The sequence below is a fragment of the Lathyrus oleraceus genome, chromosome 5 (assembly GCF_024323335.1).
Source record: "Lathyrus oleraceus cultivar Zhongwan6 chromosome 5, CAAS_Psat_ZW6_1.0, whole genome shotgun sequence".
Lineage (NCBI taxonomy): Eukaryota > Viridiplantae > Streptophyta > Magnoliopsida > Fabales > Fabaceae > Lathyrus > Lathyrus oleraceus.
In genome coordinates this window covers 303,418,950-303,491,038 of record NC_066583.1, presented here as the reverse complement: position 1 = coordinate 303,491,038, position 72,089 = coordinate 303,418,950, and the positions used below count along the sequence as shown (strand labels likewise).

Below are 72,089 nucleotides of genomic sequence, written 5' to 3'. Positions count from 1 at the left end.
GGTTTTAAATTATTTGTTGTGTAGTTGTGGGGGTAAGTATCCTTGAGTAGAGGTGTATAGAGAGGAAGAGTTTGGTATAGTTGTTTAGAACTAATTAGAGTTTTAATTAATTATTAGAATAAATAGTATTTTATTTGAATGAATTAAATACAATAGTAAAAAGGAGTTTTAGACCATTGTGAGAATTGGAAAAAATATGTGGTGAGAGTAGAGAAGTTAGTAATGAGTTGGGCAAAAATGGTAATTTAGAAACACTATATATTCTAAAAGTTGGGAGAAGAGCTAGATTTTTAGAGAAATCTGACAATACATAAAACAAGAGGCAAAGAGGGACCAAGAGTTTTTGGGAAGGAGAGATAAGATTGGGAAGAGGGACTCATAGAAGTTGTTCAATTCAGTATCGTTGCTGGAAATCTAAGGTATGGGGGAGAAAGGGCTACCAATCTAGGTGCATTGTGTGACATGTAAAGATGAGAAGTCCTTTACTCTTTTTAGTGCAATTGGGATGTGATTAATTATGAATGTATATGATGTTTTGATGTTATTGGTTGTTTTAATGATGAATTTTGTGTGCATATATGTCTACTATTTTCCGTTTTGAGATATTGATGTTTTCCACCATATTTGAGGGCTTTGAAGGTTTTTGGGTAAATATGATTTTGAGGGATTGATGGATTAAATGTGTTAAACCATGAAAATAATATTCTATGGATTAATATATGTCACGTATGTATTATTTTTGGTTGACTTTGATGGCTAAGCGTGAAACAGTGGGAGTTTGCTTTGATCTCCATTGCTAAAAATGTGTTTTCGACATTCTGAATGTTCATAAAGACCATGGTAGTCATCACGCTCAAGTTCATGTCGAGCGTCATGCCATGAAGGACATCATTCCATGACGCCCATGGTAGTTATGCACGTGTAACTTGCGTAATTTGGTTGTTTGCTTGTATTGGAGTGCATAATTCGATTTTTCGAATTTTATTGGTTGGTTGGCTATTGTTAGCCACAGTTTGATATTATTGTGATGTGAGTTGATGATCAAACATATTTGTTCAAATTTATAAAATGATGGACAAATGATGGGGATGTTTTGAATGTTTTTGAACATGCTGTTATGATGAGTTGTGTACATTTTATGACGATTTTGTGATGGTTGATTGTTGCATTTGATGAATGATGTGGTGTATAAATGGTGAGATGTGTATGGTGAACCTTTTGGTTATAATGCAATTTATTGGGAGTCATGCATCATGGTGTACGGACTTCGGTCTAATTTTTGTGTGTTATTGTCCTATGGTGGGGATCAAGAGCGAGTAGCGGTTCCAGGTGGGAGTTGGTAAAGCGTTACCTATGATGATGGTAACGATTTGGTATACTCTGGTCATATGGTGGGGATCGGGAGCAAGGTGAACTTGAGTGCTCATTAATGGTACCACGTGCATAATGAGTCAATTATGGAATACCTTACATACATATTTGCATATGTAGTTGATCTTTCACGATGTTATGGATCGATTGAGTATATGTACATGTTGTCATGGTTAAGTGTGAGAATACGTTGTTATTTATTGTGTAATGAATGTGTTCTTATTATGTCTTCTCTACCTTAGCATTCTTTACACTGTTTATATTGGTTTGTTGTTTCTCACCCCATTTGCTTTCTTGTTGTCCACCATGGATATCTTGCAGATACTGAGGAGTGGAGTTTGTTGTTGTAAGTGGAAGTTAGCTCCTGGAGTTACTTCGTTAGTTTCATCGGTGTTTAGAAGTCTTGCTCTGATCCTGTAACATCGGGGTTGGGAATGTTTGTTTGTTTATTATGTTTTATTGGAGTTTAATCGTTTTTATTCAGTTTATATTGAGGTTGTTAAAGAGTGGAATATGATAACTCTTTATTTTGAAAACCATTTATCATAATTTAAAGATTAAGACTAAGAGTCTAAGTTATGTTGTTTTATTTAACTGAAATAATATTGAATATCATCGCAATGATACTCTAAGTGAAAGTGAGTGTGCGATGACATATGTTGTATGACGTTAATATTTCCGCTACGTGTTTGTTAAATGTTTGATTTGATAAAGGTTTTGTCATTGGTGACACCTTAGATTGTCGTGTAAAACTTAATATATAAGTATCTGGATTTAGGGTGTTACAGGGGCGCCCACAGATACCATTGGGGTCTCCATATATTTAACCCAAGACTTCTGCTAGGGGTGGCCATGGAACACATAGAGCTCCCTATATGGTTAACTTATGACCTCCCCCCGAGACTACCATTGTCGGTGTGATAATTTTTAAAGAACCATAATTACGAAAAAAACATAAAACCTTAAAGAAACAAATGAAGATTCAACATACATGAACTTGATTAAGAATTTTTTAAGTACGATTACATTGGAAAAGGCCCATAGATGTAATACACCATTTAAATATAAGTGTCTAATTTTTCTAGATTATAAGTGTAAGATAAAATATTAGGAACTTAGTGGATTTTTTGTGTCAATGGTCTAATTGGGGACTATTGAACCAAGAGAGGGTAAAATTGGTAAATTCCCATATGGAAAGTTTCTTTCTAACTTTCTTTATTTCACTCTTTTCTCCTCAGTGAAAACTAAAAGAAAAAAATAGAAGAGAGAGAGAGGGAGGCTTGCATGCTCAAAGTTTGAAGCTTTTCGTCATCAATCATCCTCATGACCTCTGATTTTGAAATTCCATGCTCTTTTAAGAGGTGAGGTGCTTAGATTAGTGGGTGTTAATACTTATTATGGGGTTTCTACGCATGTTGAAAATTTTGGGATTTTATGAGTGTTTTCACTTTTCATTATGACATACATGTTACGTTGTTTGATTCATTAATGTTTTTTTGATATGAATAGCATGCATAATGTTGCGTTGCTGAAATTATTGTGTTATAACATGCATATGTCTTGTAATTTATGATTTATGCATTAGAGATCAATTGGTTGTGTTGAGGTTATTTTTTGTGAGTTTTCTGCGGAATTTGAGACCTGGAGGCGATGATGAATGTCATCACTGATGATGGGCTAACCGTTACTCCCTTGAGCCTAAATGACGAACACCTTTGTCATGACGACTGTAAGTGTTAGCTTACGAGTCATCTCTCCCATTGAAGAGTGTCAGTGTTGGCTGATGGGTGACCCCTATTGGGCGTCACTAGGGGACGGCCGTCATGGCCATGATGGCCAGACTGTCACCCTAACTTTTCCAGCCTCGCTTTTATGTGAGAAACCTGATTCTTGGAGCAGTTATATCTCTCCAATGATTAGTGTGATATGGTTTATTCATCAATCAATATATAACTATGGTTGAACTCTTCATTGATATGTAGCTATGGTTGAATTCTTAATCAATATGTCGTGTGTGATACTAAATAAAATATGGAGATATGCTATGAATGAATAATATCAACCGATATATAGTGCCTAGTACAAATTCAAAAATGAGGTAATGTGCTATGGTTGGATGTCATCAATCGATATGTAATGCCTGGTATGATTTAGAAATGAGGCGATACATCATGGTTGGATATTATCATAGTTCCTAATACTAATTATTAACTCGATGACTGAGTGTGTCCCAAAAGTAGGAAGGCATGTAAATTCTTAAGACCATACCTTGAGGGTAGTAGCCCAATAGTAGTTAGGCAGGTAAACTGGAAGACCACTCATTTACGGTAGTATAATTATGATTCTGATGACTAGGATCCGTGTGATTAACAACGTGATTCGCATTCCTTTGTATTATGATATACGTGAATTAAAAATAAATAAGGTGAGGAATCTTGGGATAAGAATTGTAGGTAAGAATCTTATTATCGAGAGGACTCCTAAGATAAGAGAACTCCATTGAGATGGTTTATTCTCACCCATGTTGTTATCATATTTTTTAGAGGTGAGCAATCAACAACTAAATGTAAAGGAAAGATGGCATGATGAGATTCTTTGGAAGATTTATCTTAGTTGTTTTTCTTGTTCTAATTTACTTTTGTGATAAGTATGACTTACATTTTGTACTATTTTAAGCATACAACATAATGTATGTGAGACTTATGTAGTTATGTAATTTTGTTACAGTTGGTATCAGAGCAGGTCAATCCTCTACCCAATTGTGAAACATCAATAGTTAAATCTTTTATCGCACATGTATGTGTTGGTGTTATGAGAGATTATGTCATATTACCTAGTGTTAGTCCTGATCAACTTGATACTTATATGCATGATAGTAGATTTCATGGTTGTGCAACCGAGAAGAAGGGGAAGGCCAGGAGAAGCTCATGTCTAAAAGGCTCATGAGAACAAAGGGATGGAAATTGATGATGACCATTGGGAGAATCTGATGCAACAACAACAACATCAACTGCCAATGCAAAAGCACCAACAATTTGTGATGCATATGATGCAATAAATGCAGGGTATATAGTAGTCTCCTCAACAAAATGCAAGCAGTAGAGGTTTTTGTGAGTTTTACCGAATGAACCCTCCAGAGTTTCAAGGAGACATATATCCTTTCAAATCTCGTGATTGGCTTATAACTATTGAAATGATCTTTGAAATGACCCAATGTAATAAGGAAGACAAAGTGATTTGTGTTATTCAGATGTTTAGAGGACCGAAAACTAGTTGATGGACGCGTGCTTCTTCTAGACTAACTACCTTAGGCATTTCTAGGGATTAGGAACACTTTAAGGCAATTGTGTTAGAGAAGTTTTCTCCAGATAACATAAAAGTCCAAAAAGAGTTAGAATTTCAGCTACTTCAACAAGGTTCCATGACCATAGCCGAGTTTGTAGAAAAGTTTGTGGACATGACAACCTATTCAAATTAATCCATTAATGCTCCAAAATAATGTTGGAATATTAAACAGTTCAAGATTAGACTTCGAGGAGAGACAAAGCACATTGTAAGCCAACAACATTATAACACTTATGCAAAGGTACTTGAGCATTGTTACATTGATGAACATAGTCTCAAGAAGATCTAGAAATAAAGGGACCAAGTCAGGAAAAGTAGGGGTGTCCAAGGGAGGACTAATCAATATCTGAAGCCAAGAGAGTCGTTATCCAAAGGAAAAAATGTTTAGGGTATGAGACCAGTACATCTACCTCAGTGTCAGAAGTGCAAAAAGTATCATCTTGGAGATTTCCAATTTGGATCTATGAAATGCTATACTTGTCAGGAGTCAGGTCACTTAGCCAGAGATTGTTCTAATAAGAAGTCCATCCAGGAAGTAGGTACAACATGTAGAGTCTATACCCTAGATGCAAAAAAGGTGAAAGGAAATAGTTATTTGATAGTTGGTATGAGTTATATGCAGGAACATCTATTGTTTATTCTCTTTGATTATGAAGCTACACATGTCTTTATTTTCACCCGATGTATTGAAAGACTTAGGTTAGAAGTACTACCTTTACTATCTCCCATGAATATAACCATAACTAATGATGACAACGTATAGACTACTTATATGAGTAAGAGTTGTTTGATTACTGTAAATGATTGCACTTTCTTGATTGACCTCATTTGTCTACCTTTCAAGAAGATGAGTGTAGTTTTTGGAATGGATTGGCTCTCTACCAATTTTGTGTGCATTGGTTGTAAGGAGAAGGTGGTATATGTTCCTAATGAAGCAACAACTCCAGAGGAAGTGGTAGCTGCATTTTTGGAATGTACAATTAACATGATTCACTACCTATATTCCGAAGATAGATTCTTTCATTTACTTCTCACCATGGAATTAGAGGAAAGGAAGAGTACTTATTCATTCCATATGGTGTGTGAGTTCCCATATGTATTCCCGAGGGACGTCACTTCCTTACCTACTGAAAGGGAAGTAAAGTTCTCTATAGATCTAGTTTCAGGGACAACACATGTGTCTATTACACCTCATCGAATGTCTCCAGTATAATTGTGGGAATTGCAGATGCAATTAGAGGAGTTGTTGAAGAAGCATTTTATCTGGCCTAGTATATCTTCTCGGGGTGCTCCTATTCTATTGGTAAATAAGAAGGATAATGGTATGCGATTATGTACCGACTACCACCAATTGAACAAAGTAATCATTAAGAACAAGTATCCTTTGCCAGGAATTGACGATCTCCTAGATCAGTTGAAAGGCAAAGCTAACTTAGAAAGTCCTTCAATAAACCTTTTGTAATAACTAGCCAAACCCATAAAACTTATGATTTATGTAACTGAATTAGGAGTCTCCCACTGCAACACCGTGTCAGCCTTCTATGGGGAAACCATAATACTACCATTAGAAATAACATGACCAAGGAAAATCACTTCTTTCAACTAGAACTCACACTTGGACAACTTCGCATATAACTTCTTCTTTTTTAAGGTCTGTAGAATAACTTTCAGATGTCCCACATGCTCTTCATCTGTCTTTGAGTACACCAAAATATTGTCGATGAACACAACCATAAATAGATCCAAGTAAGGATGAAAGATCCTATTCATATACTCCATGAATACACCTGGGGAACATTAGACACACAAAACAACATCACTGAATACTCATAGTGACCATATCAAGTTCTAAATGCAGTATTCAGAATATCTTCTAACTTCATATGAATATCATGATAACCCAACTGTAAATCAAAATTACTGAACATGCAAGCACCAACTAACTGATCCATCAGATCATCAATTCTTAGAAGAGGGTACTTATTCTTAATTGTGACCTTACTCAGTAGCCGATAATCAACACACAACCTCATGCTACCATATTTCTTCTTAACCAGTAACATCGATGTTCCCCACGATGAAACACTAGGTCGTACAAACTTATTCTCAAGCAGATCCTCTAACTATTTTTTCAGCTTACTCAGCTCTGATGCAAATATTATACATGAAGCCATCGACACAGGTCTAGTACCAGGTACTAAATCTATGACGAACTCAACTTCATGTTTCGGAGGAAAGTTATAAGTATCTTTAGGAAAAACATCAGGAAACTCACATACCACAGGCATATTCACTAGCCACAACATCGCTTTCCACTCTCAAAGAAGCGAACATCACGAGCATTTGATCATCCTTCCTCAAAGACATCTCAATGTAATTGTTAGACATGAATCTCAAATATGTATTCCCTTCGGGTTCGGGAAACAACACAACCCTAACAACACCTGCGCTCTTGCAATTAGTGGCATGCTAAACCAATCTTCCACACCTGAAACATCTCAAAGAAGCAGAAGTTTCTCCCCAACTTGTTCCAATCATGCTCATGCTGGAAAATGGTTAGAAAAACAAATGAGCACCGACACTGTTTCACACGTAAGTCGCATACCTGGGAACATATAAAATTACACAATCTGGCCGGATAGACAGACCTACTCTAGTACCACTAGTGTAACACCCTAAAACCTCGTCTATTGATTTAAAAGAATAAATGATCATTTAGGATGCTACTCAACAAAACATGCATAATTTCTCATTTAAATCATCAACTCGCGATGGAAATTCAAAATGACTAACATAACTTAAATTATCTCATCAACGGAAATGCTTAACGAAATTAACATAATCCAAGTATTAACTCAAAATAAATAAAACGCCTTATTCCCCGATGTTAAAGATCAGAGCATCTAAACTAACTAAATACGATAAACGATAATATAAACAAAGAAAAGCTCCAAGTCCATCTTCCAAATCACAACAACACTTACTCCTTCTGAGTATCTATACGACAATGTAGAGAGCAACACAAAACAACAAGAAAGGGGTGAGAATACGCTCAAATATACTAACGGTGTTGTCATACCCCAAAATTTGCCCGTTAATCTTTCAAGACATTCTTCAAGGCACTTCAACTCATTGTTCAAGGAATTGATCTTAAAAGAACAAAGACCCAGCTCACAGGTGGCCAAATCCAGAAAATGGCTCAAATTGGCATGCTCGCTAGGCGAGCATGCCCTTCGCCTAGCGAACCCTTCGCTACACCGCTCGCCTAGCGAAGCTTGCGAATACCAGAAATTTTGGGCTTCATTCTGAGCCCATTAGGTCACAAAAAAATCATTATAAATACCAAGACCTCATTCAGAAAAAGGGGACGAAGACGGACAGAAACCCTAGCAAGGAAACCCTAACAGAAGCAACCGAGCAAAACCTGGAGGCTAACCAAGAGAATTCAAAGTAACCCTAAAGGAAACCCTGAAGGAAACTCATCTGCACAAAGGTTACCTCCGCCCAACTCAATCCGACACCAACCCCAAGAGTGATCTGCCAATTCAACGTTGCAATTCAATTGCAAACAGGTTTGCACTACCATTACCGCTTTATGCTCTCAATTCACATGTGATATTATGATTGAATTTATAAACATGTCTTAGATTTTACATATGGATTTAAGTATGGATATCTTGAATGTTTAACCATGTAATTTCTGTAATGGATGCCATAGGGTTTGGAGCTTTCTGGAATTGTGCTGTTATTAAAACCAGAACCCGCAGCCGCTCGCTAGCACATCGCTAAGCGAGCATGTAGCGAGCATTCGCTAAGCCTTCGCTAGGCGAGGCAGGAGCGAGCGTGACAGTCGCTGATTTTTCTATTCTGTTCTATGCTTATCTGATCTGTTTTATTCTAACCATGTGTTATTTTGCCGGACATTCATACCGCTGTGTTTCTTTTGTGGTGCAACTCTCGATTGCACCCTGATTTGGTATTCTGACCTGTTTGCTGAATTTTGTAAGGGTTCACATGCTCCCAGAAGAGGTAGCTGGCTAGGTATTCCACTTTATTTGTGGGATACCCTTGTGGAAATTCATCCTAATTACCTAATTATCTAACTGATTGTAAAATATTGCCTTTGAATACATGTGATCTTGGCCCTCTTTTTGTTGCCTTATGGTATTACGGTATTACGGTCATGTCCCGCGAAAGTGGGGATACACTTAGCAAAGACCCTTCGATTAAATCATCATGTCCCTATAAGATAAATCATAGTCCCTCGGATGTTGCCTTCGAATATATGATTTTGTCCCTCAATGGCCCGTCGTTGTAGCCTACGGTTAAATGATGATTGTCCCTTCGAATGCTAAGGTATCCTTACAAATGTTGCCTTCAATGACCAATCGATGACCCTACGATGTCCCTTTACATCCAAAGGATAAGACTACTTACTTCTCAATGGTAAGGACGATTTTACCCTCATAAGGATAGGAAATGCCCATAAAGACCTCGGGTAGGTATAACTCTTAAATGCTTACTCACAACTTAAAATACTTTTCACACCTCACACCTTTCAAAACATCTTTTAGAAAATCACCACTTGGTATACATTCGTACTAGAATCATTACCGAGTTATATTTTTCTAAACAACTTTCAAAGTTAAACGAGATAAACACTTTGTATACATTCGTACAAGAATCATTACAAAGTTAAACTCTCTTTTCAAAACATTTTCTAAACATTGCTCAAACACTTTTTCAAACAAGAAAAACATAAGTGATCAAGCAATTAAGAGCCCATGGATAACCATGGATACAAAGGGTGCTAACACCTTCCCTTTGTATAATGTACCTCCCGAACCCAAAATCTAATCAAGGTCTTTCCTGTTCTTTTCCGCCTTTCCTTATTGGATAAAAGAAAAGTCGGTGGCGACTCTTGCTATCCGCGACATTTGCTTTCCAAAGCAAAAACACACCAAGTCAGTTCACCGTATGACCGAACTGGCGACTCTGCTGGGGATACTTAAGAAGAGAGGTTGCCTTAAAAAACAAGATCACTTATTTGAATTGCCTGATTTACTTTTAAGGGATTGCTTGGGTATTTTATGCTTGAGTGGAAGATCCTACACCCGGATCTAGTGTACCTTAGGTAAGTAGCAAGAGATCATCGCGACTATCCGGCGTATACTGGAATGGTTAAAATGATGGCTACGGTTAATGTGACACTTTGGATGTCCTGATGTTCCTCATGTTTACTTGAGGAAAAATTTGGCGTCCGTGTGGTGTCATCAAAGCGTTAACCATACCTTTAGAACCCTAGTTGACTCATCCTAGCCATTAGAAAGTAGTGAGATAACTGACTTCGGTTCCGACTGGGGTTGGTTGAGACTCGATACTACACTCTTTGAGATTGGACTTTAGGGAAGCTTTGGTCAACCACTTGGTGTTGCACTGAAGTGGACTTAAGGAAAGGTCAATGATTTGAGATCCTTCTAGAACCCGGTTACTATTCTAGGACAGGTTGAACCAACCAAACTTCAGTGGGGAGGGTACTTACCTATGGAACTCATGCAAGCCTTAAAACTTAGGGGTGATGGTTGTGTGACTTGCTTGTTATTTACTTAACATCTTAACATCATAACATCATAACATCATAACATCATGGCATTGTACTAACCATTTCAAGGACTTCAAACATTGAAAACATTTCATACATTGCATAGCATAACATCACATTGCATAACAGGTACTCTAAAGGGATCAATGTTCTTACGGTTTTCCTGCCAACAGAAAAATGGCTCTCGGACAAACTGTCAAAGATCTCCAGGCTCAGAATGCTCAATTCCAGGAGATGATCTTGAACTTATCCAAGGGGCAGGAGGAACTGAAGGCTCTCTTGCTCTAGAAGAAAAAAGACAAGAAACCTGTGAGTTACATTAACCTGGGAAGAAGGCTTAAAGGACAGGTTACAGGAGTCAAGATTAGAGTTCCGAAGGATCAAGGAGAGGAGACAGAGAGTGATTCGGAAGAGGAGAATGTTGACCTCTTCAACCCTGAGGACGACGATGAAGATTATGAAAATGAACAGTACTCTCCAAAAGATGATAAGTATAAGTTGTTGGAAGAACGTATGCTAGCTATGGAGGGTCAGAAGGCGCCCAGTCTGGATTTCGAAAGCTTGGGTCTGGTCTCTGATGTGATCATTCCCCACAAATTCAAGGTCCCCGCTTTCACTAAGTATGATGGGGCATCTTGTCCTCAGATGCATCTGAGAGCTTATGTGAGAAAGATTCAACCGTATACCACTGATAGGAAATTATGGATCCATTTCTTCCAAGAGAGTCTGTCTGGCACACAGTTAGAATGGTACTATCAGCTCGAGAGCTCTGACATCCGCACCTGGACTGATTTAGCGACAGCTTTCTACAAGCATTACCAGTATAATTCTGAATTAGCGCCTACTCGGCTACAGTTGCAGAATATGACTATGGGATCTAAAGAAAGCTTCAAAGAATATGCTCAAAAATGGAGAGATTTGGCTGGCAGAGTCAAACCCCCCATGACTGATCGAGAATTAGTGGACATGTTCATGAGCACACTTACTGGCCCATTCTACAACCATCTATTGAGAAGTTCCTCATCGGGTTTCACTGAACTTATATTAACAGGTGAGCATGTTGAACGCGGCATTCGAAGTGGAAAGATACAGGCGGCTACCTCTGATCCTCCAGAGACTCCTAATGACATCACTGCCCCTCTGCCTAACCATGACGAGACTGTCAATGCTGTGGAAGATGCTGATAACGATTGTGACTTGGATAGTTGGATTTTCCTAACAATTGGTGACGGACTCAATAATTGGAAGGCTGAAGACACTATCCTGATTTCCTTTAGTCAGGAGTAATTGTTATTGCTTATTTTAATGTATTAAATTTTGTTAAAGGTTTTGTCATTTTTATAAGCATATTCACATTCAATAAATCAATGGACCTTTTTGCATTCAAATATTGCGCTCTTTATCTTTTCTGTCATCTTTCAAATAAGCTATGTTTTCTTGCACACACTCACGTAACAATTTGCCGATCCATATCCACTCTGGATCCTGTTGGTAATAACTCTGCTACTGTTCATTATGACTTTGAAAATCCGATCTACCAAGCCGAGGATGGAAGTGAGGAAGATTGTGAAGTACCTGAGAACTTGCCAGACTGTTACTGCAAGAAGAAAAGACCATACAGCCGCAGGAATAATCAATTGAAACTGTGAATCTGGGTACTGAAGTAGACAAGAAAGAAGTCAAAATAGGAGTAGGCTTGGAAAACAGTGTCAAAGAAAGATTGAGTCGGATGTTACGTGACTATGTAGAGGTTTTCGCTGGAAAAATCAAGAGATGATATGGAATGATGAATGTCAAGAAGCTTTTGAAAAAATCAAGAAGTATCTCCAAGAACCTCCAATTCTGATGCCACCAGTTGAAGGAAAACCTCTAATCATGTATTTGACCGTGTTAGAAAATTCAATGGGGTGTGTGTTGGGGCAACATGACGAGTCTGGTCGAAAAGAGCATGCCATATACTACCTTAGCAAAAAGTTTACCGACTGTGAAACAAGATACTCATTGCTCGAGAAAACTTGCTGTGCTTTGGCTTGGGCGGCTCGCCGACTAAGACAGTATATGTTGAATCATACCACTTTATTGATTTCTAAGATGGATCTTATCAAATATACATTTGGAAAACCTGCTCTCTCCAATTTGAACAACAAGATGATTACTGAACTCTGCACGCAGTTCAAAATAAAACACCATAACTCTTCTCCGTACCGGCCAAAGATGAATGGCGCCGTAGAAGCTGCTAATAAGAATATTAAGAAGATTATACAAAAGATGATAGTAACATACAAAGACTGGCATGAGATGTTACCATTTGCTCTTCATGGTTATCGCACTTCAGTACGAACTTCGACAGGGACAACTCCTTTCTCTTTAGTCTACGGAATGGAAGCCGTCTTACCAGTGGAGGTTCAGATTCCTTCTCTAAGAATCATGAAAGAGGCAGGTTTAGACGAGGATGAATGGATTCAGACTCGACTCGATCAGATAAATTTGATTGATGAAAAGAGACTCGCGGCTGTTTGTCATGGGCAGATATATCAGAAGCGCATGACCCAGGCATTTAATAAAAGAGTCAAGAGACAGATGTATCAAATTGGCGACTTGGTGATCAAGCGTATCATTCTACCACAAGGTGATCCCAGAGGCAAATGGACTCCCACATACGAAGGGCCATTTGTAGTTAAGAAGATATTCTCTGGTGGAGCCATGATACTTGCTACAATGGATGGCGAAGACTTCCCACATCCCGTGAACGCAGACATAGTTAAAAGATACTACGCATAAAAGAGACCCGCTAGGTCGACGTATCTAGGCAAAAGTAAGGGCATCCCGGCGAACCAAAAAGGTTCGTGCAAAAATTAGGGATAAACATATAAAAAGGTACACCCGACAAGTCGAAAACCTGAAAAGGCGGCTTGGGCAAAAAAGGGTATCCTGGTGGACTGAAAACCTGAAAAGGCGGTCCAGGCAAAAATTAGGGATAAAAGCGTATGACTATGTCCCGTTCTCAGTCAGCTTCACCGAAATCAAAGGGACTGAACAAGCCAATCACTTCTATCCGACAGCAGGAGATGAGATGCTTGAAGACATAATGACAATGGCAGAATTAAAATCAATAGGACTTTTTCTTCATAGCTTTTCTTTGTTTTCTCGACAATTTCCTCTTACTAGGACTTCTGTCTCCTTGTGCTCAAATTTCCTGTTTATAGGCCCTCTTTCAAAATCAATACCATTTTATTTCCAAAAAGATGCTTTTGTTTTACTCTCTCTGTTTTGTTTGCATAAACGCCCATTGATTTAATTTGAATTAATATATGCATTTGAATATGATCAATGTTTACCAAAAATACATGCATAAAATAGAGATCACAATTACTAAAAGACTTCGGGATCGAGGATAAGGTCTAACCATGCTTTTCAATGAATCCGTTGCCAATTCTATTCCCCAGAAAAAATTGGCATTACTAGACAGACTGGTCATCTCTTCCATCCCCAGCCAGGCTTCTGTTGAAGTATTTCTACCATCAGACAGAAATCAAATACCCCCAGCTGAGAAAGGGTCATCAACACAAATGCCTCTGACCGGAATCTCGGGATTTATTTTTCCCTGGAAAAACTTTTCAGACGTACAATTCATTCATTACATCATTTCACAGCATACACATGCATACAATGTTCGCAAGCATAAAACATCTCATGCATCATGACATGGCATGAAGCTAACTTTTCTTTTCAGGTTAATTATCCTCCTGATATAGTCAAAATAAAAGGTTCATTCAGGCAGACACCTTCATCAATCACATTCAAGATTCAGATACATCTTTCAGATATACTCCATATGAACATTCATTCTGACAAGCATTCTGATATCCTCCTAACGATGGCATCTTTAAGCCCATCCCAGACATTTACTGCAAATACAACGTATACAAATATTATCAGATATAGCCTAACGTACGGTTTATTCTGATTCAACCCAACATATGATTTCTTCAACTACTCCAATACGGTCTAGCGTACGACCCATTTGGATCTTCATTCCTCAGATACTACCTAGCGTACGGTACATTCCGAGGTGTAGTCTAGCGTACAACTACTTTCTTCAGATACAGCCTAACGTACGGCTCATTCTGCAACTCAGATACGATCTAGCGTACGATCCATTCTGATTCTACCTCCTTCAGATACAGCCTAACGTACGGCTCACTCTGCAACTCCAATACGGTCTAACATACGACCCATTTGGATCTTCATTACTCAGATACTACCTAGCGTACGGTACATTCCGAGGTGTAGTCTAGCGTACGACTACTTTCTTCAGATACAGCCTAACGTACGGCTCATTCTGCAACTCAGATACGATCTAGCGTACGATCCATTCTGATCCTTATTTCGTCAGATACAGCCTAACATACGGCCTATTATGCAACTCAGATACGATCTAGCGTACGATCCATTCTGATCTTTCATCCCCAGCGAAGTCACCCGCCTAATGGGTAACTCATTCTGCTACTCAGATATGATCTAGCGTACGATCCATTCTGATCTTTACCTCTCCAGAGGCAGCCTAATAGACGGTTCATTCTGCAATTCAGATACGATCTAGTGTATGGTCCATTCTGATCCTTTATCCCCAGCAGCGTATGATCCATTCTGATCTTTCATCATCAAACTTCCCGGATGGCATCTCTAAGCCCATCTCCGCCAAGACCATCTCAATTAACAAGTGCAAATTTTTGGGGCATTCTAGTGTTCAATAATCTTCCACCTCCAGACCACGAATGGCGTACATACCATTCTAACTCTCTCGGTTCAAGAATATTGAACAGGGGCAGCTGTCATACCCCAAAATTTGCCCGTTAATCTTTCAAGACATTCTTCAAGGCACTCCAACTCATTGTTCAAGGCACTGATCTTAAAAGAACAAAGACCCAGCTCATAGGTGGCCAAATCCAGAAAATGGCTCAAACTGGCATGCTCGCTAGGCGAGCAAATCCTTCGCCTAGCGAACCCTTCGCTACACCGCTCGCCTAGCGAAGCTTGCGAATACCAGAAATTTTGGGCTTCATTCTGAGCCCATTAGGTCACAAAAAAATCATTATAAATACCAAGACCTCATTCAGAAAAAGGGGACGAAGACGGACAGAAACCCTAGCAAGGAAACCCTAACAAAAGCAACCGAGTAAACCCTGGAGGCTAACCAAGAGAATTCAGAGTAACCCTAAAGGAAACCCTGAAGGAAACTCATCTGCACAAAGGTTACCTCCGCCCAACTCAATCCGACACCAACCCCAAGAGTGATCTGCCAATTCAATTGCAAACAGGTTTGCACTACCATTACCGCTTTATGCTCTCAATTCACATGTGATATTATGATTGATTTATAAACATGTCTTAGATTTTACATATGGATTTAAGTATGGATATCTTGAATGTTTAACCATGTAATTTCTGTAATGGATGCCATAAGGTTTGGAGCTTTCTGGAATTGTGCTGTTATTAAAACCAGAACCCGCAGCCGCTCACTAGCACATCGCTAAGCGAGCATGTAGCGAGCATTCGCTAAGCCTTCGCTAGGCGAGGCAGGAGCGAGCGTGACAGTCGCTGATTTTTCTATTCTGTTCTATGCTTATCTGATCTGTTTTATTCTAACCATGTGTTATTTTGCCGGACATTCATACCGCTGTGTTTCTTTTGTGGTGCAACTCTCGATTGCACCCTGATTTGGTATTCTGACCTATTTGCTGAATTTTGTAAGGGTTCACATGCTCCCAGAAGAGGTAGCTGGCTAGGTATTCCACTTTATTTGTGGGATACCCTTGTGTAAATTCATCCTAATTACCTAATTATCTAACTGATTGTAAAATATTGCCTTTGAATACATGTGATCTTGGCCCTCTCTTTGTTGCCTTACGGTATTACGGTATTACGGTCATGTCCCGCGAAAGTGGGGATACACTTAGCAAAGACCCTTCGATTAAATCATCATGTCCCTATAAGATAAATCATAGTCCCTCGGATGTTGCCTTCGAATATATGATTTTGTCCCTCGATGGCCCGTCGTTGTAGCCTATGGTTAAATGATGATTGTCCCTTCGAATGCTAAGGTATCCTTACAAATGTTGCCTTCAATGACCAATCGATGACCCTACGATGTCCCTTTACATCCAAAGGATAAGACTACTTACTTCTCAATGGTAAGGACAGTTTTACCCTCATAAGGATAGGAAATGCCCATAAAGACCTCGGGTAGGTATAACTCTTAAATGCTTACTCACAACTTAAAATACTTTTCACACCTCACACCTTTCAAAACATCTTTTAGAAAATCACCACTTGGTATACATTCGTACTAGAATCATTACCGAGTTATATTTTTCTAAACAACTTTCAAAGTTAAACGAGATAAACACTTTGTATACATTCGTACAAGAATCATTACAAAGTTAAACTCTCTTTTCAAAACATTTTCTAAACATTGCTCAAACACTTTTTCAAACAAGAAAAACATAAGTGATCAAGCAATTAAGAGCCCATGGATAACCATGGATACAAAGGGTGCTAACACCTTCCCTTTGTATAATGTACCTCCCGAACCCAAAATCTAATCAAGGTCTTTCCTGTTCTTTTCCACCTTTCCTTATTGGATAAAAGAAAAGTCGGTGACGACTCTTGCTATCCGCGACATTTGCTTTCCAAAGCAAAAACACACCAAGTCAGTTCACCGTATGACAGGTGTAAAAGAATGCAAGAGTATATTAAATCACACAATCAATAACACACATGTTTAATGACACATCGGTACAACAATCCAACTCACATAGCTTTAATGTATGCAATGTGTAGCGGGGTGTAGCGGTGTATTCGTCACCATCGGAAATATTAATTAGATCCGAGGTAAATCATACAAGATAGAGTCGCCACCGCACTTCTATTTATCCAAAGGAATGGCTAGAAAGCGAACAAAAGCCTATAAAGTTTTACAAAGAAAACTAGTAAAAGAGGGTAAGAGATCTGGGTAAGGGGGTTGGTTATGTCATGGGAAGGTGTTAGGCACCCACAACATCCTAGGTACTCCTAGGGAGCCCTTTTCACAACTTGTTGTAAAAATTATTTGTTTATGAAATATTTATTGTGCAAACATGATTGAAGAGATGAGAAAAGAATATACAAGTTAGTTATTTTTGTGTTTGGATGGATGAACCCATTGCCTACGTACCTTTTCATGAAAGATAAGGATCAAAACGCCGTAGTTCGGCTAAAAGATTTCAAAAAGTGAATGGATTGATTTTAAACAAAAGCCTTAAGGTCTTTCGTTATCAAAGGGAGAAAACTCAACCTAAATCAACAACAAGTCCACCATGTGAGAACAGCTTCAACGTGCTAGTGAGGGGTTAACCCTATAATAAGCAGGGAAGTCTTACAATTCAATCAGTAAGGACAAAAGGTGAGATTCACATCAACCACTAAGATAACTCAGACCTATGGCTAATGCATGAAAATTTGATTAGGAAGTGATCATTGAAATCACAAAAGACAATTGAGTGAGTGGAATTAACCAATTAGAAGTATTCACAAACATGTCAAAGTTGATTAGAGATTCAATTCACGATAAGTGTTATGAAAAGAAAGTTTGAAAATCAAAGGCATAAGGCCTAGGTTTCTAGTTTTGAAAACAAGCCAAATGTTTGCACAATAGTTTTCTGGTTTTTGGGTTAAGGATGAAAAAGTATGGATCAAGGTTAAGCATGCCAGAGGTGATGGTTAAGGAACAAAGCCACAAACAGGGTTGCTTTCTCAAGATCATAGAAATGATCCAAGTAAGTTCCTTTGGAATGGTCAAGCACAGGGCTAAAGCAGATAATGCATGGTATCAGAAAAAAAAACAAGAGGAAACAAGATGCCAATAGCTGGTCTTACTCTCGACTCCAAGGAAATGGAATGCCAATCAATGGTCTTACATCCAACTCCTAACAAGCAAAGGAAACAAATGCCAATAGCTGGACTTACAATTGACTCCTCAAAGGACAAAATAACTGTCACAAAGTATGAACAATGATCATGGTAATGATATACAAGTAATGAAAACAATGCACAGAGGCACAGACCAACATCAATGCACAAATGAACAAACAAATCACACACTATACACAAACAATGGGCTTCACACAAAGGGTGGGCTTTAGTCAAGGGGTCATATCAACCTTGACAGACAAGCCAACTGTACAAGTGTAAACAGAAGATCTTAACCACTAACATTGAGAGTTAGGGTGAGCAGATGAAATGGGAAATGAGGATTAGACCTCATGGCTCTTAACCCGGGCCTGGGTGAGCTTGAATCAAAGAATGTGTGGGAGTCCAGAATGAGGAACTCTATTCCATAATGACTGACTCTATAGACAAGATTTTGGGGTGTTATTCAAAATGCATCAGCACGTAGTGCGAGCAAGATGAAAGACTCAACTGAATAGCAGGGGATGGATTGCACATCCCTTCTATCTGCCAATGCCTCTTCACTTAGGAGGTCTTTACATGTAACCATGCCTCATTGAGGTCTTTAGCACAAAATTAAACAATCAAAAACATGGCCTCTTAAGGAGGGCTTCAGACAGGTGCCTGCCAAAGATAGCAGGTCTTCCAGACTACATGGAGTTAAAGAAGTTACCTAAGTGGTATGCCAACCACAAGCAAAGCAAATCAACTCAAATAATGAGTTAAAGCTACTAAAGTACCTGTAAGAAAATCAAACAAGTCAATATTCACATTCAAACAAACCAAACAGACAGTCAACAGTGAGACAACCAATATACACAATGCAAGTCAACAACTCAAGTGAGTTAGCCACCCAAGGACCTACAACACCATCAACATTAGTTAAACAAATCAAATTGTATCTCAAGCAAGGAGATCACATCATCCATTAGGACTAATTGCTTGAACCTGAAAGGCAAAGCTCAAATTGTGAGTACAAACCCCTAGGGCAAAGCCTAGGGTCAAAGGTAAAGCAAAAAGTCAAAACAGCAACCAATATTCAACATAAAGCTCAATTAATCAATCATGAACATGTCCTAAAAAGGATCAAGTCAAAAGCATTAAGCAAAGTCATCTAAGGAGCAAGATATGGCAAAGGCAATTTCAAAGCACACAATTGGACATTAAGAATGAAAATTCCATATTAAAACAGAAATGAATCAAACAATCCTGGAAATTTTTATGTGCACACAACATGTCAAACACAATCATCATGCCAAAAATTAGAATCAACAGAACTCAATTGACCTAGAAATGAAAATGCACAAGTATGACATCAAATTGTGTGACACACATTGTCACACCATACAATCATGTGTCTAAAACAAAGATGAAAAATGTTAAAAATGCACAACCAAGCCTCAAAAATCATGCAACATGTTGGGAATCAGCATATAAAATTTCATGGCAATTGGATCATTATTGAGCATTTCACAATAGAATGAATGAAGCATGGTACATTTGCATACATGTTCAATCAACAGTCCACAATTCAAAAATCCAAAAATGATAGAATCCAAAAATCAACACCATAAAATAATAGACAAACACATGAAAATGTAGAAAAAAATTGGGAATTAATTGGATGCATATCCTATTTTTAGTGCTTTTTTGAAGTTGGAAGAAAATGATGAAATAAAATGTGAAATATGTCCATGATATTTGGAGGGAAAGGATAAATGGTGGATAATTTGAAAAATTGGCACCGGCTGGAATCGAACCTGGTACGCACAAAAATGAAGCGCTAAAGCAAATAAAATTCCAAAATGAAAATGCTGGGAATCGAATGGTGGAGCAAGGCAAAACACTGTAGTTTCATTTAAACGACATGGCGTCCAGTCACCAGTCAAAGGCCATGTGGCGCAGGTCAATGGAAGCGCATCCAATCGTTTCTCCACAAAGACACACGCGTGGACACACGCTGGCTAAACCCTAGCGCCAGCTCTGCTTGTTGTAGACGGCGGCTGGTGCGGCGAGGCAGGGTGGTTTCCACCGTCTTCTTCGTGAAGACGGTGGCGCTACAGTAACTCATGGCAAAAAAAATCCAGATCCAGGCGAAACTTATACTGTTCGAAAGCTTATCACATGAGGAACTCAAATCTATCATCAATTAATCCTAACAGTCCATGAATCATAAGAATCGAAGGAAAACATTTTATGCATTCAAACATTCAAATCCAGATATCTCAACCAATACTCAATCATTTTTAATTCTGAAAGCATCATGATTATCAACATGAAAGGGTCTACATAAACATGTGCATAGAATCAAGAAAGGTGATAATCGAATTGTAACCTCTTGAAGAGCAGAATGATGAAATCGTGGCTTTGAGCTCTTGCAAGTATCCAAATCCAGTCCTGAGATGATGACTTGAAGCTTTATGTATAAATTGAAGCTTGAGAGGGCTTGGATCTAGCTCAGATTTCGATTTCCATTGTCATGTTCTTGAGCTCGCACACCTTGATTCTGGTCCAAATTCTTCAATCAAGAGCTTGATCTATACTCAATGAAGATCAGAGAACAAGAATATCCAATAAAATCAATGTGTTATGTGGAAGAAATTGAAGTTTCAATTTGGAGAAAAAATGGAGGGAACTTGAATCTAGATCTAGAATTGATGAAGAAAAACTAAAATTCTGTTATGATTTGGTTTATATACTCTGTCTTAATCATGCTGAAAAATGTCATTAGCAATGGTTAATTGAAATTAGCAAAAATAAGGTGTGTGACAAAAAGTGGAAAATGTGAGGTGCCATGCAAATTTGGACGTGAACAGTGCTGTATGGATGCTCAAAATCATTCAAAATCATTTCATGCACATGTTAGCAATGGTATTTTGTTCATATGATGCACCAATTTTGAATTTTCAAATTTCCCTCCAAAATGGGCATGAATGAGCAAATGATTATGTGATGAAATTTCATGCAATGTGATGATGGATTTGGAAATTATAGGTCAAGAGAAGAAAAATGCAAAAAGAGGCACTCATTTTTGGAGCTTTGGATCAAAAGTTATGGCTTGTTGAAGTTCCATGCACACTTGGCAATCATTTGATCATATCTCCTCAACCACTCATCAGATGCTCATGATCTTGGACTTTTTGGAAATGGGAGAGAGAGATCTTCAACTTTCATGTTGGACAAAGTTTTATTTGAAGCTTACTTGATGTTGGAAAGTTGAGTTGAAAGTGAACCAAAAACTTGCTATTTTTGGAAACTTGAAATTATAGGTCACTTTCCATTTTGGGAAACTTTTGATTTGACCTCAAAATCTTCAATATGGATGTTTGACATGATGAATAGGCCTTGTTTGAACATGAATGAGATGAAGAAACTCAATTCTCACACTCCAAAGCCCTCAGTTGACTTTCAATTGACTGCATTGGTCCTTAGATGACCTGAAAATATTCTGATGAACTTGGGCTTCAACCACTTGGGGAATTTGCTCCAAAATGAACCTATAGCTCATACAAACTCAATATAATGATCACATGATCCATATTTCAATGGAAACCTCATCTCTTGCACAAAGGATTCACTTGAATTGCCTTGACCTGTTGACTGCTTAAGTTGCAAGACAAATGTTAGATGACATATTTTTGTACATTTGGTTAGTGATTAAAAGAAAAGCAATGATATACAAATGCAAGCAATGCTTGGTGATCAAGAATCTCTCTCAAAAAGATCCCACCCACAGGGAAGGAAGCAAGGTGTCCAATGATCCTTGAGGCTATGCAATGCTATGATATGATGCCATGAGGGATCTTAGGGACAAAATTGGGGTCTTACACGGGGTATTCGTTACCTTTAGATTTATTGACTAAATCAAAAGTAAACCACACAAGTCAAGTCGCCATCGCACTTCTATTTATCCAAAGGAAAGGTTAGAAAGCGAACAAAAACCGAGAAGTTTTATCGAATCAAAAACTAATAAAAATGTCAGAGATCGGGGTAAGGGGGTTGGTTATGCAATGGGAAGGTTTTAAGCACCCAAAACATCCTAGGTACTCCTAGGGAGCCCTTTTTACAATTGTTGTAAGGTTGGTATTTTGTGAAAATTTGTTTGTGCAAACATGATTGGGGAGATGAGAGAAGAATGTACAAGTTATTTACAATTTTGTGTTTGAATGGATAAACCCATTGCCTACGTACCATCTTGAAAAAGATTAGAATCAAAACCTCGTAGTTCGGGGTAAAAATCTCAAAACAAGTTGGTGAATTGATTGGTCCAAAAGCCTTAAGGTCTTTTGTTATCCAAGGGAGAAAACTCAACCTAAAACCACAAATCCACCATGTGAGGATAGCTTCAACATGCTAGTGAGGGGTTAGCCCTATAATAAGCATGGAAGACTCATTGTCCATCACTAAGGATATGGGTGAGTATTATATCTACCTCAAGGATAACTCAAACATAATAGCTAAAGGTTATGAAAAGGTTTTAATAAGAAGTGGCCCTTGAAACCACAAAAAATTTGAATGAGTTATATTTACCAATGAAAAGTATTTACAAAATATGGTCAAAGTTGACTTACAGATTCAATTCAAAATAAGTGTTATAAAAAGAAAGTTTGAAAATCAAAAGCATAATGCTTAGGTTTCTAATGTTTGAAAACAAGTGTTAATGTTTGCACAAAAGGTTTGGCTTGGGTTAGAGTGGAGGGAAGAAGAAGAATGGCTAAGTCCTAAACATACAAGAGATGAAGGAGAAGAAATAAGACCACACATGGAGTTCCTTTCTTGAGATCATATTGATGATCCAAGTAGCTCTCATCCTTTGGAATAAGCAAGCAAATAAGTATACTCAAGCAATCAATCAATCAAGCAAAGCTCTTAGGGATCTTCCAATGGCTCTTGTATCTCTCACTTTAGATGCACATGACAATGGTTCTTCAATTTGGCTCAAATAGGAATCCCTAGCACAAAAGCACACACATCAAAAAGTTCCATGAAGCAAATCAAGAATGGACAAGAGTGAGTTTAAAGATTTTGGTCCTTCTAATCCATCTTCAACATTAAAGCCTTTTTACTCCATTTTGCATAGGGAATGTCCTAGAATCTAAGTCATTTTTCGTCCATTTTTTGCATTTGGTCCACAACAATCAAAACAAAAACACAAGCCCAATAATATATACACAATTATGTGCTCAAGTGAGCAAAAGGAAAATTGCATTAACATAAACATGTGCTCAAATGGGCAAAGGGCAAAAGCAAATGAATAATATGTACAAGAATAGTATATTGCATAAATGTAAAGTGCAAGAATTAAATGTTAATGGTTAATGGTTAATAGTTAGTATTAGTGTTCCATAAGGCAATTTAGCGCTATGTTAAGCAATCGTAATTGGACTTATGTAGAAGTCACAACTATCTGAGGTCGGTCAATAAAATATAGGAAACAACACAAGTTAGAGATCTTGATTAGTGAATCAAGCTCTTACAACTTGCCATGCCAAAAGAAGATGAGAAATGATCTTGTATTGATTTAAGTTTTTTGCTTGATTAGGAAGCAACCTATCCTTAATGCAAAGCCATTCACTTGATCCATGATCAAGTTGAATTAGATTTGAATCAAGGAAGGTTAAACTTCCCATGTATCAAGGCTAACCACCAATCTTTAACTCATTGATCAAAAAAAGAAGAAGAAGAAGAAGATGAATAATAAAGTGCATTAATGGAAATTAAATGAGGTAACCAACATACATTGACCAAAGATATATGAAATCAAGGTCAAACATTAGTAAACAGAAGCAAAATGAAGATTAGAAGTCAAGAAACAAATAAAATATTTTTGTTATTTTTCAAAATTAAAATAATACTTGAATTAAAATAATAAAGAAATGTCAAACTTCAAATTCACTTCAAATCAACTTTGAAAAGTCCAAGTGAATTATCCTAAGTTCAACAAGGTCAAACAAAGTTTGACAAAAAATTTCAGCACTTTTGGAAGTCAGAAACTATTTTTAATCAATTAAAAATGCATAAAAATAATCAGAAAAGAGAAAATTCATAAAAAATATTTTTGTGTTTTTTGAATATCAAAAACTATTTAAAATGAATCAAAATAATCAGAAAAGAGAAAATTCGTAAAAAAATATCAAATAATAAAATAAAAAATATTAAAAATCATTTTTAGAAACTAGAAATTAAAAGAGAAATAATGAAATTGGTCTCACATTTTTTGGACCAATAATGAGTGAGATATGATTTTTTGAAATGAAATAGAATAAAAGAATTAAAATGAAAATTAAAATCAGAATTTAAAAATGAGAAAAATTGTGAGGCGTTGGATCAAGAGCTCATTAATTGAGTTGGCAAATCAGACGGATCCTGAGCGCGCGTTCATCATACTCTCAAGTCAATGCATAACACCTTGCCATTAATAAAGTCATAACATGGAACGATCCAGATTAGATCTGGAGAAGAGATCACACAGCCAGGAATGGATCTGGCGTTGGGCAGTGGTGTACACCACCGTCTTCTCCGGCAAGACCTCTGGCGCCGGCCAAAAGTTGCAGAGATCAAAACTCCACCAAATGACACGATCCTTATATCAAATGAAAGCTGGGGTGATGTACATCCCCCCTGTGCCAACCAATTCTACTCTAGGCTTCCATGGAGAGAGGAATCAGAGCTTGAATTTTGTGGTGTTCAACTGGAACTTGATGGAATTCAAAAATTCAAAGCACAAAACGATTGCCTCTATTGAGAGGACTTCAGACAACCCAGCAAATGCAAGAAATAAGCTATATACAAGTAGATTCGAAGAAAATAAGTTCTGATGTAAACCTCTGAAATGAGGAGCTTGAGAGCACGATTCCTTGATGCTTTTGCTTGCAGTGTAGTCTTATGATCAAGGTGAGTAAGGCTTAGGAACTATAGATCTAGAAAATCAACCAAGGCAATTGAATTTCAGATCTGAAAAATTGAATAGAAAGAGAGAGTTCTTTTTAGTATGGTTATGGAATGATTCGTGCAGCATAACAGGTGCCCTTAAGTTGTGAAAATGAGAAGCATTGAGCACTTATTTTTAGCAAATGGTGGCTGGTATGCATGATCAAAGCATGTGCATGGATGGAAAGGGACTCCATGCATGGGCCTGTACAGGCGCATGGAGGGCCTAATTCCACTTGGAATTGCAAGCTGATACCAAATAGAATCAAAATGGACGTGCAGATTATGTGTACTGAGCTCATGCAATGCAATTTCACTTGGTTTCCAAAAATGCACCAAATTGTTTATCCCTTCGAAAATGGTATTTCCAAAAGTGAAACATAGCCTTATGGGTAATGGTTGGAAAGCTTTTGGCATGAGGATCAATTGTTATGTTGACCAAAACTTCATTTGGAAATGGGAAATTGGTGAAAATTGATCATGAAGTGTAAGGTGCAAAACATGTACATGTGAAAATTTTAAAAATGGCCAAACTTCAAGCCCTTCTGTTTCAATGATGCAAGCTCCAAATGACAAAACCTTCAAGATAAAAGTTGTATATATTTTCAAGAAAATTAATTTGGACTGAAATTTTTCATCATTTGGATTTTTGATGAAGAAGTTATGGGCACTTGAAGTTGGACTTTTTCACATTTCAATGCCTTTGGTCCAAAGTGACCTATAATGTTCTGCATTATCACATGTATTTTTGTTAGGATTATGAAATTTTGCTCAACATAACAAATGAATTAGACATCTTAACATTTCCAATGCATTTAATACCACCTAAAAATCATGAAAAATGAATGAGTTATGTCCTTGGGAAGTTGACCTAAAATTAGGGTTTCAGTCAAAATGACCTATAATGTTTTGAAATAGATGATGACCTTCCAAGCTTTAAATAAATTTTTTATGAGCATGAAAGTTGCTCATATGGTTCTTAAGAACATTGTTTCTCTTGGGGTAATCTCCATTTGACAAACACATCAAACGTTAGGTCTCAGTGTACTTCAAAATAGTCAGATGAATTGACTGATCAACTTCTCAAGTCCAAACCTCATATCTTGATGAATTGATGATTGAGGACACTCAAATAATCTCAAATATGCATGAAATGATGAATTAAAGAACTTCCCTTGATTGTATTTGATCATGGGTTGAGGTTGTTTCATGAGCAAGGCACGGTTGAAGCACTGATGAATTAGGGTTTCCTTGGGAAACAATCCTCAAGCCCTTTGGTTTGCTTTGATAAAAATGATGAATTGAGATAATTGGGAGGCCTATTTGATGGATGAGAGCTTTGGGAACCATTGTCATGCTTGCTTTCATCTTCACCTAGCCATATCAATGAGCACAGAGTCTCCTAGAAGCTTTGGATCTTGTGACTGCTCAAGCTACAAACAAAAGATGTTAGTGACATATTTTTGTGCTTTTGGTTAGTAAACAAAATAAGAAAAGCAATAATATACAATTCAAGCATGTTTGGTGATCTCAAACCAACTCACAAAAGTTCCCACCCTAGGGTTAAGGAGCCAAGATGTTATGATCCTTGAGGCAAGATGCAAATGCAATGGTAGGATGCCATGAGGGATCTTAGGGTCAAAATTAGGGTGTTACAGATGCCCCTATTTAAGGTAATTCTAGCCGGAGAAGTGAAGGTTAAAATCTTCGTCTCGACGAGGTGGAATGGGCTTAAATAATAACAAAGAGACGAATTTTGGCCCCTAAGAGACCTAATGATGCAAATGTATGTATGCAAAAAGGTAATACTCTATGGAGATATGTGTCCGCAAAGAAGAAAAAAATCAAAAGAAACTAAAAATCCATATGAGTAATACACTCATAAATGGGACAGAGACTCTGGGGACTCTAATGGGGAATAAAGGGAATAAAATGCGTGAGAAGGTCACGACTTAAAACTTGCTGAGAGACACGAGGGGAATTCCACGAAAATAAATCAATGGAAAGACTCGAGCTGATGCAAAGATGCATGTATTGGGGAATATGCCAATACAGCAAAAACTATCCATAAAGGATACTTCGAATGTGTCATACCCCAATTTTGTCCGGCCATATTTAAATTTTCGTAAATCTGATTCCATTTTTAATTTGCATCATACGCACAGCATGAAATGCATTTCATCATGAGTAAAACCTAAAATATCAGTCAGAATAAATTCTTGAAAATACAGACAAATCGGTTGAATCTTTTCTCAAGTACGGACAAAATCAGCGGATAAAAAGTTTCAAATTTAAAATTGCAGACGCCAGTATTATTAACCTACGGTTCATGTAGTTTAAACTGGTGTGCCCGTTATATTTTTCAGCGACTGTTTCAGTTGCATTTTGACCCGCCTGAGTCTTTTAACCGGTGCAAATTTATTTCAGAATTTAAAGAAACGTTGTATTTTTTCAATAAGTATATTTCGCACTGATCATTTTCATGCATCCGATTTAATTTTTCGAGCAAATTTTCGCCCAACTTTTATTCATTTTTAGTCATTTTAATTTTGTTCTTTCGTCAAAATAGTCAGATTGAATAGATAGAATTTTCCATGTTATTATTTTAAGTTTATCATGATTGTTATTTGATTCAATTGATTTAAATTGTTTTAAATCGATTAAATCATCTAAAAAAGGCATTATATGCATTTTGATTTATTTAAATAGTGTGTGTTTCTTTGATTCAATCCAAGCCATCGGTTCAAATTAATCAGTGGCCATTATTAGCCATCCATATTTATCCCATTTATCCAATCAAAATTAGGATTTAATTAATACTATTATTTAAGAAAATTTGAAAATAAGTAAAAAAATTCTCTCTCCAATACATAGCTTCCAACGGTAAGATGGAAAAGAGAGAAAAAAAGCTTCCAACGGTAACATGGAAAAGAAATAAATAAAAGGACACGTTATCCCTCTCTCTTTTCTCCGAGACTCTCACTCCATTCAGTACCTCACCCTCTCATATCACTCACTTTCCACAATGAAAAAGAAGAAACAAAAAGAAAAAGTCTCTCCTTTTCACGTTGGGGGAACCTCCTTCGTCTTCCTCAACAGCTCTCACCACCATAAACCACTGGCGAAACGCTCCAACAACACAAACCTTTCACCGTAACGTCGCTCCTTCATTTTCCTATTTAAAATCCAACAACCATACCCCACAACCTCAATCTTCCTCATCCATTGCCGACCGTCATCAACCGCCACAGCCGCCAACATCTACACCGCGCTCACCATCTCCAGCCGCGCGTTCTTCCTCACCATCTGTCGACCACCGAATCGCCGGCAAAACCTCTCAACATAACCGCTCAACACCCTTCTTCTCCACTTCGACCGTCGAAATACTCCTCCGATTCACCTAACATCTTCCATCACTTTAACAAGCGTAATCTCACTGTGAGCAACTCCACTCAGCCGCTCCTTTCCTTCAACAGAAGCTAAAGTCATCTTCTCCAATTCAACACTGTTTTTTGTTTTGCTTTCAAAATTGGGAAGGTTATATTTTTTTATTCTGCTTGGGTGTTATCTCTTTTCTGCAGGTTGAGTTTAATTTACTAACCTGATCGGGATACCGCAAGGATGTGATTCAATTAGATGTCGCGATGTACACGTTTCAGTTATGATTTGTTCCTCTTTGGATCGCCGCTTCGGTTACGGTACCAAGTTTATTACATTTCTCATAATTCATATATATCTTGTGATAAGCTAAAAGTTGTGATTGAATTACAAAGTCAAAACTTGTGCAGAATGAGCATCCTGCTGCTGTGGAACAATAGAAATATTTTGTTTTAATTTTAGTATATATTTTAAAATTGGCTCTGCACTATTACTGTTAAATTTGTGCAGAATGAAGTTCCATCCCTGTTTTAAAAGTGATCAAACCAACATATAAAACATTGTTAAATTAATGAAACATTTTCTTATGAATTTTTTATGATATTCTCTTTATCAAGTATCAGTGCTAGCATCGGTGAGGTCGCCGAAATATCATTGTTTTCCTTTGATAAAATGTTGATGTTGCTGCTCCGAATGAGTCTGAGTTGTCGTCTACGGCACTAGTTATTTTTTTGGATCAGTGATGACATATCCATTGTTACGGTACAAATCAATTTAAATTTGTGGCATAACGTTGAATCTTTCATTTTCATAACAGTACTGGATATATTTGGGATAGGTTGTGTTTGGGGTAATTTTTTGGTTCCATCTTAGATATGTATTCATTTTGCTTTGAACTCTGCATTGCTTATCTTAGTTATCCTTCTGTAGTAGGATGTACCAGTAATTTTCTTTTCTTTTCTTGAAGTGGCTTTACTTGGTTTTTTTTTTCGGTTGCAATTACTATTCATTTTCAATTCAAATTATTCAGTGATTGGTATTATGTTTGTATGTTGGAATTCTAGTAATCCTGTAAATAATCATAATGTGTTCTATTTTTCCTTTGCACTATATTATATCTATTTCGGTTTCAACTTGATTACTTTGCGTATCGGCTACATTATGCGTTTCAATCACGAATGCTTGTATGTCAAAGTTTTGTTTTGAGTTATATGTTGGATTTTTAATGACATGGTAATGATCCTGTAATTATGATAATTACGCGTTCTATTTTACACTGTATTGTGAGTTTTGATTACATATGTGTTTCGATTGCGTATCCATTTCGGTTATAGTTTTGTAAATTACTGATAATTCTCTTTTGTTGATTCTGTTAACTCTATTTTTTACAAGATGATTAAGTGATTGTTGTTCCCACTTGTTTAACTGATATGGTGAACTAAGTGTATAACTTACAGGATATTTTTATGCTTGTAATGCTATCCATAGTTTTGACAATGTTGAAATTTTGTGCTTTAAAATTTAAGTTCTTTTCATTAAAAGCCAACACTTTTGTTTTGCTGCACATTTTAATGGTAGGGCTGCTATAAAATTTCATTAGCTATGACTTTTGGGCGGTTATCGTCGTTTGACATAAAGGTTCATTGTATGGTGTAAACCGTGACAGTTTAGATTTTCCTTTAAAATAGTAGCATAATATGCACATTGCAAATAATTAATCTTTTAGTAATAAATATCATGTAAATATTACATTGAGTAGTTTTGGTGTAACCTCAGCATTTCATTTATTTATTTATTATTTATTTGCATTAGTTAATTGATTAATTAAATTATTAGTTAATTAGATTAATAAATTATTGTTAAATATATTTTTTGATTACTCTGATTTTATAGTACTTATTAGTAGATCAATGTCTACCCATGTCCATGCATGCAAGTAATCGTTTTTATTTTCACCATCAACTTTTTTTTAAAACAACTTTAAACCAAATCAAATTATTTTTCACTACTGTGACGAATACCAATTCAACTCTCGATCCGATGTCGGTTACGTTATTTAAAATTAATTAAAAAGTACCTAATCACGATTAAATACCATTTCATAATTTGGAAATAAAAAAGGGATGGTTTTGAGTTTTCAACTCCTCTCCTCGATTATTCGAATACGAGTTCTCTTACTCGGTTAGTCGAATAATCGTCATTTCTAAACCCACTTAAGCATGATTAAATCAAAACATTCTTACAATAAATAAAAATGTGAAAATGGGGATGGTTTTGAGTTTTCAACTCCTCTCCTCGATTATTTGAACACGACTTATCTTACTCGGTCAGTCAAATAATTGTCATTTCTTTACAAACTTCTAAACCCTGATTAGATCGAATTACTTTCACAATAAGCTAAATAAAAAGGGAGTTGACTTTGAGTCTTCAACTTCTCTCCTCAATTGTTTGAATACGAGTTCTCTTACTCGGTCAGTCGAACAATTGTCATTTTTCCACCAACTTATGCCATAAGTCAAATCATTCTCAATCAAAACTATACGAAAAGGGAGATGGTCTTGAGTTTTCAATTCCTCTTCATCGAATTCTTGGATATGAGTAGTCTTACTCAGCCATTCAAGTACTTGTCATTCATTCTAAAAATACATCCACCATATACATAAACTTAGTTTTATAATCACTTAGATGAAAGAGAAAGTGGTCTAGAGTTTTCTATTCCTTTTCCCGATTATTAGGATACGAGTTGTCTTACTCGATTATCCGAATATTCGTCATCCATTTAAAACACCTTAATTATTATCAAATCCTTTCTATAATTAAAGATGAAAAAGAAAGTGGTCTAGAGTCTTCTACTCCCTTTCCCGGCTGTTAGGATACGAGTTGTCTTACTCGACTATCCGAGTAATCGTCATCCAACCAAAATACCTTAACACATCAAACCTATCCTTTCTCGCCCTCGTGCGATCGAAACCAATCAAACAAAAAATCCAACATATTAATCCAACTTGTCACCCTCGTGTGATCAAAACTCTTTTAAGAAAGAACACTGTTTAATCCTTTCTAATGCGCACAACAAACTAGTGCTTAAGCCTCCGCCGAGAGTAGACAAGCCAACGTTTAGCCTTTAGGATGCGATCTAAACAGTTGTTCATTAAAAGACACCAACCAACCGTAGTTTCCCGAACTACGAATGCTCTGATTTCCTTATTATACCATAAGGATACGTAGGTAGGAGATTGCTGTATCTTCGCGAGCACACTAATAAAAAACCTCCCCTTTATCCTTTCTGAGGTTCCCATCCTTTTCTATTCTCAATATATTTATAACCCAAAAGATGACAAACAAACATAAATTAACACACGAAATACAAATTAGAACTAAAAGGTTCCCGTTGAGTACAACGGACGTAAGGGGTGCTAATACCTTCCTCTTACGTAATCCACTCCCGAACCCGAATATGGTTGCGACGACCATCATTCCATTTCCTAAAGGTTTTATCGATATTTTCCTATTCCTTCATTGGGATAAATAAAGTTCGGTGGCGACTCTGTTCGAACGTAATTTTTTCCGCGACCATCGCGAGGAATCGTATTTTTCGAGATGCGACAGATGGCGACTCTGTTGGGGACATAGCTCCAAGCAAAAGAGAGTGAAGCCTAATTTAGTTCAGTTTATGTATTACGTGTTAATCTTGCTTATTTGTTTGTTATTTTTATTCTGTTATAATTATTCTGTTGTAATTATTGTATTGTGATTTATTTATTATGTCTTATTTGGGGCTCTCTGTTAGGGGTGCTTTGTGAGATAGGCTCTCTACCCGAGTCTGAGAAAAACCATAAGATTAAGTTGGTGGTTGCGTAGTGGGCGCCCACAAGGAGTCTTCCTTGTTGGGAAGATACGAAGACCCCGCCTAGAGGAGATTCTCTTGAGATATTATTGCCCGACGAGTTTTCGTCACGGTGATAGTATTCTCAAGTTGGATCAATGACTCTAGGGACCTTTTAACCCATTATATCTGGTGGTTATGTAGTATCGGCCTGAAAAGTCCCAGACTTATTGGGTTAATACGAAAGCCCCAATCAGATGAGATCCCTTGGACGTATTATTACCTTACAGTAATATTTCCAACCTCGACCTATGACTCTGAGAGCCTTGTTAGAACCCTGGACTTGAGAGTCGTATAGTAGAATCCCCATGGAGCCTTCCTTGTTGGGACAATATGAAGACCTCACCTAGACGAGATCTTCTTAAGGATATTATTGTCCGAAGAGTCTTCGTCACGGCAGTGACGTTCTCAAGAAATATCCGTGACTCTAGGAACCTACCAACTGTAGAGCCTACCCATGGGGTTCCATTATTCAGAGATACCCGTCATTCACCCATTATTCTGATCCATCTTAGAACACCTTGAACTTGTGATCCTAAACATATCACTACACTCATACACATATCATTGCATTTGCATTCATCATCATACATTTCATATCATTTTTCACCAAAAAATAAATACAAAAAAACTCTTCCATCCTTTGTCCATAACCTGCAGTTGATTTCCCGATACTATTATCATACTTGAAGTAGCTCTTGAAATATCATGGATCCGTTGGAGCAAAGTCATATTGCATTGAGAGGAGATGTGGACTCGATGAAAAATCAGCTAGACCAACTTGTGGAAGCTATGACAGTTTTAGCAAACAGGAAGACATCCTCAACACTGGCAATTGTTGGACTGATTTGTTTCTATTTTTGCATTTATAGTTTCTTTGTTGTTAAAAGCTGCTTGTGTTTAATCATTGTTGTTTTTAATGGTAATATTGATGAAGTAATGATGCATGTTTTGAATTAATTATCTCGCATTCGCTCATTTTTCTTCTCTTATATCCAAAACAAAAATACATCAGTGTTTCTCCCATTCACTTTTCTTTATCATAACCTTTGTTTTAGCAAAGATTTGAGGGAGGATGACGAAAACAAGTTACCCATAATTGCTGACTATATGCTTTCGGATGAAATCCTACTGATGATGTACAGGCATTGTTTCAAATTCCCAAACACTGGAGAGATAAGGAGTTAATCCCTAGTCAACCAGTTCGAGCCTAGAAGTAGGAGTTTCTTTTGGATCTAAAAAACCTTACATTAAACCTGGGGCAGGGTAGTGTTCAGTTAATCTGACTATGCATTCAAATCACAAGACGAAATATCCTGTCTGAGGATCAACCACATGATATTCTTCGCACACATCCTGAAGTGTCGAAGGAACCTTGCAAAATCCAAAAGTTATGTTGGTTGTTCTCCGAATGACCAAATGACTTGGCAGTCACATTCTAAAAAATGGAATCAATAAAAAACCCGCTAAGTCGATACCCCAAAAGGAGACTTAGGCAAAAATAGGGGCAATCCCGATGGACTAAAGCTTCAAAAAGCGGTCCATGCAAAAGTTAGGGATCAAAACAAAAATCAAAGGAGGTCACGAAAACCCTCAACAGAATAAAAACAAGATTTAGTGACTACCATATCCAAATCAAAAGGTCACCAATATCCATGAAGAGCAAAATAAAGTGTCTGTCATTTCAAGAGATCTTACACCTGCAAACTCTCTTAAAGGTTGAATGTGTATGTTGAATTAATTGAGCGTAGGATTGGAGTTCATGGTGAAGAATGGGTGAGTTAAAACAAAATTTGAGCCTGACATCCTTTGTTTCAAAAACCATGAACCAAGCCACGTTACAACCCTCAAAAGACCTAATTGAGGTAGGGTTATTTCCGAAATCATATTACAGCAAAGTTGCGTAAACTGACTCCTAAAGATTTGCTAATATTCAACATCAATGTCATTATTCCCGTTGTGTCTTTCACACTTTAAATTGCTAAATCAGCATTACATTTGGACTCATGGTCCACTCATCACACAATATCATATCATTCCAATAAATGATTTTTTCAAAACTTGCATGAATATCGCATTAAAATTACCATTTATGAGTGAACAATTTTAACTGCAAGACAGTACTTGACGTCAGGGAAATTCCAACAATAAGAAACAATCAGAGGAACTTGGACATTCGTTGGTGCTGATCCGAATCAAGACTACCTCACAACCCACGAATCAGGGGCATGCCACCTAAACATCAGTTGATCATAGGAAGATTACTCCAAGAATTGGCCAGTCTTAAACAATCTCCTAACATCTGTTAATAAATGTTCAAATCATTTCAAGAATCAGTTGATCCAAAGCAAATCATCTCAGGACTCTATTAACTAGAGGCAGATCACCTAGAGGTTCTGTTGGCCAGGGGCAGACCCCTTCAATGTTCAGTTAGGGTGAGTTAAGTCGCTTCAACGCTCATACCGGGGCAAGCTACCTCAAGAGCACAGAAAAGTCAATCACTCCAAGAGTCGGTTAACCAAGGATAAATCCTTTCATGGATCAAAATTTTGGGGCAAGCCATCTCCAAATTATGGTACAATTGCTTTCGAAATCCTTTCGAGGTAAACATTTTGCATAGACCCATCACATTGGGGCAAGATGAGCCATACAGGAGCAAGTCATCTCCCTGGCTTCAAGCTGTTCAAGCGAAAGCTTTTTCACACGTCATCAACTGCAGAGTTCAAGATGAGTGTCGGGGAATCACGCTATCTCCCCATAAAATAACCTTTTGACAAACAAAAACCTTTCTACAAAAAAACCTTTCTCTTCCAATACTCGCGCAGGGGCATTTTGGAAACCTTCCAATCATTACATAAATCATCATCATGCATTAGTCATATCGCTTTGCTCTAGCATAAAGCCATGCATATCATATCATTTATCATGCATAACTCCCCATAACATGAACCTGACATCAAAAAGCCTTGAAACACAAAATCTGGCACCAAAGCCCAACATCGCTTGGTCGTTTCAAAGTCCAGTTCTCGTCTGGAAATTTATTTCAAAATCCTGTTCCCGTCTGGCAACTTATTTCAAAAGCCCAGTTCCCGTCTGGCAACTTATTTCAAAAGCCCAGTTCCCGTTTGGCAAACCTTTTTCAAAAAACTAGTTCCCGTCTGGCAGCTTATTTCAAAAGCCCAGTTCCCGTCTGGCAAACTTATTTCAAAAGCCCAGTTCCCGTCTGGCAACTTATTTCAAAAGCCCAGTTCCCGTCTGGCAAACCTTTTTCAAAAAACCAGTTCTCGTCTGGCTATTTATTTCAAAGCCCAGTTCCCGTTTGGCAACTTATTCCAAACTCCAGTTGTCGTCTGGTAAATTATCTCTTAATACCAGTTCTCGTCTGGTAGGTCACCTATTTCGATACCAGTTCTCGTCTGGTAGTCAATTATTTTCACCAGTTCTTGTCTGGTAGCCTACTTTAAAAATCAATTCCTGTCTGATAAACAAAAACAAATTCAGTCCCGTCTGACATTTCAATTATTTTCACCAGTTCGCGTCTGGTAACATATCCTTCAAGTGCTGTCCTCATCTGACAGTTCAATCTCCTTCACCAGTTCTCATCTGGCAGTTCCCATTTAAAGTCCAACCTCATTGGCAGTCAAGAATTAAACCCTACAAAAACATCCAATTACCTAGTTGCATTCCCACATGCATCACACGAATCATCCATACATGGTTTCCCTACCAAATAGAAAATTCAAAAAAACACAGTCATATCAATCATCAGCATACTCATGCATAACACTCCCACAAAATGGGAATTTCAACAAAACAAAAATCATTCGCATTCCTACATGCACATCCCAAATATCCCCAACAATTACATACTTGCATGCATCTCATGCACCATCCCATGCATGGTATTCCCACCTAAAGTGGGACATCATACAAAAATCAAAAGTAAAATGTCAGGACATCATACTTACAAGGTCATACATGCATATCTTGGACATTCCTCATTTCCAAATGAAGTTATTACCCTACATATGCTCGTGAGATTATATCTCAGTAAATCATTTTTTTCGACTTTACGATTAATAATGATATTCCCAGCAATTTTCTTTACAATCATCGCTCCCTAAGCAGAGGTTACCCTAAAAAGTCTCTTATGAGCTTTTTCCCCTGCAGAGCATTTCCAATATGTCTCCCTCAAAAGGAGTCTTTTCTTAAAGTTCCCCCAACAGACGAATATTCGAGATACTGCTTCATTTATCTGAAGAATCTCATTTCTCTGTTAGAGATACTGCTCTAATATCCTCGGAGAGTCTTAGATTCAATTAAGGTATTTTTCCCTTGCTGGAATATCTTAATTCTATCATATAAGATGCTGTTTCGAACCGATACAGAGAATCTCATTTTTTACTGTTTGAGATACTGCTTCATCAATATGAAGAGTCTCATTTCAGATTTTTTAGAGATACTGCTCTAATATCCTCGGAAAGTCTTAGATTCAATTAAGTATTTTTCCCTTGCTGGAATATTTTAATTCTATCATATAAGATGCTGTTTCGACTCGATATAGAGAATCTCACTTTTACTGTTTGAGATACTGCTTCATCAATTTGAAGAGTCTCATTTCAGATATTTTTTTAGAGATACTGCTCTAAGTATCCTCGGAAAGTCTTAGATTCAATTAAAGTATTTTTCCCTTGCTGGAATATTTTAATTCTATCATATAAGATGTTGTTTCGACTCGATACAGAGAATCTCACTTTTACTGTTTGAGATACTGCTTCATCAATTTGAAGAGTCTCATTTCAGATTTCTTTTTGAGATACTGCTCTAGTATCCTCGGAGAGTCTTAGATTCAACTAAAGTATTTTTCCCTTGCTGGAATATTTTAATTCTATCATATAAGATGTTGTTTCGACTCGATACAGAGAATCTCACTTTTACTGTTTGAGATACTGCTTCATCAATTTGAAGAGTCTCATTTCAGATATTTTTTTAGAGATACTGCTCTAAGTATCCTCGGAAAGTCTTAGATTCAATTAAAGTATTTTTCCCTTGCTGGAATATTTTAATTCTATCATATAAGATGTTGTTTCGACTCGATACAGAGAATCTCACTTTTACCGTTTGAGATGCTGCTTCATCAATATGAAGAGTCTCATTTTAGATTTTTTAGAGATACTGCTCTAGTATACTTGAAGAGTCTTAGATTCAATTAAGGTATCATTCCCTTATTCGGAATATCTTAATTCTATCATATAAGATGTTGCTTCGATTCGATACAGAGAATCTCATTTTGCTGTTTGAGATGTTGCTTCATCAATATGAAGAGTCTCATTCATTTTTAGAGATACCGCTTTAGTATCCTTGAAGAGTCTTAGATACGATTGAGGTATCATTCCCTTGTCGGAGTATCTCGATTATATCATATGGGATACTGCTTCATTGATACCCAGAGAATCTCATGTGTTCAAATCAAGACGATGTTCTGCTAATGCTCGGAAAGTCTTAGGTACAGTTGAGGTATCATTCCATTGTTGAAAAATCTCACCCATGATATCCAAGATATTGTTCTGACGATTCCCAGAGAGTCTTAACTGTTTCATTTTACCTTTTTGATAATTTTTCTTATTATATTTCTCACTGCATTTTCTTTTTTGCATTTCTTCCTTGCATTTCAAAGGACAAAATTTGGGTCTTTTCATATTTAATTACTTTCCACTACGAATGTATGAAGACTGCTGTCATTCTTACCTTCTGGTTCAAGTTAATTAAATAGGGGCAGCTGTCATACCCCAATTTTGTCCGGCCATATTTAAATTTTCGTAAATCTGATTCCATTTTTAATTTGCATCATACGCACAGCATGACATGCATTTCATCATGAGTAAAACCTAAAATATCAGTCAGAATAAATTCTTGAAAATACAGACAAATCGGTTGAATCTTTTCTCAAGTACGGACAAAATCAGCAGATAAAAAGTTTCAAATTTAAAATTGCAGACGCCAGTATTATTAACCTACGGTTCATGTAGTTTAAACTGGTGTGCCCGTTATATTTTTCAGCGACTGTTTCAGTTGCATTTTGACCCGCCTGAGTCTTTTAACCGGTGCAAATTTATTTCAGAATTTAAAGAAACGTTGTATTTTTTCAATAAGTATATTTCACACTGATCATTTTCATGCATCCGATTTAATTTTCGAGCAAATTTTCGCCCAACTTTTATTCATTTTTAGTCATTTTAATTTTGTTCTTTCGTCAAAATAGTCAGATTGAATAGATAGAATTTTCCATGTTATTATTTTAAGTTTATCATGATTGTTTAAAAAGTTGTGAATTTTATTTGATTCAATTGATTTAAATTGTTTTAAATCGATTAAATCATCTAAAAAAGGCATTATATGCATTTTGATTTATTTAAATAGTGTGTGTTTCTTTGATTCAATCCAAGCCATCAGTTCAAATTAATCAGTGACCATTATTAGCCATCCATATTTATCCCATTTATCCAATCAAAATTAGGATTTAATTAATACTATTATTTAAGAAAATTTGAAAATAAGTAAAAAAATTCTCTCTCAAATACATAGCTTCCAACGGTAAGATGGAAAAGAGAGAAAAAAAGCTTTCAACGGTAACATGGAAAAGAAATAAATAAAAGGACACGTTATCCCTCTCTCTTTTCTCCGAGACTCTCACTCCATTCAGTACCTCACCCTCTCATCTATCACTCACTTTCCACAATGAAAAAGAAGAAACAAAAAGAAAAAGTCTCTCCTTTTCACGTTGGGGGAACCTCCTTCGTCTTCCTCAACAACTCTCACCACCATAAATCACCGGCGAAACGCTCGAACAACACAAACCTTTCACCGTAACGTCGCTCCTTCATTTTCCTATTTAAAATCCAACAACCATACCCCACAACCTCAATCTTCCTCATCCATTGCCGACCGTCATCAACCGCCACAGCCGCCAACATCTACACCGCGCTCACCATCTCCAGCCGCGCGTTCTTCCTCACCATCTGTCGTCCACCGAATCGCCGGCAAAACCTCTCAACATAACCGCTCAACACCCTTCTTCTCCACTTCGACCGTCGAAATACTCCTCCGATTCACCTCACATCTTCCATCACTTTAACAAGCGTAATCTCACCGTGAGCAACTCCACTCAGCCGCTCCTTTCCTTCAACAGAAGCTAAAGTCATCTTCTCCAATTCAACACTGTTTTTTTGTTTTGCTTTCAAAATTGGGAAGGTTATATTTTCTATTCTGCTTGGGTGTTATCTCTTTTCTGCAGGTTGAGTTTAATTTACTAACCTGATCGGGATACCGCAAGGATGTGATTCAATTAGATGTCGCGATGTACACGTTTCAGTTATGATTTGTTCCTCTTTGGATCGCCGCTTCGGTTACGGTACCGAGTTTCTTACATTTCTCATAATTCATATATATCTTGTGATAAGCTAAAAGTTGTGATTGAATTACAAAGTCAAAATTTGTGCAGAATGAGCATCCTGCTGCTGTGGAACAATAGAAATATTTTGTTTTAATTTTAGTATATATTTTAAAATTGGCTCTGCACTATTACTGTTAAATATGTGCAGAATGAAGTTCCATCCCTGTTTTAAAAGTGATCAAACCAACATATAAAACATTGTTAAATTAATGAAACATTTTCTTATGAATTTTTTATGATATTCTCTTTATCAAGTATCAGTGCTAGCATCGGTGAGGTCGCCGAAATATCATTGTTTTCCTTTGATAAAATGTTGATGTTGCTGCTCCGAATGAGTCTGAGTTGTCGTCTACGGCACTAGTTGTTTTTTTGGATCAGTGATGACATATCCATTGTTACGGTACAAATCAATTTAAATTTGTGGCATAACGTTGAATCTTTCATTTTCATAACAGTACTGGATATATTTGGGATAGGTTGTGTTTGGGGTAATTTTTCGGTTCCATCTTAGATATGTATTCATTTTGCTTTGAACTCTGCATTGCTTATGTTAGTTATCCTTTTGTAGCAGGATGTACCAGTAATTTTCTTTTCTTTTCTTGAAGTGGCTTTACTTGGCTTTTATTTTTCGGTTGCAATTACTATTCATTTTCAATTCAAATTATTCAGTGATTGGTATTATGTTTGTATGTTGGAATTCTAGTAATCCTGTAAATAATCATAACGTGTTCTATTTTTCCTTTGCACTATATTATATCTATTTCGGTTTCAATTTGATTACTTTGCGTATCGTCTACATTATGCGTTTCAATAACGAATGCTTGTATGTCGAAGTTTTGTTTTGAGTTATATGTTGGATTTTTAATGACATGGTAATGATCTTGTAATTATGATAATTACGCGTTCTATATATGTGTTTCGATTGCGTATCCATTTCGGTTATAGTTTTGTAAATTACTGATAATTCCCTTTTGTTGATTCTGTTAACTCTATTTTTTACAAGATGATTAAGTGATTGTTGTTCCCACTTGTTTAACTGTTATGGCGAACTAAGTGTATAACTTACAGGATATTTTTATGCTTGTAATGCTATCCATAGTTTTGACAATGTTGAAATTTTGTGCTTTAAAATTTAAGTTCTTTTCATTAAAAGCCAACACTTTTGTTTTGCTGCACATTTTAATGGTAGGGCTGCTATAAAATTTCATTAGCTATGACTTTTGGGCGGTTATCGTCGTTTGCCGTAAAGGTTCATTGTATGGTGTAAACCGTGACAGTTTAGATTTTCCTTTAAAATAGTAGCATAATATGCACATTGCAAATAATTAATCTTTTAGTAATAAATATCATGTAAATATTACATTGAGTAGTTTTGGTGTAACCTCATTGCATTTCATTTATTTATTTATTATTTATTTGCATTAGTTAATTGATTAATTAAATTATTAGTTAATTAGATTAATAAATTATTGTTAAATATATTTTTTGATTACTCTGATTTTATAGTACTTATTAGTAGATCAATGTCTACCCATGTCCATGCATGCAAGTAATCGTTTTTATTTTCACCATCAACTTTTTTTTAAAACAACTTTAAACCAAATCAAATTATTTTTCACTACTGTGACGAATACCAATTCAACTCTCGATCCGATGTCGGTTACGTTATTTAAAATTAATTAAAAAGTACTTAATCACGATTAAATACCATTTCATAATTTGGAAATAAAAAAAGGATGGTTTTGAGTTTTCAACTCCTCTCCTCGATTATTCGAATACGAGTTCTCTTACTCGGTTAGTCGAATAATCGTCATTTCTAAACCCATTTAAGCATGATTAAATCAAAACATTCTTACAATAAATAAAAATGTGAAAATGGGGATGGTTTTAAGTTTTCAACTCCTCTCCTCGATTATTTGAATACGAGTTATCTTACTCGGTCAGTCAAATAATTGTCATTTCTTTACAAACTTCTAAACCCCGATTAGATCGAATTACTTTCACAATAAGCTAAATGAAAAGGGAGTTGACTTTGAGTCTTCAACTTCTCTCCTCAATTGTTTGAATACGAGTTCTCTTACTCGGTCAGTCGAACAATTGTCATTTTTCCACCAACTTATGCCATAAGTCAAATCATTCTCAATCAAAACTATACGAAAAGGGAGATGGTCTTGAGTTTTCAATTCCTCTTCATCGAATGCTTGGATATGAGTAGTCTTACCCAGCCATTCAAGTACTTGTCGTTCATTCTAAAAATACATCCACCATATACATAAACTTAGTTTTATAATCACTTAGATGAAAGAGAAAGTGGTCTAGAGTTTTCTATTCCTTTTCCCGATTATTAGGATACGAGTTGTCTTACTCGATTATCCGAATATTCGTCATCCATTTAAAACACCTTAATTATTATCAAATCCTTTCTATAATTAAAGATGAAAAAGAAAGTGGTCTAGAGTCTTCTACTCCCTTTCCCGACTGTTAGGATACGAGTTGTCTTACTCGACTATCCGAGTAATCGTCATCCAACCAAAATACCTTAACACATCAAACCTATCCTTTCTCGCCCTCGTGCGATCGAAACCAATCAAACAAAAAATCCAACATATTAATCCAACTTGTCACCCTCGTGTGATCAAAACTCTTTTCAGAAAGAAGACTATTTAATCCTTTCTAATGCGCACAACAAACTAGTGCTTAAGCCTCCGCCGAGAGTAGACAAGCCAACGTTTAGCCTTTAGGATGCGATCTAAACAGTTGTTCATTAAAAGACACCAACCAACCGTAGTTTCCCGAACTACGAATGCTCTGATTTCCTTATTATACCATAAAGATACGTAGGCAGGAGATTGTTGTATCTTCGCGAGCACACTAATAAAAAACCTCCCCTTTATCCTTTCTGAGGTTCCCATCCTTTTCTATTCTCAATATATTTATAACCCAAAAGATGACAAACAAACATAAATTAACACACGAAATACAAATTAGAACTAAAAGGTTTCCGTTGAGTACAACGGACGTAAGGGGTGCTAATACCTTCCCCTTACGTAATCCACTCCCGAACCCGAATATGGTTGCAACGACCATCATTCCATTTCCTAAAGGTTTTATCGATATTTTCCTATTCCTTCATTGGGATAAATAAAGTTCGGTTGCGACTCTGTTCGAACGTAACTTTTTCCGCGACCATCGCGAGGAATCGTATTTTTCGAGATGCGACAGGATGAAAATCCGGACTCAGATGGGGAAAATCCAAAGAGGACTCATCTGAAGAAACAACAGAATGAGGTATTACTGATTACTGGGTAATAAGCTCAAGGAAACATGTGATCAAAACACCGGTATGAGGGTGAGAGAACAACACGCTCGGGGAGAATGAATATCTAAAACCGGTATAAGGGTGAGAGATATCAAACATCCAAAATCATCTGAGGAAGACCTAAAAAGGTATATTTCGACTCAGGAAATCTGACTCCACAGGGGACAAAAAGTCATAATAGGGCGCAGAAAAGGAAGGAACACCAGGGATACCGGTTACTGGGTATATAATAGGTGACCAACCAGGCGTGAATTGGGGAATATTTCCAAGACACTCATCATCCGAAAGGAGGGCTGAAAAAGCAAACTCGATTACAGGATGGACATTCGATTCCATAAGGAAATACGAATATTACTCGTCTAGGGAAGAACAAAAGACTTCGACTGAAGAGCGCATGAGATATATTATCTATTACCGTCAGAACGTAGATAGTATACTTGTAACACCCCGATAAAAATAAGATAATTATTTAATTTAAGTTAATATTATATTTATTAATTTAATTAAATAATTGGAATTTTTGGATTATTATAATTATTATTATTATTGGAATAATAATTATTGGAAAATATATAAGTTGGAAATAAGGAAAAAGAGTTCCATTTTGGTAAAAAGAGTTTTCACGTGAAAACAGAGAAACGACTCAAAAAGAGGAAAAAGGGCAAAGAGGCAGAGCAAGAGGAAGAAGGTTGGAGAAGAGAAGAGCTTGAAGCTTAAAGATTCGTCGGATTAACTCAGGTAAGGGGGGTTTATCGTCGTTTAATGGGTATTATGGGTTAACATGTAATGGGTAGTGATAAGCCATTGATTTGACCCTAATTGGGATGTTGAATGCTGAAAAAATTGTGATGGATAAGTTGTGTTAAGACTGAAATTGACTCTGTAATTGGATGAGTCTTGATTTCCCGAAAGTGTAGCTTTTTACGGAATTGAAATCGGAGGTCCCGAAGTCCTCCAACGGCGGAAAATGCGGAGAATTCTGCATTCTGCTTCGTGTTAGCGCAGGAACAGCTTTCTGTCTTGCGTTAACCGGTTAACCCAGGGTGTTAACCGGTTAACACTGTTAGGAATTGTGAAGTATTGTTGTTTTGCTTGCGTTAACCGGTTAACCCAGGGCGTTAACCGGTTAACACTGTTGTGATTTCTGAGAAATTGCTGTTCTGTCTGCGTTAACCGGTTAACCCAGGGCGTTAACCGGTTAACACTGTTGAGTTTTGCCAGAAAGCGTGTTCTGTGTTGCGTTAACCGGTTAACCCAGGGCGTTAACCGGTTAACACTGTTGGAAAAGTGAAAAATTAATATTTTAATGTTGTGAACATAATTGGCGATTGGCCTATATCGGTGTGTGATATAGTAGGGATTATTTCCCGTTGTTTTGAGTAGGATGGGTATTAGTAGAGTGTGCTAATACTGTGACTGAATTATTTGGCATGACATGATATAATTATGTGATAAATATGCTAATGATGTGTGAAAATATGCATAATGTTGTGAATGTATATATTATGTATGTAATTGTGGATGACCTGTTTTATGGCTTAGAGTGTGAGCATATGTCCATTGTGGATTGTTGTTGATGTTGCATGCTAGGTGATTTGGCATAGCATAATGTGGCCTTTATGGTGGTAGCTAATTCCCATGGTGAGGAATTAGTGATGTTAGTTATTTTGGACTGTTGTTGATGTTTGCATGCTAGGTGATTAGCGTGCATAGCATGGCCCTTGGGGTGGTAGCTAATTCCCATGGTGAGGAATTAGTGATGTGAGTCACTAGGTCTCAAATGAGTGGGACTAGTGAGCTTGGTAGCCGTACCTGGATTTGGTCGGTGAAGTTGAACTATATGTTCACGAATAGTCGGTACCGCATGCATGGAGTCTCATTGCATAGTGTATGTATGGCGTATAATATGAATGGATGTATTCCAATATTATATGTGTGTTTTGTGTTGGTGTTGAGTATGAATTGAGATTATACGTGTGCTTTATGTTGGTGTTGAGTATGATGTTTGAGTTGATGTGCCGTTACTGAATGTGTGTTATGATTAGGGTGATGAAATGTGTTAAATTACTTAACATTGCATGATATTTTATAATGCTTATTATATCGATTGAGGAACTCACCCTTACAACTATTTTTCAGGTAACGAGCAGTGATTGAGTAGAAGCTAGTGCTTGGAGTCTAGTGTAGTCTCCTTAGTGGGTCATGCTCTGATAGATGTAACATCGGGACGGGATGTTTTACCTTGTTGAATAATTTTACATGTAATGTATTTCATGTTCTGCATGATTGATTTGATTTCTATCCGCTGCGTATTGTGCAAATGCTTTATGTTTTGAATTAATAAAAGAGCATGACAGTTATTATGGTGAATGGTGTGAAATGATTGTGTGACACCCTTAATTGCATAATTACTCTGATTGATATATTGCTATTTTAATTAAATATTTGGGGTATTTTAGAAGGGTGTTACATTAGTGGTATCAGAGCATAGTCGGTCGAGTCGAGTCATAATTATTCTGTTTTCCCTATACGGGATAGGTGTTGTGTAACCCTATCAGTACTTATTGTTTTATTTTGTTGGATTAACTCAGAATAGAGATGGCTGGAAGAGGTAGAGACGATGCTGCGATTGCTGAGGCTCTGGGTATGCTAGTTGGAGTACTTGGGGGAAATCCAAATGTTGTGGGAATGGGAGCTGCTCGTCAACTGAGTGAGTTCCAGAAGAACAATCCTCCAATGTTCAAGGGAGCATACGATCCAGATGGCGCTCAGAAGTGGTTGAAGGAGATTGAGAGGATCTTCCGAGTGACTGAGTGTGCCGAGAACCAGAAGGTCAGGTTCGGTACGCATATGCTGTCAGAAGAAGCAGATGATTGGTGGGTTGCTACCCGCACTGAGTTGGAATCTGCTGGGAATGCTGAGATCACTTGGGCTGTGTTCAGAGAGAGATTCCTGAGGAAGTATTTTCCAGAGGATGTTAGAGGAAAGAAAGAGATAGAGTTCTTGGAATTGAAGCAGGGCAACCGGTCTGTTACTGAGTATGCTGCTAAGTTCACAGAGCTGTCGAAGTATTACACTCCCTATGATGAGGCTACTGGGGAATTCTCAAAATGTGTGAAGTTTGAGAACGGGTTACGTCCCGAGATCAAGCAGGCTATTGGGTATCAGCGGATTAGAGTGTTTTCTGATTTGGTTGACTGTTGCAGGATTTTTGAACAGGATACCAAGGCCAGAGCGGAAAGCTATCAGCAGAGGGTTGATAGGAAAGGCAAGAATCAGAATGATCGTGGGAAACCGTATGCAGCTGGCAAAGGTTTCCAGAGACAGAGTGGAATGAAGAGGCCTAGTGGGGGAGACTCTAGTGCCCCTGCTAAGTGTTACAGATGTGGTCAGGCTGGACATCATTTCCATGAGTGTACCAGTAATGAGAAGAAGTGTTTTAAGTGTGGAAAAGGTGGGCACTTGGCTGCAGAGTGCCGGTTGAAGACTATGACTTGTTTCAACTGTGGAGAGGTGGGTCATATTAGCCCACAGTGTCCTAAGCCGAAGAAAGAGAACCAGTCGGGAGGCAAGGTCTTCGCTTTATCGGGTTCTGAGACTTTTGCAGATGATCGTTTGATCCAAGGTACGTGTTATATTAATGGCTTTCCTCTTGTAGCTATTATTGACACCGGTGCTACTCATTCCTTTATATCTTTGGATTGTGCTGTGAAACTTAAGTTAGAGATATCTGAGATGCATGGAAGTATGGTGATTGATACTCCTGCGAAGGGTTCAGTGACTACTACTTCAGTTTGTTTAAATTGTCCTTTGAGTATTTTTGGTAGAGACTTTGGAATAGACCTAGTGTGTCTTCCACTAGTGCAGATTGATGTTATTCTGGGTATGAACTGGTTGGTGTTTAACCGAGTTTATATCAACTGTTTTGATAAGACTGTGATTTTTCCTGAGAATGAGGAAGGAAAGAGTTTGTTTCTATCAGCAAGGCAGGTGAATGAGGCAGTAGTAGATGGGGCAGAGTTGTTTATGCTGTTAGCGACTTTGGAGGCTAAAGATAAACTGGTGATTTGCGATCTAGCTGTGGTGTGTGATTTTCCTGATGTGTTTCCTGAAGAAGTGAATGAATTACCGCCAGAGCGTGAAGTTGAGTTCTCGATTGATTTGGTACCTGGTACTAGGCCGATGTCGATGGCTCCGTACCGTATGTCTGCTGTTGAGTTAACTGAATTGAAAAGTCAGTTGGAAGATCTATTGGATAAGAAATTTATTCGTCCGAGTGTGTCACCGTGGGGTGCACCAGTGTTATTGGTTAAGAAGAAAGAAGGTACTATGAGGTTGTGTGTGGACTACAGGCAACTGAATAAAGTGACGATCAAGAATCGGTATCCTTTGCCGAGGATTGATGATTTGATGGATCAGTTGGTTGGTGCGAGTGTGTTCAGCAAAATAGATTTGAGGTCGGGATATCATCAGATACGTGTGAAAACTGAGGATATTCAGAAGACTGCTTTTAGAACAAGGTATGGACATTATGAGTATTCTGTAATGCCTTTTGGTGTGACTAATGCGCCTGGAGTATTTATGGAGTATATGAATAGGATTTTTCATCCGTACCTAGATCAGTTTGTTGTGGTGTTTATTGACGATATTTTGGTGTATTCGAAATCTGAAGAAGAGCATGCTGAACATTTGAGAGTGGTTTTGGGAGTTCTGCGGGAAAAGAAGTTATTTGCTAAACTGTCCAAGTGTGAATTTTGGTTAGAAGAGGTTAGTTTTCTTGGTCATGTGATTTCAAGAGATGGTGTTGCTGTTGATCCTTCTAAGATAGAAGCGGTATCTAAGTGGGAAGTTCCGAAGTCAGTTTCGGAGATAAGGAGTTTTCTTGGTTTGGCTGGGTATTATAGGAAATTCATCGAGGGATTTTCTAAGTTGGCGTTACCGTTGACGATGTTGACTAGAAAGGGGCAAGCGTTTGTTTGGGACTCAAAATGTGAAGAAGGTTTCCAAGAGTTAAAGAGAAGGTTGACTACTGCTCCTATTCTGATATTACCGAGTCCATCGGAATCATTTGAGGTTTACTGTGATGCTTCATTGTTGGGTTTGGGTGGTGTGTTGATGCAGAATAAGCAGGTTATAGCTTATGCTTCGAGACAACTGAGGGTTCATGAGAGGAACTATCCGACACATGATTTAGAGTTGGCAGCTGTGGTATTTGTTCTGAAGTTATGGAGGCATTACTTGTACGGGTCAAGATTTGAGGTTTTCAGTGACCATAAAAGTTTAAAGTATTTGTTTGATCAGAAAGAGCTGAATATGAGACATAGGAGATGGTTAGAGTTTCTGAAGGATTATGACTTTGGTTTGAATTACCATCCGGGTAAAGCAAACGTAGTGGCTGATGCATTGAGTCGGAAATCATTGCATATGTCTATGTTAATGGTTAAGGAATTGGATTTAATTGAACAGTTTAGAGACTTGAGTTTGGTGTGTGAGAGTACTCGCAATAGTGTTAAATTGGGAATGTTGAAGTTAACGAGTAGTATTCTGGATGAGATTAGAGAGGGTCAGAAATCCGATGTGCTTTTGGTTGATAAGTTGACTCTAGTGAATCAAGGTCAAGGTGGTGAATTCAGAGTTGATGAGAATGGTGTTTTGAAATTTGGTAATCGGGTGTGTATTCCGGATGTTACCGAACTTAAGGAGAGCATTCTTGAGGAAGGACATCGTAGTGGCCTGAGTATTCATGCTGGGGCTACGAAGATGTATCATGATTTGAAAAAGTTATTTTGGTGGCCGGGAATGAAAAGAGAAATTGCGAGTTTTGTTTATTCTTGTTTGACTTGTCAGAAGTCAAAGATTGAGCATCAGAAGCCGTCTGGGCTAATGCAACCGTTGGCTATTCCAGAGTGGAAGTGGGATAGTATCAGTATGGATTTTTGTTTCTGGTTTACCGAGAACAATTAAGAATTTTGAAGCTATTTGGGTGATTGTCGATAGATTAACGAAATCGGCTCATTTCATTCCGATCAGAATGGATTATCCGTTAGAGAGATTAGCTGAGTTGTATATTGAGAAGATTGTAAGTTTGCATGGTATTCCGTCGAGTATTGTTTCGGACAGAGATCCTAGATTTACATCAAAGTTCTAGGAAGGTTTGCAGAGGGCTTTGGGAACTAAGCTGAGATTGAGTTCTGCATATCATCCACAGACTGATGGTCAGACTGAGAGGACGATTCAGTCACTGGAGGATCTTTTGAGAGCTTGTGTTTTGGAAAAGGGAGGTGCTTGGGATTGTTATTTGCCTTTGATTGAGTTTACCTACAACAATAGTTTTCATTCGAGCATTGGTATGGCACCGTTTGAAGCTTTGTATGGTAGGAGATGTCAGACGCCTTTATGTTGGTATGAGTCCGGTGAGAGTGTTGTGGTTGGACCGGAGATTGTTCAACAAACTACGGAAAAGATTAAGATGATTCAGGAGAAGATGAGGATTGCTCAGAGTCGTCAGAAGAGTTATCACGACAAGAGAAGGAAGTCACTTGAGTTTCAAGAGGGAGATCATGTGTTTCTTCGTGTTACTCCGATAACTGGGGTTGGTCGAGCTTTGAAGTCGAAGAAGTTGACACCTCGATTTATTGGTCCTTATCAGATTTTGGAGAGGATAGGAGAGGCAGCCTATCGTATCGCTTTACCGCCGTCACTTGCGAATTTGCATGAGGTTTTTCATGTGTCTCAGTTGAGGAAGTACATTCCTGATCCGTCGCATGTGGTCCAAATAGATGATGTACAGGTGAGAGATAACCTGACTGTTGAAACATCACCTATGAGGATCGAGGATCGAGAGTTGAAGCAGTTGCGGGGTAAAGAGATTGCTTTGGTAAAGGTAGCTTGGGGAGGACCAGCAGGTGGCAATGTGACTTGGGAACTTGAGAGTCAGATGAAGGAGTCTTATCCGGAGTTATTCGCTTGAGGTATGTTTTCGAGGACGAAAACTCTTTTAGTGGGGGAGAGTTGTAACACCCCGATAAAAATAAGATAATTATTTAATTTAAGTTAATATTATATTTATTAATTTAATTAAATAATTGGAATTTTTGGATTATTATAATTATTATTATTATTGGAATAATAATTATTGGAAAATATATAAGTTGGAAATAAGGAAAAAGAGTTCCATTTTGGTAAAAAGAGTTTTCACGTGAAAACAGAGAAACGGCTCAAAAAGAGGAAAAAGGGCAAAGAGGCAGAGCAAGAGGAAGAAGGTTGGAGAAGAGAAGAGCTTGAAGCTTAAAGATTCGCCGGATTAACTCAGGTAAGGGGGGTTTATCGTCGTTTAATGGGTATTATGGGTTAACATGTAATGGGTAGTGATAAGCCATTGATTTGACCCTAATTGGGATGTTGAATGCTGAAAAAATTGTGATGGATAAGGTGTGTTAAGACTGAAATTGACTCTGTAACTGGATGAGTCTTGATTTCCCGAAAGTGTAGCTTTTTACGGAATTGAAATCGGAGGTCCCGAAGTCCTCCAACGGCGGAAAATGCGGAGAATTCTGCATTCTGCTTCGTGTTAGCGCAGGAACAACTTTCTGTCTTGCGTTAACCGGTTAACCCAGGGTGTTAACCGGTTAACACTGTTAGGAATTGTGAAGTATTGCTGTTTTGCTTGCGTTAACCGGTTAACCCAGGGCGTTAACCGGTTAACACTGTTGTGATTTCTGAGAAATTGCTGTTCTGTCTGCGTTAACCGGTTAACCCAGGGCGTTAACCGGTTAACACTGTTGAGTTTTGCCAGAAAGCGTGTTCTGTGTTGCGTTAACCGGTTAACCCAGGGCGTTAACCGGTTAACACTGTTGGAAAAGTGAAAAATTAATATTTTAATGTTGTGAACATAATTGGTGATTGGCCTATATCGGTGTGTGATATAGTAGGGATTATTTCCCGTTGTTTTGAGTAGGATGGGTATTAGTAGAGTGTGCTAATACTGTGACTGAATTATTTGGCATGACATGATATAATTATGTGATAAATATGCTGATGATGTGTGAAAATATGCATAATGTTGTGAATGTATATATTATGTATGTAATTGTGGATGGCCTGTTTTATGGCTTAGAGTGTGAGCATATGTCCATTGTGGATTGTTGTTGATGTTGCATGCTAGGTGATTTGGCATAGCATAATGTGGCCTTTATGGTGGTAGCTAATTCCCATGGTGAGGAATTAGTGATGTTAGTTATTTTGGACTGTTGTTGATGTTTGCATGCTAGGTGATTAGCGTGCATAGCATGGCCCTTGGGGTGGTAGCTAATTCCCATGGTGAGGAATTAGTGATGTGAGTCACTAGGTCTCAAATGAGTGGGACTAGTGAGCTTGGTAGCCGTACCTGGATTTGGTCGATGAAGTTGAACTATATGTTCATGAATAGTCGGTACCGCATGCATGGAGTCTCATTGCATAGTGTATGTATGGCGTATAATATGAATGGATGTATTCCAATATTATATGTGTGTTTTGTGTTGGTGTTGAGTATGAATTGAGATTATACGTGTGCTTTATGTTGGTGTTGAGTATGATGTTTGAGTTGATGTGCCGTTACTGAATGTGTGTTATGATTAGGGTGATGAAATGTGTTAAATTACTTAACATTGCATGATATTTTATAGGTAACGAGCAGTGATTGAGTAGAAGCTAGTGCTTGGAGTCTAGTGTAGTCTCCTTAGTGGGTCATGCTCTGATAGATGTAACATCGGGACGGGATGTTTTACCTTGTTGAATAATTTTACATGTAATGTGTTACATGTTCTGCATGATTGATTTGATTTCTATCCGCTGCGTATTGTGCAAATGCTTTATGTTTTGAATTAATAAAAGAGCATGACAGTTATTATGGTGAATGGTGTGAAATGATTGTGTGACACCCTTAATTGCATAATTACTCTGATTGATATATTGCTATTTTAATTAAATATTTGGGGTATTTTAGAAGGGTGTTACAATACTCGCATGGAAGATTATCCACAACCGGTTACTGGGTTAATAAAGGATAAATCGACCGAAAGGAAAGGACATCCGGATACCGAATACTAGGTATATAATGATGACCAATCAAAGGGAGAAACAATCATTACCAAACAAGGGTAAATGAAAGATGACTCGCTGGGGATAAATTGCTTTATCAGAAGAATCATCCAAGAGACATATCACCGGTTACTGGGAGATATACTCAAAAGTGAAGGAATATCGATACCGAATATTGGATAAAGATAGCCGATAAAGAGGGGATTACATCTACCGGATACTGGGTAGAAAACCACATAAGAGAGTAACCGTCATCGGTTAGGATGAACAAAATAAGGTTAACTCTGCAAGGGGATAAAATGGGTTTTACAACTACCGGTATGAGGGTAGAAAACCACAAAAAATAGGACTTACAACTACCGATTACTGGGTAGAAGGCCACAGACTTCGCCGGGCAAAAGATGGACAATTACTGGTTACTGAGCAATCGTTCATCTACACTACGGGGAAGTGCATGGGACAAACAAAAGGAGTCAATCTAGGAACAAATTAGAGAGACACAATGAAACAAGACTCAACCCAATGAGGATATATCTTAGGGGAGAAATTCCATCCCAGTACATATTTTGGGAGGAAACAGAAATAACAATCATCCACGAGGACATAACTCAGTGGGGAATGTGGAGGAAAGGATAAACACTTTCTGCCTATGGGGATGACTCTACATGGAGAGATCAGACACAAACATCTGCTTTGGGGAAGTATGTATCACCCAAATAGCAGGAGACACCAAACAAAGATATATGGCAAATAATGCAGCATGAATATCTGAATGTTGAGAATATGCATATATGCGTGGTTTATGTATGATGAATGCTGATAAACAGACATATCTAACACAACCAGGTCCAAGAATCAATGAACAATCATCCGGTACTACATCTTAAAAGAGAAATCCATGCCCACTAGAGGACATCCAATCTGATGGGGTGACAGATACCAGGCAAGAAAAATCTCTGTCGGGAAAGGAGAACCAATCATTCAGCTGGGAATGAATCAACACATTTTCCTCAGAAGTTCCCACGCCACTCTTCAATCAGGTAAAGTCTTGGCTGGGGAACCGAACATGGATACGATCCCTCATAGAAAGCCAATCTACCGGGGAAATTGTCCAGGGGAAGGATGAAACTCTGTGGGGGAACAACCACCAATCAAAAAGTTCCAACACCAACACATTTCCTTGCACTGCTAGATAAATCATATCTGCCGAGGAGAAGGGAACATTACTCCGTTGGGGATAGAAAATAAAAATTTTCAACACCCACTCTACTTAGGAGGAGAATAAAAAACAAGCTCTGATCAGACAACTCCACTGGGGAAACACTGTTGACGACCGAACTGGGGATTACCTGCAGGCAATCTACTGGTCAAATTTCAAGCCCTTCTGTTTAAATTATGCAAGCTCCAAATGACAAAACCTTCAATATAAAAGTTGTAGATATTTTCAAGAAAATAAATTTGGACTTAAATTTTGCATCATTTATATTTTTGATGAAGAAGTTATGGGCACTTGAAGTTGGACTTTTTCACATTTTAATGCCTTTGGTCCAAAGTGACCTATAATGTTTTGCATTATCACATGTATTTCTGTTAGGATTATGAAATTTTGCTCAACATAACAAATGAAGTATACATCTTAAAATTTCCAATGCATTTGATACCACCTCAAAATCATGAAAAATGAATGAGTTATGTTCTTGGGAAGTTGACCCAAAATTAGGGTTTCAATCAAAATGACCTATAATGTTTTGAAATGGATGATGACCTTCCAAGCTTCAAATAAATTTTTTATGAACATGAAAGTTATTCATATGGTTCTTAAGAACATTTTCTATCTTTGGGTCATCATCATTTTACAAACACATCAAAAGTTAGGTCTCAGTGTACTTCAAAATAGTTAGATGAATTGACTGATCAACTTCTCAAGTCCAAACCTCATATCTTGATGAATTGATGATTGAGGACACTCAAATAAGCTCAAAGATGCATGAAATGATGAATTAAATAACTTCACTTGATTGTATTTGATCATGGGTTGAGGTTGCTTCGTGAGCAAGGCACAGTTGAAGCACTAATGATTTAGGGTTTCCTTGGGAAACAATCCTCAAGCCCTTTGGTTTGATTTGATCAAAATGATGAATTGAGATACTTGGGAGGCCTATTTTATGGATGAGAACTTTAGGAACCATTGTCATGCTTGCTTTCATCTTCACCTAGCCATATCAATGAGCACAGAGTCTCCTAAAAGCTTTGGATCTTGTGACTGCTCAAGCTACAAACAAAAGATGTTAGTGACATATTTTTGTGCTTTTGGTTAGTAAACAAAATAAGAAAAGCAATAATATACAATTCAAGCATGCTTGGTGATCTCAAACCAACTCACAAAAGTTCCTACCCTTGGGTTAAGGAGCCAAGATGCTATGATCCTTGAGGCAAGATGCAAATGCAATAGTAGGATGCCATGAGGGATCTTAGGTTCAAAATTAGGGTCTTACACAATGTGACTCATAACTCAACTCTATGCATGTGGTACCGATTTGGACATAAGAGGTTTGTTACTGATCCCATCCACTCAACAATGGTTCCTAATTTGAACTGGGTTCCCACTGTTGAACCCCGAGTACCCACTTCTAAACCCCTGACGAATCACCAGTCCCCACTTCTGAACTCGTGACTCGCCTCTTTCAACACTGACATGTATGATGCATGACATACAAACAAATGTAATAACACATATGGTTCCACTTCTAAACATATACAAAAGTCATAAGACATTCACTGTAGTCCCCACTTATTAATTACACGCCTAAATACAAAATTTATAATTTCATGCATAACACTTATAATCATAATCACAACACATCAATACACAATCGATTCGATTATCAAGTCAATCTCCAATTACCAGAGTATTTTCATCTTGATCAATTAACCATTCATAACATTACACTTTAAGAGAACATTACATTCATGTCATTAAACCATATTCATCCTCTTAAAGTATTAACATATGATAGTATTACGCGTTAGTTTTCCACCGCTTCGAGTCACGCCTCAAACGGAGTCACGAATCTCAAGTTATGCCATTTTTTATTTTACTTCAAAAAAATTCCCTACCAACCTGTAGTAATCGATTACCAATATGTGGTAATCAATTATCGACATTGAAAAACTCAGAAAACTTAATTTTTAAGTTGGTAATCAATTAACATTACGTTGTAATCGATTACCACAAAACCCATGATGAAAACACTTAGTTTTTGTAATCTATATCCCTTCCAAACCTCATCCAATATGCCCTAACATGCCCAAGCATCTCATATCAATAATCCAACATTACATATCATTCATATTCCATTAACACAATATATATATGCATCAATCATCATATAAATTCATCCATTTTTCTTTTCATGAATTCAAGCTTTCATTCATCCATTTTTCTTTTCCATAACAAAATTGATCTATATCAAAGTCTATCACGTGCTAAATCTTATCTAGTTTCTAACTATCCCAGTTTCATTCTTAAAAGATCTAGGTTAATAAAATTATAGACAAATGACTAATAGGGTATACTAATTGCAAGTTACAAAAATAAATCGACATATGGTAACAATATTACTTAAACATATATTATTACGACTAATAATCCTATACTATTAATTTGACATCTAATTTCTCAAATTAAGTACACTTATGTTCAACTTCAACACTAAACTCATATCATGTACACAATCACTACTTTCCACAACGTTATTCATATAAACATCGTAATAATATACCATATTATCAACATCATTCACACGTATAAACATCATGAGGAATTACCATAATCACGACATTTCCTACACATTTAAACCTCATTAATTCATTATCCTAAGAAAGATATATGTCTTAGCTTTCCAACACAACTGACTGCACCTCAAACAAACTTATGAAACTTAGGTTATGTGTGAAACAAGATAACCAATACTCTCGTGTGTTTTCTGCAATTTATTTGGTTTATATCGACTTATTGTGACTTATTGCGACTTATTCGACTTATTTTGACTTATTTTGACTTATTCGATTTATTTCGACTTATTTCCCAATGTAATCGTTCCAATTTTCTACGTTAAGATTTTGAGAATTTTATTAGTACTATTGAACTCTCGTCTTCAACCTACTTTGATTCCAACTCAACAAATCCCCCCAAATTACCGACCATCACTAACAATAACACTAACCCAATAACATTCACTACTCATATCCTTGATTTACGAAATTGATCACTCATGTACACGAATCAACAACTTAATATATACCAACAAATTAACGAGAGTAACAGTCAATAATTCAACAGAGAACTCTATAAACATCAACGATACATATAATATCAATTCAACAGAGAAATCTATAAATATTAATGATGGAATTTTAATACATATAATATCATTTACTCATATCAATTCAACAGAGAACTCTATAAACATCAACGATAAAATTTTAATACATATAATATATATAATCATCGAGGTTTTGCTTAAACCCTAAATGATTTAAATATTTCAATCAATTATAGAAGCAAAAAGGATTAAGGGAATCCCCACTGTCCTAATACTTAAACACTACATGAAGAACAACCCCATTGGAGGACACCTTTGTCGTCACGACCGTAAGCGTTGGATGATGAGTCATCCCTCTCAACTGAAGACCAACAGTGTTGGCTGACGGGTGACCCTCGTTGGGCGTTACAAGGGGACGATAGTCATGGACATGACGACCAGACCATCACCTTGGCTTTTTAAGCTTTTTTGTGTGTGTGAGAAACCCAATTCTGGGAGAGGTTATGCTCCTCCAATGATTAGTGTGTTATGGTTGATTCTTTAATTAATATGCAGCTATGGTTGAATTTTGCAGTCGATGTGTAATGCATGATACTAATCGAATAAAGGTGATATGCTATGAATGAATAATATCAATCTATATATAATGCCTAATGCAAATGCAGAAATGAGGTGATACGCTATGGTTGATTTCTATCAACCGATTAATAATGCCTAATACAATAATAAATGAGGCGATACTTTATGGTTAGATATCATCATAATGCCTAATACTAATTATTAACTCGATGATTGAGTGCGTACCAAAAGAAGGAAGGGGGTAAATCCCTAAGACCATACCTTGAGGGTAGAAACCCAAAAGTAGGTAGGCAGGTAAGCTCAGAAGACTATTCCTTGAGGGTAGTATAATCATGATTTTGATGACCATGACTCGTGTGATTAACAATGTGATTTCATATTCCTTTGTATTATGTATTGCTTGAACTAAAAATAAATAAGGTGAGGAACCTTAGGATAAGAACTTGTAGGTAAAAATTACATTGCCGAAAGGACTCCCAAGATAAGAGAACTTCCTTAAGACAGTTTATTCTCACCCATGTTATTCTCATATTTTTTACAAGTGAGAAATCCACAACTAAAGGTAAACGGAAGATGGCGTGATGAAATTCTGTGGAAGATTTACCTCAGTTGTTTTTGTTATTTTATTGTACATTTGTGATAAATCTGATTTACATTTTGTACTATTTTAGGCATACAATGTAATGTATGTGAGACTTATGTACTTAAGTAATTATTCTACTAATGTATGTAAGACTTATGTACTTAAGTAATTATTCTACTATTGTACCAAAATAAACATCAACAAAAAGAAACAAAAAAGATAAAAACTTCAAACATCATTAGTGGAAGTCGCCATCTTCTCACCCCACCTCTTCAGTAGCACTCTTCCCGGGTCCCTAGTCTTCCTCAACTGGCTCAACTTCAGCATAGGTGGTCGGCTCTTTAGTTGGCTCTAGGTTAGATTCCTCAACCAGATGACTATCAACCACCACCTTGAAGAAATTATTGGGTGAGAATATATAGTAGACACACAGGCTAGAGGGGCTGAAAAGTACCTTATTAAAAACTTCAATCGATTTCCAAAAATAGAAAGTAATAAGTTCTTAAAATATGTGCAGAAGTCTTAAAGCAAAAATAGAGATCTTGTGCTTGTATTGGAATTGAATCACATTAATAAATACACGATCTACAAATCTAATAGATTGTTCAAAGATAATGATTAATTGACTAATTGTAGATTACACGAGATATGTCATGTGCAATGATTCAATTAATATTGGGTTCTAACTAAAGCTCAATTTTAAGTGCCAACTCTAACAAAACCTAACCTTACGTAATAAATTGCTACCGACTAAAATATACGATAAACTGTGCTAAGAATTGATAACCTAAGCATGAAACATCCTACGAAAATTAAAATGCAAGTGTGTGTGTGTGTGTGTGTGTGTATATGTGTATGTGTGTATGTGTGTGTATGTGTGTGTGTGTGTGTGTCTTTGTGTGTGTGTGTATGAAAGAGAGAGAGAGAGTGAGAGAGAAAGAGAGAGAGAGGGGGAGTACACCGAGATATATAGTGGTTCAGCTTTATCATCCTCGCAGGATCCTACTCCACTCTTCAATGGTTTCCAATTGGAACCTGTTTTCTTCCACTATGTTTTGACAAATATTGCAAAAGTTAATACAATCAATAATCCATAATAATGATGATAAAAATAAATATATTTTTTGGATCTTGACTTGTATATAAATTAATGCCAAACTCTTATGCGAAATCTTTACTCGATTCTCACTTCTTGAATCTTCCAGCTCCACCAATTCGCTCACAGTCTTCGTGTGTGGCAATCACCCATTGATTCCACTGATTTTTTGAATGGTAAACTGTCTGAAGATAAAGAAGAACTCCACCTTGTCTGTAGCCTTCCACACAGTCACTATTAAAGTTAGTTTGAGATAAGAACCTCATTCTTTTCACTAGAATTTGTCACTACCAATGACAACAACTCCAATCTAGAAAACTTCCTGAAAATATTTACCAAAATTTTAAGAACAATTAGTTTCAAGACAACATCTCCCTCAACAATTACAAATATATCATTATCAAGAAATGAAATCAAACTAGAGGTTGAAGATGAAAGAAAATTTGTTTGCAAGAGTTTTTTGAGTTTCAAAAGTGATAGGTTGTTGATTTCACAAAATCACAAGTAGATTATGAAATTTATCTTTTTAAAATAAGATGACAAAATGAATTTATATGTGCTTGAGATTAGGCACAAAAATTGATGGAAAAAGTTAGTTAAATTCGAGTCAAGAACATTTCATAATTTGAGTCAAATGAGCAAGTAGAGTGAAACAACATCTGATAAAGAAATTGACCCATTTTTCGTGTGATTCGAGTCACCTTATATCTCTGATTCGAGTCACAAAGACTCATGATTCGAAATAGGTATAAAGTTTGATTTGAGTAAATTTAGACAAAGCCAAACATAAAAATGAGAAAAATAGTATGGTTTGAGTCAGGTATAAAGTGTGATTCTAATCAAATGAGGCAGAGGTTGGTCAGATTTGTCTGATTCGAGTAAAGTGCAACTTATGATTTAAGTCACAAAGCTGCCTGATTCGAATTAAGTTAAAATTATGATTCGAGTCACAAAGTTTGAAAATCTTTTTATTTTTCGTTGTTCAATTTGATTCGGGTCATGCACATAAAATCTAAAATTGTCATGTTTTTCAAAATGCTTTGAGCTTTCTCTTTCCACCTAACTCGAACCAACAACACATATGGTTCATGTTCCACTAACTCAAAAAATTGAATAAAAGCATCATGATCAAACTCAAATATAACAATTGAACTATACATGATAAATTATAATTAATAGATTCAAAATATGATTTAGAGATGTGCAATCATAAAGGAGGATCAATAAACAATAATAAGCAAAACAAAAGCGATAAGACAGACAACAAAACCTTATTGGGCTTCTCCCCCTAAATGTATCAGGAACATGCAACTTAAGTCTTCATGTAACACCATAAACACTGACTCTTAATTTAAAAGAATAAAATCATCATTTTAGGATGTTATTCAAACATAACATGCATACTTTCCAATTAATTTCAAAACTGGCAGCAGAATTCAAAATAATTAACATAACTTCAATTGTCTCTTCAGATGAGGTACTTAATCAAATTAACAACATTCAAACATTAACTCAAAAAAATTAAATGTCTTGTTTCCCAATGTTACATATTAGAGCATTACACCAACTAAATAGCGATAAACGGTACAATAAATGAAGAAAGTTCCAAGGCTATCTTCCAACTCATAACAGCACTTACTCCTCCTGAGTATATATTCAATAATATATATAGCAACATAAAACAAATAAGAAAGGGGTGAAAATACACTCAAATATATTAACAATGTAAAAGAATGCAAGGGTAACTTAAATCACACAATCAGCAACACACATTCAATTTACACAATAGTTCAACTCACATGGCCTTTATGTATACAATGTGACTCACAAACCGACTCTATGCATATAATACCAATCTGGACATCAAGGTTTTGTTAATGATCTCATCCACTCAATAATGGTTCCTCATTCGAACCGGGTCCCCACTTTTGAATCCCGGACAATCACAGGTCCCCACTTATGAACTCGTGACTCGCCTCTCTCAGCACACTGCCGCACAATGATGCATGGCATGCAAAGTAATGTGACAATAATGACATATATTGTTCCATTTCTAACCATAAAAACATGCAATATGACATTCATATTAGTCCCCACTTCTGAACTACTCAACTCAACACAAACAATTATAATTACACTCACAATACATAATTATAATTGCAATAACACAACTCATGAACATAATCATAATTAACCACTTATAATTACACAAATTAATTCCATTATTATTTCATCATCATAATAATTCACCTAGATTAATTAACCACATCAAATACTCCAAAATAACAGTCAAACATCAACCACACGAGAAAACAATATCGAAAACCAAACCGACCACTCAAAACTGGTCCCTGGCGGTCATGACGGGCAGCCCGTCACCTAGGTGACGACCTTCACCAAGCCTGTCATTGTCCCCCTTCACAACACATTACCCCTATGACAATCGACATGAGAAAATACCTCCTGTAGACCATGACGGTCTCACCGCCACCCTGCTGACAACCGTCAACCAACCCAGATGCATGACTGGAAGCCCGTCATGTTCGTGGCGCCCGTCACATTGTTGTAGAAGGCAATTTATGCGTTTTCCTCCATGGGAGATCACTCGAAGCTCTGATTTCGACCCCTAGCACCCCAATTTGCATAGAAAAATAATAGACACATATTATACATAAATCAAATCATCACATACGCATCAATTATCACTCAATTTCGTTAATTAATCATAATTTCAAGGTTATGTTCATAACACCAACACACGTCAATGGCAACATACACATTCCAAATTCATACCAACATATCATGTATAATATTCAACATATAACAGAGCATGAATTTATACATTAAACATGAAAATTAGCATGAATTTTATATAATCATAAGCAAAACTCATAAAGCACGACAATGGCAAGGAAAACCTAGAGGGGGGTGAGGATCCCTCTCAACCCTTCATGCAGAACACCTATATTTAAGTAATTTCCCCCTTACCTGAGTTTCCAGCAACAAAATAATTAAAATCTTTCTCTATGGTGTTCTTTTCCTTCAAGAGTTTCCTAAGTTTGCCTCTTTTTCTCAATTCCTAACTTCTACTTATCAGCTCCTTTTTCTCCCTTCACATATCCTACTTATTTTAACCTAAAATTACAATTAAGTTAATTATCAGACTTTCACCCTTCAACTCTCGTGCACTCTCTTACCACTCATACTTCACCAAAAATCTATTTTCTACCCTTATTCTCACTATTCTACTGTTTTTCTAATTTTATCATTATTATTATTTAATTACTATACTATTATTTTAATGAAATAAAACTCTACTAAATACCAACAAACCCCAACAAATACCAAATAATCACATACCACATGGTATCGCCAATATAAATAATTAAAAGCATTTTAAATCACTTAACCAATTAAATAAAAGCAACAAAAATTCAATTAAATAAGTTAGTTGAATTCGGGGTGTTACACTCCTCCTTTTTGATAATTGACAAACTTTCACTTAGACTTGAGTCTACTTTGAGCCATAGAAAATAAATTTATATGCTTCGCCTAAAACTTTGCACACAAACAACACAACATAAAACACACACAACAATTTTAGACTGACATTACAAATTCTCCCCCTTTGACAACATTAAAAAGAGATAGATAGAAATGATTCTAAAAACCAAATAACCAACCACAAACAAATAATTCTAGATATACACATGAGCTAAACAACTAAGAAGAATATACAACAAGAAAGATCAGATACAGAACACGAAGATAGACGTGTTACATGCAACAAAATGCAAAATAGATATGCAACAACATTCAACAACATACAATTAACAAAGAATACATTAAGTGCAAAGAAGATATTAAGTACAAAGAAGAACAATCAAAATCATGCTAGAGATGAATGAGTAAAGTAAAGAAGGCAATAAACAAACCAATGAACATATTTAGAATAAATATACACCAATGATATAAACCAGATATGAGAGTTATGGCGAGATACCAATATAGTCGGTGAAACTATGAATTGTTAAAAAATAATGTTAGCGAAAAAATACATAGCAAATGAAATTAAACATGATTCCCTATCTATTTATAGCACAGGGAATCTAAGACTCCCAAATCCCTACAGATCTTGTGAAAAGGTTGCAATGACAATGGTTTTGTAAAAATATCAACAAATCATAGAATAAATTTAAGATGAGATTAAGCGATAACTTGGTATTCGCACCATTACTGAAACACCTTGGCAAAGGCCAAGCAGACGGGTGATGTAACACCATAAAACCCCACGCTCAAAATTATATGGAATAAAATGATTATAAGCAAATAATTCATATATGATGTCACATAATCTCCATAAACAATTTTCTCTACAATACTTATTAATATAAATCATTTAATTTAAAACAAATGTCATCACATGGTCGCCTTTACTTAGGTTCATCACAATGAAATTAATCATTAAAAACAACTACTCAATCAAATAAATCCAAACATAACTTTTATTTACTAATAAACTTAACCAAGGCAGTATGCCTTCAACATCAAAGCAACTCAAAACGAGAGTTGTAACAATTAATCTCTCAACAACAACGCATAATAAAATAAGGTATAATGTTCACCCGCCCAGTGTTATAGATCAGAGAAATGATAATCTAATAACGCATAAAACTGGAAAAGAAGAATAACATCAACGCCATATTTCTGCTCTAATGCAGCTACTCATCTACATGTTTGTTTGTACCCCAAGAAGGAGCACATAACACCACAACAAAACAAAGGGGTGAGAATATGCTCAAAATATATAATGGTGCAAGAGAATGCAAGGGTAGCCTAAACGCAATCAACCATATTTCATACATTCCAATTACATACATTATTACAACAATTACTCAACAACACCCAAAACAACTCATATGAAAAACCTTTATGTAATGTAATGCAACAACAATTTAACTCATGCATGTGGTACCAACTCAACAAAAGGTTCTTCATACGAACTGGGTCCTAACATTTGAACCTCGAGCCCTAACATTTGAGCTCCAAGCCCCAGCATCTGAGCTTGGTATAAGTTAGTGGTCCCAACATCTAAACTCGTGACTCGTCTCTTTAAAACGACAATAACATATGATGCACATACAATATAATGCACAACCACAACAACTTAATAACGAATTTACAGTTCGACATCTAACTGTAAATAACAACATCAAAGTAATCCCCACAACTGGACTACTCAACACAATCTTAGTTACATGGTCATCACATGATTATCTCATCATCAACAAAATACAACACCATTAGATTAGTAAAATAATTCAATAAATCGACCAATATTCATCCAAATACACCAAACAATAGCCAAACATCAACCACACAACAAAACTACATCAAAACTCATCTCAACAGCCCAAAACGCATCCACTGACACGATGAGCGGTAGCCCGTCACCAGGGTGACGCCTATCATCCCCCTTTTACTCAACTGTCACCCTTGTGACGACCGACAAGGCTCTACGCTTGCTGGGTGGCCATGACGATTTCCACGTCAGATAACTGGTGGTCGTCGGCATCTTAAAGTGCATGATGACCAGGTCGTCATGCAGGTGACGCCCGTCACCCTGTTAACAAAAGCATAATTTATTTATGCAATAGATTTCAGTTTAGAACCCTTATTTTTTGCCTCATACCCTTTAATCAACCATAAACAACAAGGAAACAACATGTTATTATCACAACCTCACATATCAATGTATTATTACTCAAATTAATCGATTAATCATAACTTTTAACACTTTATTCAACACATTCATACCAAACATATGAAAATAACTCATACCACTATTATGATTTCAAACACCTAAAATTTATGGCAAATTGGTACACCGATTTCATAATAATTACATAAATTACATCATATTTCACAATGGTTTCATCCATATCATCAAACATTCAATTAATGGAGGAAAACAAAGAAAACCTAATGGAGATTTAAGGACTTTTCCCTACTCATCATGCAACTAACACCATATTTAGAGTAATCCCCCCTTACCTTGGATGTTCAACAACAACTCTAAACCTTGGCAATGATGATTTTCTCCTAAATACATATTGACAACCCTTAGGTGTTTCTAGTCCATTTTTATTTTTAAAAAATTGATTTAACCTTTTTACTAATTATATCGTGACCCAACTTATTATAATTTCTCACCACTTACCTTATTTTTCTCATAATTCTATCATCCATCCAAAACCTTTATTCTCTATTTAATTGTAATATTATTTAATTATCTAATTATTTAATTAAATAGCTAACAATTTTCTACCAACCCCAACATATCATAAACATGCAAAAACATAAAATTATTAATCCAAAGCATACAAAATTCATTTAATTAATTAAATAAAGTATAAATAAAATAAAATAAACAATTTAAAGAAAACGAGACATTACAACTCTCCCTCATTTATAGAACTTTCGCCCTCGAAAACTACCTGAACTAAAAAACTTCGGATAAGATTCCCTCATCCGACTCTCTAGCTCCCACGCCATACTTCCACTGGCAGGTCCTCCTCATACCACCTTCACTAGCGCAATCTCCTTGCCTCTCAAGTGCTTCACTTCACAATCCTCTACTCTCAAGGAAGATGCATCAACTGTTAAGTTCTTTATAACTTGCACATCGTCCATTTGAATCACATGAGATGAATCGGGAATGTACTTCCTCAGTTGAGACACATGAAAGACATCATGAAGTTAAAAGAAATGTAGGTAAAGCAACTATGTAGGCCACTTCTCATACTCGCTTCATAATCTGATAAGGACCCATAAAATGTGGCATGAGCTTTTGAGACTTCAAAGCTATACCAACACCCGTTATCGGAATAACTCTAAAAAACACATGATTTCCCTCTTGGAACTCAAGTGTTTTACTTCTCATATCATGATAACTCTTATGGCATCTGTAAGACCCTAATTTTGACTCTAAGATCCCTCATGCTATCTCATCATATGCATTGGCATTGGGATCATACCTTGGCATCCTCCTTACCCCTCATCCATTGGGTTTGTATTGGGAAATATCACCAAGCACCATGTGATTGTATAATACTTTGTATTTTATCATTTACTAACCAAAATACCAAAAATATGTCTTTGCATTTTTCTAACCCTTTTGTAGGTATGGCACATGTTCCCCTTTGATCTATCAAGCTCACATCTAGGGTTTAAGACCCTCATTGCTAAGAGCTCAATCAATAATGGTATACAATGGATATATACATCATATATGAGTCCCCATGAGCTTCACATGTTATTTCGATCAAGAATTCATCAAGAGTTTGGAATTGGTTTGCCTTGGAAACCCTAGTTCATCTGGGTATCTTATGTAACTTCTTCACCAAGCTTCTTTAACAATCGATCAAATATTTTAAGGGATAATTAAAATTCCATCATCTTATGCCTATATGATCCTCCATGATTCTCGAAAGTCAAGAGAATTGCAAGTTAGCAAGTTGGTTGATGGTGATTAACCAGAGGAATTCATTTGATCAAAACTGGGGTCCCCTAGAGCCTATCTCCTACAATTTTTATCATATGAAAATGATTCCAAGAGAAACGTTACTCTAAATGACATTACAAACAACTTTCATGTTGATATCTAGAGATAGTTTTGATTGGAAAGTCATTTTTTATGGTGAAATATTATAGGTCATTTTGTCTAAACCCTAACTTGGAGGCCAACTTCCCAAGGCCATAACTTGCTCATTTTTTATGAGATGAAAGATTTCTAAGTTTCAAAATCAAATTCAAGGTATATAATTCAACTTTTATGTTTGGAGTAAGAGCTAATTCAACTTTTATGAGCATGTGATATGAGGATACATTATAGGTCATTTTGGACCCATACCATTGAACAAGTGATTTTCCTCAACTTCAAAAATGCATAACTCCTTCATATCAAATCCAAATAAAGTCAAATTTGTGACCATTTTGAATAAATTTGAAATAGATACAACTTTGATAAAGACACTTTTTCATTTGAAGCTCATATAAAAAGTTAGCCAAGGTGGAATAAGTGAACATATGGCTTGACACTTAGAAAAAATTTTGATATGTTAAAATTTCCAAACTTCCACTTCAAAATTCATCATGATGAAAGCTTCAAATTGAAAAGTGTTTAACATGAAATTTGTTCCTCTTGATCTAATCTTTCCAAAAAGTCCAATTTCATCCATTTTGGACAAGATTTGAATGGTTTGCGCATGGTTTGAACATGGTATCATCATTTGGCAAAGATCAAACTTCAAACAGCCATGCACATTTGCCTTGCATTCCAAGTTGATTTTAGACATGTTCACACTTGATTTTGGACCTAAAGAAATGACTTCATGGGCCTGTACACGCCCACGCAAGCATGCATCACTCATTGCCAATTTTGGAAACATACTTGGAAGGTGCAAATAACACTTGCTACAGCTATAAATAGAGGCCTCTATGTTTAGAATTAAGGACCCCTTGGTGCCAACTTTGATCCAAAATCCAAAACCCTTCCACTTGAGAGGATAATCCTGAGAATTTTCTTTGAAAATTGAGTTTGAATCTCACTGTTTTGAGATTCAAAACTCCAGGGATCCAAGGCCTTTGGTTGATTCTAATCTACTTCTGCAAGCTTCCTGAGTGAGATCAAGCACGAATCAAAGCAAGAGCAAGCCAATTCTGACTTGCATTGAAGGTATTTTCCAGAAATTTTCATCTCTTCGATTCTCACTCAATTCTCCATAATTCTCTTGGTTCATTGGTTGTCTGAAGTCCTACCACTGTAGGCAACAAGATTGAGTTGCTTTGAGGTCAAATCGAAGCAACTCAGATCATGCACCTCAAATTTCAACTCCATGTATCTCTCAATATACTTGGAGTTAGGATAAATTGAGGCCAAATTCGTGCTCAATGCCATTTTTACTTTAAAATCATGCCCTTCTTTTTTATTTTAGTGATGGTTATGATTGGACCAGTCCGACGAGGCTCGCCTGAGAAGGTGACCAGAGATTTGCTTCGGTGGTGAGTTGGCAAGGTCTAGAGCCACATGATCTATTAAAATTGTTTTAATCACGAGCGTTGGTTTTGGTTACCTGTTTTGTGGCGCGCTGACTTAATCCACCATGGAACACGCGCTTGTGGCCACTTGATTTGCCACCTCAATTAATGAGGGAAATCAAGTGGTCCACGTTTTTTTTATTATTTGATTTTAATTTTATTTGTGTCATTTTCATTAATTCATATTAATTTTAATATTGATCCAAAAAATATGAGAGTTTCACCAAAAAAATTTAAATAAATTTCTCTTTCATATTTTGAATTAAAATTATTTTTTGGATCATTATTAATATTTTTCATGATTTATTTGATTTTGTGAATATTTTTAATTGTTTAAAAATAGTTTTAAGTTTCCAAAAATAATGATTTTTTTCTCCAAGGTCCTTTGACCTTGTTTGACCTATGATAAATCTCATGGTCATTTCTTTGGTGTTTTGATGAGGTTTTAGGAAATTGACCAACCATAATCTAATTTAATGCATATTTTAATTGTTTTTAATTGATTAAATGCCAAATAAATTATGTTGAGCCATTTTAATTAACTTGTTTAGTTTGACTTGTGTTTTTGGGCCTTGATCAAGGTTGATTTGACTTTGTTAGGTTAAGATCATTGGATTTAGGGGATTGATAAAATGTGCATTTCATCTCCCAAAATGAATGAATGATATTAATTTGGTAAAAGTCCTCCTTTGACCAATTTGTGTTGATTTCATTCCCCCTTCCTCTTCATCTCATTCCCCTTCTTTATTCATTCATGTCATGGACATATGATATCTCAATATCCTAATGCTAGTTGATTGCAAAGTCAACATGAGTATGGATGAGATTAGGTCCCCATTTTTGCATACTCTTTTTGTGTGTGGTATGTTTCATGAGCATAGTCCATTATACTATGTCTCTAACATGCATTAACACCAAAATTCTATTGCCCGACCTTAAATAGTTGTGACTTCTACATAAGTCAATTACGATTGCTTAATATAACACTAAATTTTTACACAAAAAGGCATAGCATTCTAGTTAGTGAGATTATAAGTCTCCCCACTTTCATGGTATTGTGTGGAAACTTGGCCTTTTTTCCTTCCTTTGGAAGATGTCTTGGTTCAAGGATTCATGCTTGTGATAAGTGGGTTGAGTGTTCTCTAAAGAACGGCTTAGACGAAACAAAAGCAAAAGCAATACTAACTTCTAATCAACTAACTACTAACATTTAATTTCAAGCCATTTACTTTTATGCACTTTAATTTCAAGTCCTTATTCATTTGTCATTATTCATACAATTCAATTTGTTTACTTTAATGCCATTTTCACTTTGCCCACTTGGGCCATAATTTGTGATATATTGTATTTGTATATACTTGTTTGTGTTTGTGGTCTTTGGACCTTAATATACATAATAAGAACAAAAAACCCTAAAAAAGGATTTTGTGTGGACTGTTGGATTTGATCTGAGACATTGGACTTAGAATTAGGCAACACTCCCTATGCAAAAGGACTTGGCCAATGCAAACTTTCATGAAACCAAGTGCTTGTGAATTGAAGCTTAATCTGATGCAAGTATTGTGATCCCATTTGAGTTCATCTGCAACATGATCATATTGGGGTTGTTATTTTGAACGTAATGCCACTTTTGAAGTCATCTGATATATGGGAAATTTTGAAGAATATCAAGGAGTTGCTAAGCTTGGATGTGGCTATCTTTATTTTATGCCTTGCTCTTCATCTTGCTATTTGTGTATTGATATTGCTTGATTCTAAAGTCCAAGGTAAAAGTGGGTTTCTATATAACACTTTTGTCTATTGGATTGCATCCCACTGGTCAGATCTTTTCAACTCTTAACTTTTAAATTTGTGCTTAGGATTAGTCTTTTCATCTCCTCCCTATTTATTTAATTTCAAAATCTATCCCTCCTTTTAAAAATATTTTTTGTTTGTGATTTCTAAACTTTGACCATATTGCGAAATTAGAAACTTTGGCCTTATGTCATTGCATTTTCAAACTCTTTTCTTAATCAAATTTGTAAATGAACTTAATTATACTTGACTTAAAATTTCAAAAGCCTTAAAGAACTAACACTCATTCAAACCATTTTTAGGCCTCTTGTGCCTTTGTTAAACTTACATTTTTTTGTTAAAAAGCAATGCACTCATTTTGAAATTGTTACCACAAACTACGAGGTTTTGATCCCTCATTTTTATGTTGGTATGTAGGCACAAGTCCGGAGGTCTTGTCAAACACAAAAAAATATAATCAATGAATTCTTTTCTCATCCCTCCACTCTATTTACTTGCAAACATCATTTGTACAAAAATACATATGCACACAAAAAAGGGCTCCCTAGGAGTACCTAGGACACTTTGGGTGCTAACACCTTCCCTTTATGTAATTAACCCCCTTACTTGTAATCTCTGACATTTTATTAGTTTTGATTTGAAAACTTCTTATCTTTTGGGTTTTGTTCGGACTTTTCCCTTTTCCCTTTGAAATAATAAAAGCGCGGTGGCGACTCTGGTTTTATTGATGTCTAGCTTATCCATAGCTTGATGGTCATGAATTTACCGCTACAGAAATTAAGTGGCGACTCTGCTGGGGACATAGTCTCCAGTGGGTTTAGCCTACTTTCTTGTGTGTATATAATTGTATATTTGATGTATGCATATTTGTTTGTATGATATAATTTGCTTTTTGTGCCTGGTGATCTCTGAGTGGTGAGATAATTTCTAACCCAAACTTGATTGCAATTAAGATAGGAGGATAGTATAGTCATGTTCGACTTGTGTGGAGTAGTCTTTAATAAGTTGGCTTGAGACCCATCTACTCAGTGGAGACCCTTTTGGAGTTATGAATGTCACAAAAGTTATTTGTGGTTAGGCATTACTATCTTTGATTTCATCTTGGATAATCTTGATCTTCTTGGTAGTCTACTGAACAATCTCAAGTTGCATCATAACACTTTCACCATAATCATACCAACACAAAGGTGTCTTACACCTTCTATCATGCAACGCCTCGAACGATACCATTCAAATGCTATAATGGAAACTATTATTGTAAGTGAACTTAACCAATAGTAAGTAACTGTTCTAGTTACCCCTGCTTTAAAACACAGTCTTTTAGCGAATCCTCCAATGATTGGATAGTCCTCTCTGTTTGACAATATGTTTGTGGATGATAACTAGAACTCAACTTCAGCTTAGTACCCATCGCTTCCTGCAAACTCTTCCAAAACTTCAATATGAATCTCGGTTCTCTATCCAAAATGATACTCGAAGGAATACCATGCGAGTTAACAACCTTCTCAATATATAACTCGACTAACTCCTGCAAGAGATAATTGATCTTAATCGGAAAGAAATGAGACAATTTAGTCAGTTTATCAAAAACAACCCAGATAGAATCACATCCCTTCATCTTCTTTGACAAGCTTGTCAAAAATCCATGGAGATGTTATCCCACTTCCATTTAGGAATACTCAACAATTGCATTAAACCCAATGGCTTTTGATTTTCAATCTTTTACTTATGGCAAGTCAAACACGCATAAAGGAACTCGACTATATCCTTCTTCATTCTTGGCCACCAAAATATTTTCTTCAAGTACTGATACATCTTTGTTCCACCAGGACGAATACTCATACCACTTTTATGACCTTCCTCAAGGACACTCTTCTTAATTTTCGGTACACCTGGTACATAAACTCTGTCACGGAAACGTATAATACCATTCTCATATATTCTAAAATTGCCTTTTTTTACCCTGATTGATTAACATTTGTCAGTCAATCAATCCCAAATTTGATTTCTGACCTTCTCTGATTTCTTCAAGAATACCACTAGTCAGACTCAACATACCCAACTTCATGACGTTAAGAGTCCTTTCACGCAATAGACTCAGATATCTGAATTACTCAATTAACTCCAACTCTCGAACCATAAGCATCGACATATGCAACGACTTTCTGCTCAAAGCGTAAGCTATGACATTGGCTTTACCAAGATGGTAACTTAAACCAAAATAATATTCCTCCAGAAATTTGAGTCACCTCATCTTCC

General features: G+C 36.6%; 3 long non-coding RNA genes across 8 annotated transcripts; 2 read left to right on the top strand and 1 right to left on the bottom strand.

Moving 5' to 3' along the window:
* The first annotated feature begins 2,525 nt into the window (after positions 1-2,525).
* Positions 2,526-5,483, top strand: LOC127088223 (uncharacterized). Its single transcript, XR_007790150.1, has 2 exons — positions 2,526-2,732; positions 4,099-5,483. It is a non-coding gene; the product is annotated as an uncharacterized LOC127088223 (long non-coding RNA).
* A 22,761-nt stretch (positions 5,484-28,244) lies between these two features.
* LOC127084145 (uncharacterized) lies at positions 28,245-39,798 on the bottom strand. The gene is made up of 2 exons (XR_007788638.1): positions 39,615-39,798; positions 28,245-28,637 (listed from the first exon to the last, which is right to left on the bottom strand). It is a non-coding gene; the product is annotated as an uncharacterized LOC127084145 (long non-coding RNA).
* On the top strand, positions 28,528-41,340 carry LOC127084143 (uncharacterized). 6 transcript variants are annotated; one of them, XR_007788637.1, is made up of 3 exons: positions 28,528-28,675; positions 28,819-28,935; positions 41,144-41,340. It is a non-coding gene; the product is annotated as an uncharacterized LOC127084143 (long non-coding RNA). The 6 variants fall into 6 exon arrangements; XR_007788636.1 differs by lacking the exon at positions 41,144-41,340 and adding an exon at positions 40,210-40,643; XR_007788633.1 differs by lacking the exons at positions 28,819-28,935; positions 41,144-41,340 and adding an exon at positions 39,796-40,076.
* Positions 41,341-72,089: the final 30,749 nt, after the last annotated feature.